Source organism: Gigantopelta aegis, chromosome 2, assembly GCF_016097555.1.
Source record: "Gigantopelta aegis isolate Gae_Host chromosome 2, Gae_host_genome, whole genome shotgun sequence".
NCBI classification, from domain to species: domain Eukaryota; kingdom Metazoa; phylum Mollusca; class Gastropoda; order Neomphalida; family Peltospiridae; genus Gigantopelta; species Gigantopelta aegis.
Window position 1 is genome coordinate 36,731,155 of NC_054700.1, and position 72,089 is coordinate 36,803,243.

General features: G+C 35.6%; 3 protein-coding genes across 8 annotated transcripts; 1 reads left to right on the forward strand and 2 right to left on the reverse strand.

The window, feature by feature from the left end:
- Positions 1-4,292: 4,292 nt before the first annotated feature.
- LOC121384821 (telomere repeats-binding bouquet formation protein 2-like) lies at positions 4,293-17,366 on the reverse strand. Of its 4 annotated transcripts, none has more exons than XM_041515419.1 (7): positions 17,217-17,366; positions 12,029-12,098; positions 10,499-10,580; positions 9,486-9,625; positions 7,147-7,205; positions 6,164-6,488; positions 4,293-5,463 (listed from the first exon to the last, which is right to left on the reverse strand). In XM_041515419.1, exons 2-7 carry the CDS (start codon positions 12,090-12,092, stop codon positions 5,354-5,356), a joined length of 780 nt encoding a protein of 259 aa, XP_041371353.1. In that variant the 5' UTR covers positions 12,093-12,098; positions 17,217-17,366; the 3' UTR covers positions 4,293-5,353. The 4 variants fall into 4 exon arrangements, with proteins under 4 accessions (XP_041371353.1, XP_041371352.1, XP_041371348.1 ...); XM_041515418.1 differs by having other exon boundaries at positions 17,203-17,319; XM_041515414.1 differs by lacking the exon at positions 17,217-17,366 and adding an exon at positions 17,120-17,176.
- A 32-nt stretch (positions 17,367-17,398) lies between these two features.
- On the forward strand, positions 17,399-35,931 carry LOC121384865 (methyl-CpG-binding domain protein 3-like). 3 transcript variants are annotated; one of them, XM_041515420.1, is made up of 6 exons: positions 17,399-17,606; positions 18,837-18,994; positions 25,715-25,857; positions 29,191-29,281; positions 29,840-30,110; positions 34,542-35,931. In XM_041515420.1, the coding sequence occupies exons 1-5, from the start codon at positions 17,485-17,487 to the stop codon at positions 30,091-30,093; spliced, it is 768 nt and encodes a 255-aa protein (XP_041371354.1). In that variant the 5' UTR covers positions 17,399-17,484; the 3' UTR covers positions 30,094-30,110; positions 34,542-35,931. The 3 variants fall into 3 exon arrangements, with proteins under 3 accessions (XP_041371354.1, XP_041371356.1, XP_041371357.1); XM_041515422.1 differs by having other exon boundaries at positions 29,840-30,106; XM_041515423.1 differs by having other exon boundaries at positions 18,837-18,955.
- A 1,973-nt stretch (positions 35,932-37,904) lies between these two features.
- On the reverse strand, positions 37,905-58,458 carry LOC121384901 (ubiquitin-conjugating enzyme E2 R2-like). Its single transcript, XM_041515424.1, has 5 exons — positions 58,183-58,458; positions 55,913-55,999; positions 52,316-52,413; positions 46,442-46,576; positions 37,905-45,348 (listed from the first exon to the last, which is right to left on the reverse strand). The coding sequence occupies exons 1-5, from the start codon at positions 58,348-58,350 to the stop codon at positions 45,141-45,143; spliced, it is 696 nt and encodes a 231-aa protein (XP_041371358.1). The 5' UTR covers positions 58,351-58,458; the 3' UTR covers positions 37,905-45,140.
- Positions 58,459-72,089: the final 13,631 nt, after the last annotated feature.

Sequence of the window (72,089 nt, forward strand, 5' to 3'; positions counted from 1 at the left end):
TTTTTAATGTACATGGATGTATTATACCTGTATACACGTTATATATACCTGTATATGTACACATGCATTTTATTCAATTACTCATCTTGTTTTTATCTCGACCTGTTATTATAAATGAATATTCCAAAATATATAAATTACATAATCAACCCCTGCACATAAGAAAATTTCTAGGGCAAAAACATACTGTGAAAAAAAGAAAAAAGAAAGAATATAGTCCACAGCAAAAAGTGCCGTAGAGAATTTAAAACTTCATGGCACTGCTGATTGCAACTGCAGGGGTTGTATCATTGTAATATACTGTACAAGTATATTTAACTGTGATAATCAAAATAGTGTTGTTGTTCCCTTGCATTCTTTGTATTCAATAAAATCACCTTTTAATTTTCCATTATTCCCCTGCCCTCTCCCTCATCTTAACATTCCTCAGTCCCTCACCATGCATTCTAAGTATTAGTCTACCCATCTCTCTTCCATCTTAAAATTCCTGTCCTTCACCATGCATTTTTAGAATTAGCCAATGTTCTCTCTACCACCTTAAACTTACCCAGTCCCTCACCATGCAGCCTTAGAATTAGTCTACCCCTCTCTCTACAATTTTAAAATTCATCAACCCCACACCATGCAATCTTAGAAAATATTTAGCCTACCCATCTTTCTACCATCTTAAAATTCCCCAGCCCCTCACCAGTCTTAGAATTAGTCTACCTCTCTTTCTACCACCTTAAAATTCCCCAGCCCTCACCATGTACTATTAAAATTAGCCTCCTCCTCTCTACCATATTAAAATTCCCAAGCCCCTCACCAAACAGTTTTAGAATTAGCCTACCCCTCTCTACACATTTTATGTCTTTGCCCCATCTACACCACATTAACATGTTTGCCGATTTATTTCTTTTCTTTTTAAAAAAAAAAATCTACCTCAGTTAAAATGTTTCCAAAGAAATGAGACAATACTAGAAAACAGTCTCCGTCCCAATTCCAGTCATGGACACTAAATAATTTCACAGCATAAATAAACTTTGGACAAAATCACTTCCCCTCCACTTTTTTCACACACACACACCCCCCCCCCCAACTTGTATTTTATTGACAAATTTCTGGGATTCTCAGACACATTGGGAACCCCATTATTTCCTGATTGGAATTTTAAAATGTTTCATGAAGTAAATAAATTTGTATTTACTTGATATACTGCCACCAATATATATATATATACATGTATTGTGTAGATCTTTAATGGTTGTGAGCTTTTGTACTGCTGATTGTGATACGTACTTTTAGATTTCTATGCTTCTTGGAACTAACACTATTCAAGTACCTGAATCTGTACAGAAATAGCAAATAATTAAACCATTAACAAGTGTTTTAGGATTTTTAAAACTTATAGTTGTTGGATTTGCAGAAAATTCATTAATGATCATTGGCTATTGGATATCACACATTTTATCATTCTGACACACAGTCTTCCACATTTTCCATTAGCAGCAAGGGATCTTTTCATCAGACAGGACAGCACATACCACGACCTTTGATAATACTGGTTGAAAAGCACAACATGGAAAGGGGCAAACAAATTTGTCTGACAAGGGGGTTTAGTTCAGTACTACAAGCACCTTGACTGAGTGCTCGACTGACTGAGCCAGATCCCACCCCCCAAAACCATGGACTTTTGTGACCATGCACCCTTCTCAAACAGCTGCATGTAAATATATTACGAGGCCAAAGTCATGTAGTCTCTATTTAAAGGTGTAGTCTCACTTATATTTTTAATACTTAAGCATTTGGAGTAATCATTCATCTTAGATTTCATCTCTGATGCACCATTCTTTTGATTTCCATTGCCAGTCTAGGTCACACATAGTAACTACAATGTATTATTCGTTTTATAATGACTTGTTAAGCTAAGCCACATTCACTTTTAAACTTCTACATGATGTCCAATGATGAGGTAAATTTGGAAGTTTATTAAAATTGTAGTTCTGTTTTATATTGATAAATGGGTTGTTCAACAATTATGTAACGCTCTAGGGGAGGAAGGGAGGTATCATGAAATGAGGGATGGGGGATGTTTATCAAGAGTTTTTAAGGTTTTCAAAACGATTGTCTCGTTTTAATTGATAAAGTAATTGCTATTGATATATTTTGTTTTTGTATCTAATATTACCAAACCAAACAAAAGATTAATACAAACCCAAAAATAGCCAAAGGTATTAGTCAAATTACATCATAATGACAGGGAAAGAGGGGATGGGTGCATTGAAAAGATCTAAATTATTTTAGAGGGAGTGGTCTTAGCATATAAATCATTACATGGAGGGAGGGAGTATGAAAAATATTAAATTTTGCCGTACCTAATTTTTTAACAGTCCCAATGTTATAGGATGGAAATGTGTTGTAGCAGCTTTAAAGGGAGTATAAATATAGGACATTTCTGCTTTAAATGAGAGTATAAATATAGAGGAAATTGCAGCTTTAATAAAATAAAAAAATAGAAAAAAAGTATAACTATATGATGGGTAGGAGAGACTAGCTTTAAATAAGAATAGAAATTAACCTGTATTAAGAAAAAAATCCTATTTTAAGATGTGGTTAATTAACCCAAGTCAAAATACAGGTTCATATACACATTTTCCAGAGGTACCTGTAGACCATGACAAGTGCAATGTAGCTATCCACAAGGTAAAGTAGTTTTTTGTATCATCTGTGAAACAAGACAACTGATATGTTTCCATCACTTCTGGACTTTTTAATTACACAAGAATATCTAATGAGAAACACTTTAAAATGTTGACATCATTACTTTTTTTCATTGTAACTAATTAGATTTTCTGATGGGTTGTTTTCAAAATCTAATGAGCAACAATTGAAAATCCTGATGTCTGCATTTTTAAATGTCGCATACGACTTTCATTTTCCCACTGTGTGAATACTTTGTTACGACTCCTTTTGCTCATGTTCATCTCATGTATGGAAACTATACCTGTAGTTAACCGTCTTTATAAAATACTCACTTTCATAAATGCTTGGTACATATCTAAAGTATACTTTAACGGTTTGTTTAGAAGTGAACAAATTTAAACAATGCTTGTATTACTTGAACAGCTGGACAGATATTTAATTTGTACTGCAATAAACTATTACCATTCTGTACTAGATTCGTTTGTTTTCAATCATATATCAGGTGTTGTCATCAAAGCCTAGTCCATGACATCAAAAAAGGCCAGAGGCAAATCTAGTAGGGCCCCAGTCTTCCCCTAAATTTTCCGAGTTGTAAATTTTATCATATATTAATTTTCATTTTACAATCTCCGTCCAAACCTCACCCAAAGTTCCCTTGGCATTCCGTCTCATGTCATTGTGGCCCCTCCTAAATGAATTTTCTGGATCCGGCACTGAAGGCAATGTTTTATTTTGTACAACTGCCAAATACAATCAACCTACATTTTAGCACAAAGTCACTGGGTTATATTACTGCTCCGTACTAATATACTTGACACCAAAAGAAAGGCATTAAGACTGCTTACATAATTACCAATGCTCAATTCTGTTAAATGATAATTTTCACGTAAAACTTATTTTCGTGCTTATATCCAATTAAAGTTCAAGCACGCTGTCCTGGATGCACACCCCAGCTATCCACTCGGCACACTGTTGGTGGTTAGTGAGAAAGAAGTCTGTGTAGTGGTCTTACACCTGCCCATTGAGTTGTTAAAACTTACTCTAGGTGGAAGCCAGTACCGGGCTGCGAACCCGGTACCTACCAGCCTTATGTCCATTGACTTAACGACACTACGGAGCCTGGTAAATGATAAATGGTGTATCAACCTGTAATTATCCTGAATCTCTAAATCAGCTAATCTATTTATTTTTTTAAATTATAATAAATCAAAATTTAATGCTACAGCTTAATTTTATACTCACGTTTGTTTTGGTGGTCAGTATATGTTGCCGATACTCTCTACCAATGAGCTGCACTGACTGGGTCATTGATAATACTGGGAATAACAACGGAAGGAAGGAAGAAAGGTAATGTTTTATTTAACGACGTACTCAAACACATTTTATTTACGGTTATATAGCGTCGGACATATGGTTAAGGACCCCACACATATTGAGAGAGAAAACCCGCTGTCACCACTTCATGGGCTACTCTTTTCGATTAGCAGCAAGGGATCTTTTATATGCACCATCTCACAGACAAGATAGTACATACCACGACTTTGTTACAACAGTTGTGGAGCACCGTCTGGAACGAGAAATAGCCCAATGGGCAGGAATAAAAACGGATACATAATACATTTATTTATTATATTTATAATCAAAACAAAGCCTTTTATTCTTTGTTCAACAATAAAAACAACAATGTTTGACATTCTGTCATGATATTAGTATAATGGTTTTGAGATCATAAACTTCCACCTGATAATTCTGACACTTCATACTAGACATCTCCAGACTTCTTGACTTCTGAAGAAAATTCACCAAAACAAACTGTAAACCTACACCAGTAATTTCCCTTTAAATACTGTTAAAAGGTCTTCAGAGGCAGTACAGGGTGTGCACATATACTGAACAAACAGTAAACTGGCACAAGTAGTCTCCCTTTAAAGTCTGTTTAGAGGTATGCACACAACCCCAACTCCTTTCACAGACCCTTTTGACATATTGGGCCAAAATGCAGCATAAACGGCTTTGGCACAGGATTCAACACTTGACATACAGCATTTGGTGCACTAAACACTTTGCAACCCACCCCCTTTCCAAATTTTTTCAACATACTGTATTTGATGCATTAAACACTTTGCACCCATCCCAATTTCCACCATCTTCATCTTCCTTTGTTCTCCCTCCATAATAACACTGAACTCAGTTGAGTTTTCGATATGACTTGAAAGTACACATTACACTGTTTGTAAATCAGGTTCCAGATTTACAGTCACACATGCAAACCAGTAAAACAACACGATGAATAGAAATGTGATCATTTGACTTGATGTGCACACAACATCAGCAATCCTAGATAAACCAGGGTTTCTGCCAGAGGGTACAAATGGTAATAACTATATACCCTAAAATCGTGAAAATTAATGGGTTTTAAACCTTTTTAGACAGGTTATAGTAAGAGAACTGCTTCTAAAATTTATCAAAGTCCATCAAATGCAGTGTCCAATTTCAAAAGATTTCCAATTTATAAAACACCTAGTAAGAGCACTTATGATCTGTTTTGTTTTTAAAACTGCCTACATGAATGGTACACCACAAGATGAGGAATTCAGGAATCTGTTTCCCCACACCAGAAAAAGACTTTCAAATAAACGGTTAAAGTCTTGCATGTAAGACAAAGACATCCTTATGATTGAGGGCACGGCGTCTTCAGGTAAACTTGAAAATTGTGCTGACCAGGTACCAGGTCTTCAATAAGACCAGTTATTCGTGGCAGTGTGTCTATGTGAACTGCGTCTGTAATAGAGTGAAAATAAAAGTGAAAGTAAAAACAGCAACATGTACAAGACAATGGTTACTACAAAAATAAGGGAATCACATCCTGAAATCTTTAACTATTAGGTATTATAACTATATCTGTTCATTTTTTTTCAAAGTTGATCGAGTAATAAATTTAAAGAAATTGTTATTAATTAGGACATAGTATACCTATGTTTAAGCTGGACAGAAATAACTGTTAGTAATTTGGCTCATTTGGTCAAAAAACCAGTTGCCAAATTATGTCAAACATTCGGTCATTGTGACAGAGAAAACCTGCTAAACTTTTCCATCGGCAACAAGGGATCTTTTTAATGCACTTTTCCAAAGATAGGACATACCATGACATTTGATCCTACGATTAAAGCACCTAAGGTGTGTGACCTAAATTCACACCCGACCCCTATAGCTGTTTATACACAGCATTGGCCAATGATTACTTGTTTTTTCTTTCCAAATTACAGAGATGAAAATAACTTAAAAAGTCAGAAAAGCTTTGCAATCTTAAAAATTAGGAAGTTAATGCGAGTTCTTCATCAAAGAGCAAGAACAGGAAGTTTTGGGGTAATCTTTTCTTGAATTATTATGGAAAACCTTTCATTTTAAAAATTAAATCTTAACCTTTACTGTTACAATTTCTTGCAGAAATAAAGACTGGTCTGTGTGCTACTGTACATACCGGTTATGGTTAATTTCTGTGTTTTCTCCATCACTTTGTTGCTTGGACCAGTTGAAACTTTCTCTTTGCCACCTGTTGCCGTGGTGACCTGAGTAGCCGGTTTCTTTCTTGTGGTGTCATCTCTGCTCTGTGTTGCCACGTTATCTGTACGAGAGAAAGGTCTCTTTCTTGTGGTGTTATCTGTTACCATGGTTACCTGTGAGGCAGGCTTTTTCCTTGTCTTGTCGTCTTTGCTCCCAGTAACCACGGTTTCTGGGTGAGCGGAAGGTTTCTTTCTCGTGGTGTTGGTTTTGTTCTGTGACGTCGACTCTTCTTCAGATTCATCCTTAAATTTGTGTTTAACTTCAAAGATTAGGTTTCACAATAAATAAGATTTTAAAAAGGTTTTATTTATATTACTTAACATAAATTTAAAAAAAACAACTAATTGTAATAATAGGCAATATGTGACTGTACATCTCCCCACTGACCTGTACCGGGATTTGAACCCAATGACTTAACCATTACATCACTGATGCTGGGAGAGGAATTCATCTGACTAAGCATCAGATATTATAAGACTCCATCATATGGGTCATGTGGGATAGAAAAAGTACACCCGAGGTGGTGAAAATTTAATAACAAAATATTAATTTAAAACTGTGTCTAATGACCTCACATCACCACCTCACATTAATATGACGATAATATGACAACATATATTACCAACGACGTCATGTTAAACACAAGCGCGTGATATCCCATGTAAGATAGATTTTTCTTACATAGTTTTCTTTCATGGGGTAGCTGTTCTATACACCTGTGGATGTGAGAAAACAACATTTGTGCCATGTCCATGATATACAAATTGTATCCCACAATAATGACTCAGTTGTTTAGTTATTAAAAAAATTATTATTATTATTATTGGTTTTATTTTATGCGAGTAACAATAGGTACTGCATGTGATTGTTCCTTGTGAAAGAAATCAATTGTCCACATACCTCACTATTTGTACTTTCACCATCTGGTATCTTCGCCCAATCCCAGTTCATCTTGGTCACTAAAACAAAATAGAATACAGGTGTAAATAAAGTTGTAAACCAACGGAATACTGGTACAGTCAAACCTGCTCTAAGAGGCCATCTGTATCAGCAGCAACTTGATTTAACAGGCTACATTTTTATTCTCCCAAATCATCTAATATAGTATAAACTTACCTGTATTAAGCAGCCATCTGCTCAGGTTTGCAATGTGACACACTAGTTGTCAACAAAAATCCAGCTCCATTCAAAATATACAAGAATTTTTTAAGTTAATTACAAACATGATCGTCACTAATAGTAATACACAGACATATACAAGGTTCTAACCATGGCGTTCGGTGCTGTAACCAGGACTTTATAACATTGCAATGGGTTGTAAAAGAAAAGGAAAGGAATATTTGTTTAACAACACCAGGGCCCCCGTTCCACAAAGCGATCTTAGCGCTAAGAATACCGTAAGTGTATATGTTAGGTGTGCAGTTACAGCGATCTTAGCGCTAAGAATACCGTAAGTGTATATGTTAGGTGTGCAGTTACAGCGATCTTAGCGCTAAGAATACCGTAAGTGTATATGTTAGGTGTGCAGTTACAGCGATCTTAGGGCTAAGAATACCGTAAGTGTATATGTTAGGTGTGCAGTTACAGCGATCTTAGCGCTAAGAATACCGTAAGTGTATATGTTAGGTGTGCAGTTACAGCGATCTTAGCGCTAAGAATACCGTAAGTGTATATGTTAGGTGTGCAGTTACAGCGATCTTAGGGCTAAGAATACCGTAAGTGTATATGTTAGGTGTGCAGTTACAGCGATCTTAGGGCTAAGAATACCGTAAGTGTATATGTTAGGTGTGCAGTTACAGCGATCTTAGGGCTAAGAATACCTTAAGTGTATATGTTAGGTGTGCAGTTACAGCGATCTTAGGGCTAAGAATACCTTAAGTGTATATGTTAGGTGTGCAGTTACAGCGATCTTACGGCTAAGAATACCGTAAGTGTATATGTTAGGTGTGCAGTTACAGCGATCTTAAGGCTAAGAATACCTTAAGTGTATATGTTAGGTGTGCAGTTACAGTGATCTTAGCGCTAAGAATACCTTAAGTGTATATGTTAGGTGTGCAGTTACAGTGATCTTAGGGCCAAGATCGCTTCGTGGAACGGGGCCCTGAGCACATTTGAAAGTACAGCCACTTGGTGTCTAAAATATGCTTATTTTAAGACCAGGGCTTGAACTTACGAATTTGTAACCCACAGCATGGGTGAAACAGCCAACCGACAGCAACTTTGAGCCTCCCTATGGCAATTTATGTTTTAAAGTAGCAAATAAACAAGACTTATTTTGCTGTATAAAGCCTTTTTCAAACATACAGAATTGTGTATACATTTTGCCGTCATTAGGGAGCAGTAAGTTTTATCCCATAGCACAAGAGTGTCGTTGGTGACACCTCTGACCTACGGCAATTTATATCACAATGACTATTGGTGCCATTGTTAAGTTTGAGCACTGCAAGACTCTAATAATATCTTACATGTTATATTTCAAAAAAAGAAAAACAAAAGGCAGGTTATTTCCATCTCTTCTATATTACTAGGCAGAACCCTGATATGGCATTGTGCAGGGCTCACGCGACCGAGCGAAGTGAGCCCAAACTTCGCTCTGACTAGCCTGACTTCGCCATGCCAGTCACCGTAAGGCGAAATCTGTGTCACCTTTTAAAAAAATAGTCATCACTTGCAATGTACACTTACACGGATGAATGGTGAAGAACTTGAGGAGCATCTATTCATAGATAATAATTGTGAAGTGTGTGAGTTTGAAGAGAGACTGGTGCCACAAACTCATGCGACAGGCTCACAGACGGTCTAGCTCAGACAACACCCGTGTCCTGCAAATTGTACAAGGGTGGGGGTCTAGACTATGGTGAGTGAATTTTTTTAGAGGTTTTTTTAAACAACAGTGACAAAGTGCAGCAGATAAGCAATGTTCACACCTTCACCGTCATTATTTCTAAAGAAGGCGACACGTGGAAAGGTGATTTAAGAAAAACCTATAGAGCACATATCCATCAATTAGCAGTACAGATGGTAACAAAAAATGTTTTGTAAACGTTGCACCTGTATTAAGATAACTTCTGTTTGCGTATTTTATTTGGGGGGGGGGGGGGGGGGGGGGGGGGGGGGGGGGGTGGGATTAAAAATTCAAGTCTCCCTGTGGTTAAAAACTTCGCCCTCTCTAACTTTTGAGAGAGAAGAGACTTCGCTCTATGATTTTGACCTCGCGTGAGGCCTGATTGTGTAATTACATTTCTGAATGTCTGTGGGAGGCAGAAAATACTTTCCCAAGACCACTTTCCCCACATCCTCCTCCTTGACGCATTGGTTGATGTAGCTGGCGTGGAATATCGCCAGACACTCATTGAGGTACTCATCACTCTGGTACAGTCTGAAATAAATAAAAATACAATAGCTGCAGGTCACATGATGGTTGGAAAGAAAAGGAATGTTTGTTCAATGATACCTGAGCAAATTTTAAACTAAAGCTATTTGGTGTCTTATTTGATTATTGAGAGAGAGAGAGAGAGAGAGAGAGAGAGAGAGAGAGAGAGAGAGAGAGAGAGAGAGAGAGAGAGAGAGAGAGGAGGGAGGGAGGGAGAGGGGAGGGAGGGAGAGAGAGAGAGAGAGAGAGAGAGAGAGAGAGAGAGAGAGAGAGAGAGAGAGAGAGAGAGAGAGAGAGAGAGAGAGAGAGAGAGAGAGAGAGAGAGAGAGAGAGAGGGAGAGGGAGATGAGGAGAGGGAGTGGGGAGAGGGAGGGAGAGAGAGGGAGAGAGGGAGTGGAGGTGGGAGAGGGGAGGTTACTGGGAGAGGGAGGGAGGGAGAGGGAGAGAGAGAGAGGGAGAGAGGGAGAGAGGGAGAGAGGGAGAGAGAGAGAGAGAGAGAGAGGAGAGAGAGAGAGAGAGAGAGAGAGAGAGAGAGAGAGAGAGAGAGAGACACACACACACAGAGAATGTGTGCTAGAGGGGGTGATTTATCATGTCTGAAATTCATTTCCCAATTTTTACTGATTTGTTTTACTTTTTGTTATTTCTTTTTAACAATTTATATTTCATACTCAAACAAAATTATAAACATTTACTACATTTTGACATTTATTTACTATTATTTAACAAGTCTTGCAACATATTTGTATGCCAATGATGTTGTTGTGTACTATAGAACCTGCAAAGAAATGAGGTCGTTCTTGTTCACTAGTCTTGCTTTCTGTAGATATGAACATAATACATGAACGTGTACCAGCATGAGATATAAAACAATCAAACCTCTTTGTGTCATCACATTCGCTGTCTTCACTAAAAATAAACTTGGCATCATCAAAGTCCACCTCTTCTCCACCATGTTGTTCTGAAACAGAATCATTTACATTCCTTAGTTCTAGTGAAGATTAATAACAGTGAACAGTTTTTAATCATTTAACTGAAGCTGGCCATCCACAGGCCTCTGAAAACTGGGAGAACGAAATGTTATTCATGCAAGTCTGATTTTGCATCACCCAGTTTTAGTTCTTGCATTAAATTTAGGACATCAGTTACGTGGTCATGACAGGATACGTAAAAATGAAATGGGTTTCCTGAATTTATTTTTGCATAACCCATAAATGGTTTATGCAAATTTTCAATTCTAAGAGGCTCGGATCCAACCTAAGAGGCCCGGATCCAACCTAAAGAGGCCCGGATCCAACCTAAAGAGGCCCGGATCCAACCTAAAGAGGCCCGGATCCAACCTAAAGAGGCCCGGATCCAGCCTAAAGAGGCCCGGATCCAGCCTAAAGAGGCCCGGATCCAACCTAAGAGGCCCGGATCCAACCTAAAGAGGCCCGGATCCAACCTAAAGAGGCCCGGATCCAACCTAAGAGGCTCAGATCCAACCTAAAGAGCATCGGATCCAACCTAAAGAGGCCAAAAACCAGCCTAAAGAGGCCCGGATCCAACCTAAAGAGGCTTGGATCCAACCTAAGAGGCCCGGATCCAACCTAAGAGGCCCGGATCCAACCTAAGAGGCTCGGATCCAACCTAAGAGGCCCGGATCCAATCTAAGAGGCCCGGATTCAACCTAAGAGGCCCGGATCCAACCTAAGAGGCTCGGATCCAACCTAAAGAGGCCCGGATCCAACCAAGACAGGTTTGGCTGTATTAAACACAGTAATTGAACACAAATCACTTAAAGATGCAGAACATGCAGAACAAACTTTACATCGTTGCATACAGACTATATGTACATATATTTTAAGTACCTGGTACATTTATATAAGCATACATGTAGGTGGATAAGGGTGTGCAGACCAGGGGCCTAATTCACAAAGGTCTCTTAGACTCTTTGCAAGTCTTTTAGCATTGCACTGCGAGATCGCAAAGTTGCGAGAGTTTAGTGAATTAGGTCCCTGTACACTACCCTTTTTGGAATGGACCCTATATATCTCTTATGAAATTTAGCACTTTTTTTAAAAACTCCTGTAACATTAGAGATGATTATGACCAGAGCTAGCTCTGAGGCATGTTCTGTGCCAAATGTTAGATGACTGTTATGTAATGGAAGACGATGGTACCAGCCAAATTGTTTATGAGAGCTTGGCCTCCTACCAGTGTTTCTTCCAGAAAGAAATTTTTTGGGTATGGCACTATGGAATTGAATGCAACTAGTCAACAGGGAGTATGGGGAAATGGGTTACGTTTCAGGATAGGGTTAAAAAAATGTATACAGAAATGATAAGAATCATTAATGTTGTCAAAATGTTCACTTACAAAAAGCCTGCCTACATGTACCTGTATTTATTTAATGAATATAGTACTTACTCCACAACCGTTTCCTCTTGGCTGCAACACTCTGTGAGAACCAGGCAGAAAGGCCATGAAACATTTTTATCTACATTGAGAAAGAATGAAAACGTATGAAATACACTATAAATTTAATATTTTAAAAATATTTAAAAGCAGATTATCATGACCATGTTTTGTTAAAAATAAACCCCATACATGTAATAAAACACTAAACAGTTTTGTTTTGGAAAGTTCTGGCTGTAAAACATATCACATGGAAACAGATATAATGTGACTGACAATATTTACTGCTGATGTCTACGCATCAAACTTTACTCCGGGTTTTATTTATCAAATATGACTGGACACCCATGGCTTTGCTTTTTAGGAATCTGAGCAACATTTTACCAAAAAATTGGGTATTTGCAGTTTCATTTCAAAAATATCTGATTAAAGCTAAGTCAAATTAATTTTTCATTATGAAACATTATAGGGGAGGGAAGGGTTGTTTATCAAGAGTTATGAATCTTTCAAAATATATCTTTATATAATAATAAAAAATGTTAGTTATTTACATTCAGATTTGGAATGTTTTACTCCAAAATTGGGAATATAAAACGACATAACCTTTGGGGAATGGTGAGGAATGGTGCTGGCTGGTTATCGGAATCTATATAGAAACCCTGTTACTATGTCACATATGGAGTGGTCAGTTTAATGCTCACTTGAAGCACAGAAATAGTAATAAAAAGGTAGCTATTTGCATAACAATTGTCTGTTTTTAAATATCAAATGCTATACTTTAGAACCGAATGTTTATGCCCACCGAATCTTGTTTCTAAAATTAAGAAATTATTTATGTTTACATCTGATATCCATCTTAGAATTAGCCACTGAAAAACAAACTGAGCTTTAATTTGCTATCAGGCACTGATAATATGACAACTTCCCAACACTATCACTATGTCTGGAGGCTCTTCAACTAGATATGGACAGTGGTTTTTCAGTCACATTTTGATATATGGGAGCAAACTAACAATCTGGGGAGAAATTGACTTCTTTTGGGGGGGGGGGGGGGGGAGGGGTGAATTGACACATAATTTGGAGGCAAATTACTATGGGATTAATAGATTAAGGAGACCTAGTGGGGGGGGGGGGATGTCAATGACTCAGCCATTTGCTCACAGTGGCACACTTCATGACTACATGAGCTCACTATAATATGTATCATAGTGAGACCAATTTCACTGAGCATAAGCATTCAGGCCTAAAGTATATCAATATTTATAAACAGACAGTTGTTATCCATATATCTAACTTTTTATTAGTATTTCTATGCTTGTTGCTACGTAGCAAAGTTTCTGCATGTGTGTCAAAAATCGTATTTCATTTCATTTCAACTTATCTTTGTGCTTATATCCAATTAAAACTCTCTCTGGGTGGGAGCCGATACCGGGCTACGAACCCTGTACCTACCAGCCTTATGTTCGATGGCTTAACCATGACACCACCGAGGCCGGTAGAAAAATTGTAACATGCACAAGCCTTAAATATTGTTAACTATGTTACCTGTTTCTGTGAGAGTGCGTCGTTAAATAAACCATTTCATTTATTTGTTTCAGTGAATGAAACATTTAGTGGTATAACTTACAGTCAGAACATTCAAAGACAAAACTTTTCAGTGTTTTATCAAAGCATATGTGTTGTCCAACAAAACATGTACTTATAGTAAAATTGTTTGGTTAAAAAATATAAGATGCATTCTGAGTTTTAATTAATATACAGACATCCAGAAAGATATTATGTTAAAACAAGTAAGGACCATGTTTTGGGAAAAATATCTCTGAAGAGAAATTTGCCAGCAGATGTCTTGACAATCATGTGACTTCAATAACTAAATAGCAGTACAGCTGAGGACAGACAAGCAATTATTTAAAATAGTTTTATTTCAAATTACAGACTGCATGAAGATCATAGAAAAAAAATTGCAATGTTTACGAGTAGATTAGTCAATCTTGTTTTCTTTGCATGTTTTAATCTAAGTTTTAGGAACATTTCTATGAATATAACAGCCATTTGTTTAAATTCCACAAGCAAAAGTCAGCGATATCAGAAACCTTCAAATGTATGTATCCTGGAGTAATCAAGTTGCGCACCTAAGAACAAACAGTAAAGTAGACGTGTAGCCAAAAAGAAATAGAACAAATATTATTTACTTATATAGTTGGTCCTCTGCCGTAGGCCTATATAACACACTACATTGTACTTGTTATTAATATCTTCTGCTGAATTAATCTGACAAGGCAAGTTTTTCAATAGAACCCACTTTTGCTGTACTAGGTAAAATGTAACGAATAATCACACACTCCATTCTTATTACATGTTTGGCAAGTTCCGTCTCTGGACCCATATATTTGGTATTGGAGAAAACTGACTTATCGTCAACGTCCACAACTGCGTTATGCTTCCAACTCCGTTCACTTTGTTTTCTCGTGCACGGTTCGCGCAATCAACATCCGATTTGTTTTCATCAGCATGTCGTTCATTTCAGAGGTTTTTCTTCACAGTTCAGGAACATTTTCATTAACAATAAAGTTCAGAAAAGTAAGTATCTAAATACAAAACTTTACAAACCCCTAACACCATTAATTTTACTAAGTCGTTTGTGTTTATTCCTTAAAATTACTGATATCGGGTCCACATGACTCGTAGAAATTGACTTAAACTGGAGAAAGATGAATTAACATTCGGTGCATATCACATGATCTCACACGTGCCAGATCAACAAGGCCAAAGCATTAAAATTTTACAATTTTTAAGACCCCTGTTATTAGAATTTGTTTTCAATTATTATATTCGATCTGCAAAAGGTATACTACATTTTTGTGCCTTTGTTGTAGTGAATAGTTTTTATAATCCATTCATAACAATTGTAAATAATTTTGAATGTATAAATTGTGTTAATTAAGAATCAATTTTAATTTTTTAACTATTCACTGGTATAAACGTAATGCCTATCAGTAATGACATCAAATGTTAGCGATGTGTGTTGATAAAACGCGGACCGGACCACAACGCTTGACAAATTGAATTTTTCCTTTTAAAAACATATTAAACTAAGTGTTCAACAACTGTGCATAGTTAAGACACATATCTTTGTTCATATAGTGGCATTAAAAATGGAAAATGACGAATCGCACATGCGCGCTACGACACTTTTTGCAAACGCATGCGCCTGAACGCAGTTAGAAACGTCGCACTCTTTCCTGTTTACTGGAGGGTGTTTCACTTTTCTTTACTATTGTCCGAACCAAATTGTTAACAACTACAAAAAATTACTCTCCTACCTTTAATTGCCGTTAGATTTCCTCCAAAGTTTGTCCAGACAAATTTTAAAAAAACCCCATTACAATGACAGATTCCACAAACCAGATGATAACTATGTCACCTATATCGACTTCGTTGAGAGTGCATAGGGCAAAAAGCATGTAATTTTGTGCCAGCTGCCATTTTGACTTTTTATGGAATATTCAAGAGGGGTGAAAGGATAGGACTTAATCTAACAACGTCATAACAATTGTGTCACACACTTTGGAGGCTTTCATCCCTCTTGAAGAGCATTCCATAAACAAGCAACATGGTAGACAGCAGAAAACTGCATGTATTTTTCCATATGCAATCTCAGCAAAGACGATATCGGCGGCATCGTTGCAGTCTCTTGTGTGGAATCTGTATATTTGTAGTGGTTTTTTTGCGATTTGTGTCTGGACAAACTTTGGAGGAAATCTAACGGTAATTAAAGGTAGGATAGTAATTTTTTGTAGTTGTTAACAATTTGGTTCGGACAATAGAATATATTTGCTTTACGTCCACATTGTTGATTTTTCACGTTAATTGATTGCAATCTATTTTGTTTCACGTATCGTAGCTCAAAAATGTAGAATAGTATTTCCGTAAATATCTTATTCGTGTTTTTGTCATTAGGTAAACGCAGTTTGGGACGTCGATGGTATCACTAATAAAAAAAAAAAATGTAAATCACATATTCTTTTAATGGACTAGGAAGTGTTGTTTTATCATTTGTTGATAAATGTGACGTCAGTTTCGCGGGTGCTCGCGAGCTTTGAAAAAAAAACAGTGACGCGTGTGACTATTGATTACTCTACGATACTGTTGCGCGCACTCGACTCAACGAATGCCAGACAACTCAGCCCGGAGGACAACTCGGCCCAGACAACTCGGCCCACGTCGAGACAACTCGGCCCAGAGTTCTGAGACAACCCGGCCCACCGCGAGACAACTCGGCCTGGGTTCCACAGACAATTTGTTGGACAAGTGTTGTTTTTTAAATTAAAGTATTCTCACTGAAATAAAAGAATGTGTTTTTGTTAGTATTGAATTAGTTCCACCTTAACCTAAACGTCCCGAAACGATTTTAAAACAGGTATTTATATTTTAGGGGATTAAACATTTAAAATACATTTCTTGAATTTGTAGCAGACTTTGAGACACGTGACTATGCGAATATGTGGATCTTTAAATTTATGTTTATATTTGTTATGCCGGTTTGTCTGGAGAGGAAGATGCGACGGCGACAGAGGAAGGCCTTTCTATGTTCTTTTGGTGATTGGTGTTTTATTTCATTATTATAACTATTTATGTATATGTGTTCTGTTGGTTTTTTATGTATATATGTGTGTTTAATGTAATAAATGTGAGAATTTGGCAAATGATGTTTTTTGCGTTATTTCTATAGTACAATACTTCTAGAAACCCATCCGATACTACGATATGCGCGTACGACATGCACAAATGTCATTCTTAATGGTGATCATATAGTTAGCGGTATTTATCAGTATAATGCATTATTATTACTATAGTACAATACTACGACATGGCCAACTATCATACTATCACACGGGGCCGAGTTGTCTCGGACACGGGGCCGAGTTGTCTCGGACACGGGGCCGAGTTGTCTGGGCCGATTTGTCTGGGCCGAGTTATCCCCCGGGCCGAGTTGTCTAGTCCCCGACTCAACCACCGAAACAGGTCCCTCACCGAAACAGGGCAACGGACAATAATTGTAAAATTTCACAAAGTAATTAAGCTTCATAAAACATTTCATACTAAAATGTGATAGACGAAGCTTATATATATATCCGAGAACATGGAATAGACGAGTTATAAAAATACATAAACATTCACATAACCATTTAAATACTACCGCCACAATAAAACTTGTATGTCAGCCATTTTTCTTCACTTCCGTGTATTAATTTGAAATAAGTACTAACACAGTTATAAACATGCACCTAAACTTCAGGTCATATTTCTTGTATCAAATACATTTAAACTGATATGCTGAACATCCTTTAATGTTTATATATGGTTATTAATGACAAAGTATATATTGAAAACAAAGATCTATTTTAATGTGCTGCTAAACTTCCGTGAGCTAGCAAGTCAACTTCCGGTTGTGTTCATGACGGACAATGGAATCGCAAAGATCCACATCAAAAGTGGCTGAAGGCGGTTTGCCGTCTGGTTGGAAGAGGGAAGAAGTAGTAAGAAAATCCGGCTTGTCTGCAGGAAAAACGGACGTTTATTATTTTAGGTATATGATGTTTCTATGATCAAGAAGTGTGTCGAATGCTAACTGAATTCTACACCAAATGTCAGCATCAATCACTGTGACTGTAATTTTCTGCAATAATACAGGCCTAATGATGACTTAATTGTTGTAACGAATCATAGTCACTTCGTACCCAAGTCATATCTACCATCCATTTCGTACCATGCAGCCTGGTAATTTCGTACCCTAGTCATTTCGTACCATTGCAAAAAAGTCATTTCATACCCTAGTCATTTCGTACCATTGTGAAAAGTCATTTCGTACCCCAATCATTTCGTACCCTAGTCATTTCTTTCCCTAGTCATTTCATTGCAGTATATAGAAAACGAATTGACTATAGCATAAAAGCAGTGGGTTTTGTTTTAAAACTTTATTTTGACAGTTTGAAAACCAGAACACATTATTGTGCAGCATATCGTTATTGTTACCCATAATACCTGTCAACTGTTATTTCCATTTTACCTGACAAGAGCCGTATATGGTATTTACTACTAACTGCCAACTTCGATTTTGTGTGAAATGGCTCCAGATAATTAGTCAAAAACAACAAAACAATATAATGGACCAACAAAATATTATTTATTTATTAGGTCTTCTTTTCAAACTTGCTTATTTGCATCTTTTTTGTTTAAGAAATAAACAATAACAGCCATTAAAGCATTAACTACCTTACTGATTGCCAAATTGGCCAATTGCTAATGTTTATACAAAGTGGCAATAATTTTTAGTCTTTGGCTGATAAAATATCCCTTAAATTAACCACAAATTTGTAATTTAATGTTATTTTGTAAAAGACATTACCGGGGTGATTGTTATAAATTGTTATATCATGGTACGATATGACTCAGTTATGGTACAAAATAACTAGGGTACGAAATGACTTTGCAATGGTACAACATGACTATGGTACGAAATGACCAAGGTACGAAATGACTTTTTGCAATGGTACAACATGACTATGGTACGAAATGACCAAGGTACGAAATGACTTTTTGCAATGGTACGAAATGACCAGGGTACGAAACGACCAAATTAGGTACGAAATGACCATGGTACGAAGTGACTAGCAACCGTTGTAACATTGTAACAAAACTGAACAAATCACTTCTTTTTTTTCATCTCCCTACTCTTATGATCAATGTATAACTTGATACACATTTCACTGACCACACAGTGACACATTAATTTCTTTGTTTTATGTTTTTCCGACAGCCCTGACGGTAAGAAGATTCGAAGTAAACCACAGCTGGCACGCTACATCGGAGAAGCACTAGATCTCAGCGCATTTGATTTTCGCACAGGTCGTTTAATCTATAGTGCAGTTCGCAAAAGTAAGCGTATGAAGGGATCAACTTTTGACTTTGCCAGAGGTTTGTTGTGTTCTACATGAACCTGTAGGGTAATTTTTGCATGGTCTGTTTTGCATGAGGCAAATGGCATGTGATAAGTTACTGACTTGGAGACCAATCTATGAGAAATGGATGAAAATATTCATTTTTAAAGGGACATTCCGGAGTTTGCTGCAATTTTTAAGATGTTATCGACTAACAAAGACTTTTTGATGACTGTAATTACATATAAAATATATTTTTCTACATAAAATATTAGTGGCTGTATATTAAACGTGTTTCTGATCGTTCTAATATTTTTACTAGGTTAAATTTCATTTTATTTCCTCAAAAAGATTTGTTCGTACCGTACGAAATTATTTGAAGACAAAATTAATTTTGGGCTTCTTACAAATATGAAGACGACCAGAAACACATTGAATATATAGACACTGATATTCTAAAGAAGAAAATATATTTAATATGTAAGTTTATTCGTAGAAATATTTTATTAGTTGGAAACATCTTATAATGCAGCAAGCTCAGGAATGTCCCTTTAATACCTGTCCAAAGCCCGAATACTCTGCCATTTTATGGTCTAGATGGTCATTTGTATGGTTAAGATTGCTCTCTACCACCAGAGATATCTCTATAACGAAAACACGGAATGGCTGGCTACAACACACAGGCATCAAAATAAGTCAAGAACGGTCGTTCAGGTTACCACATGTAAGAAAAGTCGAGAACGGTGTTTCGTTCTCGACAGAAATTTCAACAAATGGTAGTTTCCAAACGTAAACCAAGCAATGCATTCTGCGTTTAAGCAGAGCCCACTAAATAAATTTACTTCCGCATTTTATTTTCTCGCACTAGATTGCACCGATATTCGTGCATTCTTGTGCAATTGGAAAACAATTTTGGCAATCCGCGTTTAAGCAGCACCCACTAGATAAATTTACTTCCAGATTTCGTTTTTCGTACCGATGTTCACGAGCACCAATACAATTTCAGAGTGTCTGCATTTTAGCAGCGTCAACTTATAGTTGTAGTAACCTATAGGTTACCAGGCTATATTTTGTGGTAACCAGTAAATGGGTTACCAGACACAATGCTTATTTCGATGCCTGAACACGGTGTCTAGATAAAGATTCCTGCTCTAATACAACACAAATTCTAAGTTTGACGCTAAATACCTTTACATTGATCATTTTCGAATCTGCCAATAACCAATATTTTACATAGTAACCACAAATGTACACACTACAGGAAGAAACCTGTCTGCTCCTATGCATTTAACCGGAACATTATTGAAAGAGGGTGTTGTCGGGATTAAACTACTTTCAAGTGCATATTACATCTTAATATAATACCAATTCAACATAAAATGTATCGTGGACATTTTTTTTAAAAAGAGAAGATAATCAGCAATGCATACAAAAACCCAAGGGCTGTCCAATTTACCCCCACCTTATCGGTGTTCAAATAGTGACAATGTTGCTACTGGGCTATATGGTTTAGACGCGACAAATAGGTTAAAATTTCCTTTAATGGTGTTCTTTTTGGTTTGTATTGTAATATGGAATTTATGGACCACTACACATCATTTTCAGTTGTTTTTAGTTTATTTTTCTTGAATATATCGGTCATTCAAAAGTTAACTGGATGTTCTGCTTCAAAACACACCGCATAAAAAAATTACAATGTATACATTAGGCTATGTCTGTGTTAATAATAAAAACACCCATCATTATTTCTGCACTTCATGAGATCGTTGCTTATCCACTACAAAGCTTTCCAGACAGTTCGTCCACTGGACAATTCGTCCACAGACAATTCGTCCACCGGACGATTCATCCACTCACCTCGGACAATTCGTCCACTCGATTACTGCATTTTTTTCAAACATATTAATAGTTATTTCTTTGACATTGTAATCGTTTCTTAACATTATTTTGTGGTATACTATAACCAAAAAAGTAAAATAGAGTTAGAATTCAACATTACTATCCAGTTTTTATTAACTGTTTGTATTCATTATCATGCGGATGATTCGTCCACTCGCTCGTACACGATGTGGTAAATAGGTAATGCAAGCCTCCGCGTCGGAAGACTTTATTAGCCCCCTCCGCCGTCTTCAATTCCTATTTAATTAAATGTACATTAAAAAACAATTCAACAAAACAACAAATGTTATTCAAAAGTTAACATATTTGACAGTAGTAGAAATGCACAAGCGAATGTTTTTGGTCAATTAAATCAGTGTAGAATCGATGAATGGTATTTCGTCGTTGTTAACTGCACAAATCACTGTAGGAGATTATCCATTCAAAAATCACTGGAAGAGAAACGTCCAACAGTCAGCCGACTAATGAATGGATAATCTCGCAACAGCACGAATCAATTCTTTGGCAGTAATTTCGTCATTGGTGTAGCGTCTCCAAATGGCAAAGAATTCTCCCTGCCGGGTCCTATGCTTCAGCCGTTGCAGCCGTTGCATCCATCCATACACCCCTGAGCGTGCTGTAACCTCACCGTGGTGCAGGGGTGTAACATTCTCTTTGAGAATGGCCAATACAGCACAACTTGAAATTTTGAGTAAAAGTCAGTATCTATCTGTGATATTTGTATTTTTGCACAATTCTTTACACTGTTTTTATTTAAATCTTGAATTTTTATATTGATGTTGATCATCACCTTATTTTTTTGCATTACCATAGTTTGACACCCAATAGCCGATGTATTGTTCGTGCTGTGGTGTCGTTAAACATTCATTCATTCATTCATTCCGTCCATACAGGTAGTTATAGCGGTGCAGCTTTGAAATACGGCGTGTTGTTTTAGACGCTACTGGATCCAACTTGGTGAAACAAGCTTAAGCAGTAATGAGCCTGCATTGCTAATTACTTCACGATATCACAATAGAGTACACCTGTACACTTAATTGGTAAAGCAAACAGAAACCAAACAAGTTGAAAGGGAAGGGCTAAAGATTATCTTTACTGGGCATATTGTACTAAAAACATCCTACGACATGTAGCGTGAAAGGCGTACATTGTAGAAACAAATAATAACCGAATAAATAGAAACACCAAAGAATTATGTCTGCAGAGCATTGTTACAAAAACATCTACCAAGCGTAATCTAATGCAATTAATATAATTTATTTTCACCTTTGTAAATTTATGACACAGCAAAAAAAATACGGGATAAAATATATCTAATAATTTATTTAGCCCCCACGTACATGTAGTACACATTATTTAGGCCGTGGACGAAATGTACTGGGGAAATAAAAACCCAGTGGACGAATCGTCCGGAACTGATTTTGTGTAGTGGATGAATCGTCTCGAGTTCCTCAGTGGACGAATTGTCCAGTGGGCGAATCGACTGCATCCCACTACAAAACCAATCCCGCAAGGATAATAAAATAAGTATATTTTCTTTTAACATCACACAGGTTTCTGGTAGGTGTGACATTTAATTCTGTGGAATTCTTCATTGTTAACTAGTGTACAAAATGCAAGAATAGAAAAGAATCATTAAATATGGACGATTTCAAAATTTGGTTTTCAGTGAATAATTCTGGAAATATTAATCAATCATCATTTCAACTTCAGTTAATTTTTGCCAAGTGACAGTTTAAAGCAACTAAAACATATTTTTCAAGTATTAATTGATGTGCTAAAAGATATAAAATCAGTTATTTACTTACCAGTCTAGAAATGCACAAATTCTACCATATAATTGTGATAACTGAGAAACAAAAACCCAACTCGAAGTCGGTTTTTGAAAAGTTTGCCATTTTTCGCTAATCTGACAAAATTTGAAAACGGGTCATGTAAACAAATAAAGCAACTAGAAAATGGATTCTGATGTAAGACATTTATTGCCACTTTTTATCACCAAATTTTTACATTTAGGCTTGTATATGATGCCATAATAATATGCCACTATAATACAATAATACATCTAAGGTTGTTATATTTGGCAATAAAACGTATATCTTTGATCCCCGTCAGCTAAACAGGGTTCTGTAATTTCCAGAAATAATTATAACTTCACAACTTTTATTGTAATTTTTTTAGAAACACTCCCACCTCCCCCCATAGAATCATGCAGCTGTCAGCCCTTGCCAGGCACTCAAAATTGTGTATACGCATGTTCTATACATGTTTACTTTTGATTTTTTTTACTAAGACAAACTTTGATCTATCTGTACTTTGAACCTATGTAATTTGCAACAATAAAGTCATGCAGAAAGTTCATGACTTTATATATACTTTAAAAGCAAGCAGGGAAAAAAAGGGTTTTTAGTTGCTTTAAACTGCTGGAGAGGTTGTTATACTATAGTATGCCAGCTTTTAGAATGGTTATTGCAATACATCATGGAAACATAAACTGTTTTGTGCTTACCTCTGCTTTTAGATGGCATATGCATGTTTTTTTACTACTAGAGAATGTGTGGGTTTTTGGTGACTCACATGTATACAATTTATCTCCTCAACAACCAGCAACATGGAAGAAGTTAGTACTTACTAATATTTTTTTTGGGGGGGTGGGGATGGGGTCCAACGAGTACTCCACGACAGGCTATGTTCTTAAAAGACCGATCGATGCAAACATTTGATAACTGTGACACAATTTGTTCATACACATATCTTTGAAAGTAAACAGGTGTTTGAAAAAAGTGGGCAGCTATATCTTCTTAGCTTATGCATAAAAAATAGGTACTAAAGGTACATGTTATATTGTAGTGGCAGCAATAGCAATAAAAAGTTGTCACCTGCCACCTACTATGGAACACTATTAAACTGCCTTCAAGTAATGTCCGTTTTGACTAACTTCTGATTTGAAAATGATGTCCGAAATGCTTGGAGAGCTCTTGTATTTATCATTTGTAAACTCTGAGAGAGAAAAAAGGCTTCTTGATCGATCCTGACCTTTTGAATTTAGAACAAAAATGGCAACAAACTGTTTCTTTGAATTCTTTTGATAGGTGCATTATACCCATGAAGTAGCAACAGCAGGTTTCCTTTCTCAATATCTGTGTGGTCCTTAACCATGTTCGACATCATATAACCATAAATAAAATGTGTTGAGTGTGTCATAAAATAAAACATTTCCTTTCCTTTTGATGATAAAAATGAAGCATATACCTTAAATGTGCTGTTTAGGACAATTGATTGGCTCAAAAATGGTTGGAAACTATTTAAAATACTTTTTAATGCCATTTCAGTTGGTAAACCTAAAAGGACATTATTCATAATTTACAAAACAGATTAAATATTTGAATTATTAAAATAACAAAATGGTATAAAATTTAATTGGAAGTGTATCAAATTTAAATTCTTTTTAATAGTAATAGTTTTATTATTACTTAGATTTTAAAGATAATTGGTTTTATTATTAATGAATTTGTCAGTGTTGTTGACCATTTTGAAGGAACCAGAACTTTGTTACAAGTGCACCTGAATGTAAACAAGTTGTACTTACATGTAGTTGACAGCTAAGAACTATAATTTGTTTAGCTCATTCTAATGCAGCATTAAACCCTGGAATTAAATTTTTATTAAATAGAGGACTTTTGAAGTGCATCATGCATGTTTGTTTTTAACCAATTACTAGCAAACATAATGGGCTGTAAGCATAGGTATTGTCATTATAGCTTTGATTTAATGCACCAAACACTTAAGTGTTTTTGTTAATTAATTTCTTCTAGCAGTTTATCCTATGACTTCATCACAGTATTTTAAGATAGAAGACTACTTATTTAAAGTATACATACAGTGGGTAGCTGTGTTAAGTTCCTTTTTAAACATTGTAATTAATATGAATATCAAAGTAATTAGTAAAAAATAGCCATCTTGGAAGTTACAATAGTTAATGAAATTCACTTGTTGCAGGGCACAATATTTCATGAGAACCGTTGTTCTGTTCGTGTGTCGGTTACGCAACTTTAAAATCACGAGAACCGCCAATTGGTTACATGGTGAACAATTACATTCTAAAATTATAAGTATCATACAGGTATATCAGTAATGAAAGTGAAATGTTTTTAAATACATTTGAACCACCAATGTAGCACAGAACCATAGTTAATATGTTTTAGGATTAGGTAGGCCTGACTCATCGGTTACAAGAACTATATTCATGTAATCAAACAATCAGTTACCTAAGAAAAACTCATGTGAACTGACTTCCGGTTACCTAAGATTTTGAAATATTGTCCCCTGCTGTTGTCAGCTTATTTTGACAGCCCACATTCCACTGCAAAAGTCAAGTATTGATTTAATATGTGGCTCACCCACTTCAAATTGTCTTAAAAGAGCCTGTGTAAGAGTAGTAATACATACAACAGGATTTAACTTGACATTTTTGTTTCTTTAGTATGACTGTACCTATGTTTTGAGCCGTGTGGTCTATTTTTATCAGTCTCCCACTGGTCCAACTGGAGGGGATTATAGGTCTCCATCTGTCCCACATATGGTTTTCTGGACTTTTTGTTTCACAATGCCTCGGGATATTGGGCCGAAATTTGGTGTATGGATTTATCATGTAGAGTTACAGAGAAAGTTTGACTTTCATGGTGATTTACACATTTTTGGCAGAGTTATGGCCCTTGACCTTTTGTTGGACCTGGTGGGGGACATGTATTGTTTTAGTACTCAGTCTCTAAATGCTTGTATAATACTTTCATTCACATTGCATGATAAGAAATAATAGTATATGCACATACATTTAATATTCTCTCAATATTTTAAGGAATCCGCCACGATGCCAGTCTTATTCTACCAATACGACAGACGGCTTCTATCTTCAAACAGCCGGTCACCGTGATCAGGAATCGACCCGAGAGTCAAACCAAATCAGATCTGAAACATGGTCCACAGGATCCACCCAAACAAGTAATATACAGTATGAGGTTTAAAATACAGACAGGTGGGCAGTATGAGGTTTAACACACAGACAGGTGGGCAGTATGAGGTTTAACATACAGACAGGTGGGCAGTATGAGGTTTAACACACAGACAGGTGGGCAGTATGAGGTTTAACATACAGACAGGTGGGCAGTATGAGGTTTAACACACAGACAGGTGGGCAGTATGAGGTTTAACATACAGACAGGTGGGCAGTATGAGGTTTAACATACAGACAGGTGGGCAGTATGAGGTTTAACATGCAGACAGGTGGGCAGTATGAGCTGTAACATACAGACAGGTAGGCAATATGAGATTTGATTCCCCCCCCCCTGTTGATAACTTTCACTTTCGAACATACCTACTCCTAAATTACAACGCCTTAGCCTGCAGTTAAAATACTTATTGATTTTGCTTCCAAATATTTTTGGACAATATCACAGAAGTGAACTGCACAAATGAGCCAGTCAAAACTTCATACACAGATACTTCGTATGACTATAGTAAATAAATATTTTTGCTCATCAAGTGACCGTGTCAAAAGCTATGTTACATTTATTCACCATGTATCCCTTTTCTATGGTGTAAAACAAGTGATAGCCACAACGGGAGAACTGTTTGCAGGTAGACATTAAACACAATTTGACTGGCCACAGGGAGATGTAAATGCAAATTAACTGGCTGCAGGTAGATGTCACAACCACATACATATAATAAAAATAAAAACTCAACCCGGATTGGTTGCAGTGTGACGAATCAACACACAGTTTTGTTCACATGTCTATGGTAGACACAAATGTTCTCCGATGCTCAAGGCTTTGTCAAAACCACTGCATAAAACAGATCACCACTACCACCAACTACATAACCATTATTATGGAGTAAACAATTCAACAATAATATTCCTGTGGACAGAGGGATTACTGGATTGGAGTAATTAGGCAACACACTTTACTTGGTTAAGACAATATTACACCTGACATATTTTGTTATGTACATGTAGAAACGAAACAAAAAACTCCTGAGATGTCTGTATCATCTTAACTGCTGCATTTGAAAACTGAGGGCCGACATCAAGAAACAATTAGGCCATTATAAAATGAAACCTGATTTCCATCCATACTTACCACAAGAATAAAGGGCAGCTCCCCATTTTAAATTTTTATATTTTTTTAAAAATACAATTTGGATACAAAATATAGCATTTAATTTATAATGGCTGTGTGTTCAATTTTGGCCAAAATGAGACCATTGTTTCGCCTTTTTCCTCTTTTTAATTTTTTATTTTTATTTATAGGTTGTGCTTCTGTTGGGGTTCCCTGTTGTTAAATTATCTCAACAACACTCGGTCATATTTTTTATATTAGAAACAACCTGTTTTTAAATGATCTCAACAACACTATTAAAAACCCAAACAGGTAATATACAGTATGAGGTTTAAAATACAGACAGGTGGGCAGTATGAGGTTTAACCAGAGTATGACAAATATTTTGAAAAGTCACTAGCCACAGGGCTAGTGGGTTTGTAAAAACCACTAGCCCACCAAGATAAAGCACTAGCCCAAATTCCTGATCAATTATAACTGGATTTTTATATATTTAGGGCCTACTATTTGTGTCGCCAGTAACGGTGATGCCAATTGCTCAAATATAGGGCATTATCCCGTGTCAGACCGATATCAAAAGAATATAACGGCGTTAATTGATGAACAAAAAAAGTACCATCTTGTATCGGCAGCTGTGATACATCCAAACCGCTACACGTAATAGGCCAAGCCGAGTCATTGCCTGTGCGGTTACCATTAAAGTAAATTGTTTTCCTGATTGCAGATAACCACATGTAAGCGAAGTGCTAAATTAGAAAACAATAGGTAAATAAAACAAACACTGAAATTCAAAGCATGATTGGGCTTTACTTGATTGAGCTTAACCTGTTGTCGCAATTGGTGATTTCCAAGTTCTTAGCCTAAAACATATGTGCGAGATTAATTACCACGTGACGTGTCCAACCAATCAAAACACGCATGTCATTAGACTTATTTCCTATGCCAGAAACTTGAAAGGGAAAAGTAAACAATGCATGCTGTAACTGTGACGATATAGAGATAGTATATGCCACTGCAGTTTGCAGACCTAGTTCAAGTGGATTATTATATACTGATTGCGTTGTTGATATTATTCGATGACAGACGTCACAATCAAATTTATTAAACGAAATTTCAGCTGAGAGAAAAAACAAAACAAACGATCGAGCGATAAGGAGAGGGGAGGGAACCACTAGCCCTGCGGGCTAGTGGTTTTGTGTTTCTTACTAGCCCGAACTTAAAAATCACTAGCCACGGGCGTCGGGCTAGCGGATTTGTCGAACTCTGGTTTAACATACAGACAGGTGAGCAGTATGAGGTTTAACATACAGACAGGTGGGCAGTATGAGGTTTAACATGCAGACAGGTGGGCAGTATGAGCTGTAACATACAGACAGGTGGGCAGTATGAGCTGTAACATACAGACAGGTGGGCAGTATGAGCTGTGATATACAGACAGGTGGGCAGTTTGAGCTGTAACATACAGACAGGTGAGCAGTATGAGGTTTAACATACAGACAGGTGGGCAGTTTGAGCTGTGACATACAGACAGGTGGGCAGTATGAGCTGTAACATACAGACAGGTGGGCAGTATGAGGTTTAACATACAGACAGGTGGGCAGTATGAGGTTTAATGTACAGACAGGTGGGCAGTTTGAGCTGTGACATACAGACAAGTGGGCAGTATGAGCTGTAACATACAGACAGGTGGGCATTACTAGATTTAACATACAGACAGGTGGGTATTACTAGGTTTAACATACAGACAGCGACTTTTTAGAAACAAATTATACATTTCAGCCTTCATGTTATTATATTTTCCCAGTCCAGTTTTCATGTGAGCAAAAACCTGTGTGCCTTATTACACGCTAATGTCACTAATTTATTTTGCTCCAAATTACTGTGAATTTGACACAGAGCATTGGCTCTGCTACATAATTCCAGGAAAGCAGTTAGTTTCTTGCTCACCAGTGGTTTTCAAACCATTGCAAGTTTTTCACTGAATCTAGACATCTCAGCATATTTAACTTGCAGACTGCCACATAACGGTAAATGTGTGTGTCATCATTCTTCCAGTCTTGAAGGTGGGGGAGGGGCAGAAATTATATTTTATAATTGGGGTAAATTTAGAATATCAGGTTACTACATTTTGATATTGTGTTTATTTGGTAAATTAAATTTGAGATTTAATGGCATAACAGACAATGATGATGTTACTTGTGATTCTTGTTTTCAGCTGTTCTGGGAGAAGCGTCTACAGGGCCTCCAGGCTCGCGACAGTGCGGATGACCCGATACAAGCTATGGACCTGCCTCGGAACATGCAACGTAAGACCCTCATCAGGCCACATGCATACAGAACTGTAAAGTCTAGGTTCAAGGCTTTACTAACTGACATGAATAGAATGCAGTTAAAGTTTAGAGTCTTTGTTATAGTCTTCAGTGTCGACTGCATCATGGTTGAGGCTCAGTATTGCATAATATAATGATACATTATATTTGTTTACTTTTTGCTGAGAGACGAGGAATTCTTTTTTTGGTATCATATTCATCTATTTTAACTCATTTAATTTGTTTTTAAATATTGTATATCTTCACATAAAAGGACTTTTATTCTTTCTTTTTTTTCATGAACGTATATAAGGTGGATCAAATACGTTATACCAAATGTTTTTTCACCATTTGAGGCGATATAAAAAGAACCTTTAACAAACTTTTAATCTGTTTTATAAAGTAGACAGGATTTGATCTGAAATGTTGAAAAATAACCTTTATTTAACTATGGTATTTTGAGTTGTTATCGTTTTGAAGACCATTTCAGCTTTTCTTTATTAAACATGGCAGTGAATCGAGATTTATGATGATTTATGATTTTAACTAATTCAGCTGTCGGCCCCGAAATGACGAATGAGAACGTACTACAGAGTATATCCGCAGCTCTGCACCTGAGTAACATCCCAATAACCGGTCAGAACGGTAGCAAGACATCCATACAGAAGAACCCCGGCGTGAACATCGACGCGAACCAGCCACACATACAGCAGATGTTGATACACGAGGAGGACATCCGTCGACAGGAGAGCAAAGTGACCGAGGCGAGACTCAAACTGCAGGATGCACTCAACACGCTGGCCACATAACACAGAGAGATACGTAGGTAGGTTAACTCGCACTCAAAACGCTGGCCACATAACACAAAGAGAGAGACATAGGTAGGTTAACTCGCACTCAACACGCTGGCCACATAACACAGAGAGAGACGTAGGTAGGTTAACTCGCACTCAAAACGCTGGCCACATAACACACAGAGAGACATAGGTAGGTTAACTCGCACTCAAAACGCTGGCCACATAACACAGAGACGTAGGTAGGTTAATTCGCACTCAACATGCTGGCCACATAACACAGAGAGAGAGACGTAGGTAGGTTAACTCACACTCAAAATGCTGGCCACATATCACAGAGAGAGACATAGGTAGGTTAACTCACACAGTGTGGTCAATGTAGGACGCACTCAACACACTGGCCACATAACACAGAGAGAGACGTAGGTGGGTTAACTCACACAGTGTGGTCAATGTAGGACGCACTCAACACACTGGCCACATAACACAGAGAGAGACGTAGGTAGGTCAACTCACACAGTGTGGTCAATGTCGAACACACTCAATGCACTGGCCACATAACACAGAGAGAAAGAGACATAGGTAGGTTAACTCGCACTTAAAACGCTGGCCACATAACACAAAGAGAGAGACATAGGTAGGTTAACTCACACTCAAAACACTGGCCACATAACACAGAGAGAGACATGGGTAGGTTAACTCACACAGTGTGGTCAATGTAGAACACACTCAGCACACTAACCACATAACACAGAGAGAGAGACGTAGGTAGGTTAACTCGCACTCAACACGCTGGCCACATATCACAGAGAGATATAGATAGGTTAACTCACACAGTGTGGTCAATGTAGAACGCACTCAACACACTAACCACATAACACAGAGAGAGACGTAGGTAGGTTAACTCACACAGTGTGGTCAATGTAGAACACACTCAACGCACTGGCCACATAACACAGAGAGAGAGAGACATAGGTAGGTTAACTCGCACTTAAAACGCTGACCACATAACACAAAGAGAGAGACGTAGGTAGGTTAACTCACACTCAAAACACTGGCCACATAACACAGAGAGAGACATAGGTAGGTTAACTCACACAGTGTGGTCAATGTAGAACACACTCAACACACTAGCCACATAACACAGAGAGAGAGAGACATAGGTAGGTTAACTCACACAGTGTGGTCAATGTAGAACACAACACACTGGCCACATAACACAGTGAGAGAGAGACGTAGGTAGGTTAACTCGCACTCAAAACACTGGCCACATAACACAAAGAGAGAGACGTAGGTAGGTTAACTCACACAGTGTGGTCAATGTAGGACTCACTCAACACACTGGCCATATAACACAGAGACGTAGGTAGGTTAACTCACACAGTGTGGTCAATGTAGGACGCACTCAACACACTGACGACATAACACAGAGAGAGATGTAGGTAGGTTAACTCACACAGTGTGGTCAATGTAGGACGCACTCAACACACTGGCCACATAACACAGAGAGAGACATAGGTAGGTTAACTCACACAGTATGGTCAATATAGAACGCACTCAACACGCTGGCCACATAACACAGAGAGAGAAAGAGACGTAGGTAGGTTAACTCACACAGTGTGGTCAATGTAGGTCGCACTGAACACGCTGGCCACATAACACAGAGAGAGAGAGACGTAGGTAGGTTAACTCACACAGTGTGGTCAATATAGAATGTACTCAACACGCTGGCCACATAACACAGAGAGAGAGAGACGTAGGTAGGTTAACTCGCACTTAAAACGCTGACCACATAACACAAAGAGAGAGACGTAGGTAGGTTAACTCACACTCAAAACACTGGCCACATAACACAGAGAGAGACATAGGTAGGTTAACTCACACAATGTGGTTAATGTAGAACACACTCAACACACTAGCCACATAACACAGAGAGAGAGAGACATAGGTAGGTTAACTCACACAGTGTGGTCAATGTAGAACACAACACACTGGCCACATAACACAGTGAGAGAGAGACGTAGGTAGGTTAACTCGCACTCAAAACGCTGGCCACATAACACAAAGAGAGAGAGACGTAGGTAGGTTAACTCACACAGTGTGGTCAATGTAGGACTCACTCAACACACTGGCCACATAACACAGAGACGTAGGTAGGTTAACTCACACAGTGTGGTCAATGTAGGACGCACTCAACACACTGACGACATAACACAGAGAGAGATGTAGGTAGGTTAACTCGCACAGTGTGGTCAATGTAGGATGCACTCAACACACTGGCCACATAACACAGAGAGAGACGCAGGTAGGTTAACTCACACAGTATGGTCAATATAGAACGCACTCAACACGCTGGCCACATAACACAGAGAGAGAGAGAGAGACGTAGGTAGGTTAACTCACACAGTGTGGTCAATGTAGGTCGCACTGAACACGCTGGCCACATAACACAGAGAGAGAGAGACGTAGGTAGGTTAACTCACACAGTGTGGTCAATATAGAATGCACTCAACACGCTGGCCACATAACACAGAGAGAGAGAGACGTAGGTAGGTTAACTCACACAGTGTGGTCAATATAGAACGCACTCAACACGCTGGCCACATAACACAGAGAGAGAGAGACGTAGGTAGGTTAACTCACACAGTGTGGTCAATGTAGGATGCACTCAACACGCTGGCCACATATCACAGAGAGATGTAGATAGGTGAACTCATTCCATGTGGTCAGTGAGATACATCAAATTATACTGTAAAACGGGTATTATTCTCGGCAGTAAATTTTCGCGATATCAGAAATGCAGGCAGTTCTCAGTTTTTAATTTTCGCGGTGTCGTGTTGTTGTTTTTTCTTTTTTGTTTGTTTGTTTTTTAAATTACTAACATGTACAAAACTATACTTTGGTACATAACATTAAACTGATACTAGAGTGGTCAACTGAGGTATACGTAATATTATCCCTTTCTGAGCGACTCCGCTAAGTGCTGCAGCCACATGTCCAGCGGCGACCACACTGTGTGTACAATTAGTGAAATTAATCCAGGATGTGGTTCAATCAACTCTCCAGAAAGTGTGAAATAACGACAAACACTTGTACTAGTAATCTTGTTTTAATGTTTAAACACCGGTTGTTAAAAACGACTCACCTCTTTTGTTTTTGTCACTTGTCGATGACGTTTTTCCGGAAGTTTACAAAACCATTTGTGTCTCTTATTTTGATTGGCTAATTAAAAATGGCTCATTATACTAATTTCTAAATGTTTATTCACAGCTTAACAATACCAGTAAGAATGTCTGTTCCCAAAATCAACTACATTTATCATTCTTCACAAAAAACAGTGTTATGGCAGGTTCAATTTTGCAGTGGCCAAAAAAAGTGCACACAAACCTGAAACTGTTGGTTTACCTGACCCTTCAACGTGTTTAACGATCGAAAAAATTCAGCTGACACAGGCCGCCAATGATGCCGTTGATAAATTAAACACTTATACAAATCGTAAACAAAAACACAGTGAATATAGCCTGTATGATGCAGAACAGCATGCCAAAATTGCTAAACTGTTTGTTGTTGTTTTTTTGGGGTTTTTTTTTTTGTTCTAATGGATTTTATTATTTGCGTAAGTGTAATTTTAACTGCTAAATTAAAAACGCGAAAATTACACATTCGCGAATAATACCAGTTTTACAGTATTATAAAATATTAAAATTGAATTATGTATTCACAGGTTTTATATTTTTAAAATAAATTTCTTACATATCTTGAGAAAACAGTTTTAAAATAAATTTAAATATCTTTTCCAACAAAAACCTATGTATGGCCTAGCGCTTATAGTTAACTTGTGATTTATGGACAAGTCAATTTCAGGTTAACTTGTATGTCACAGAGTGATTGATTTGACCGTGCTTATTTTTTCATTGGATGGTATGGCATTTGTGACCTGGTCAGCAGCCAGTCTTATGTCTTTAAAATGTTATTGCACGTATGTGTGCTAACACTTTATGTGTTATCAAAAATAACAAATGATGTTCTCACGAACGGGTGTGTAAGAAAATGTATTACACGAGTGAGATTGATTGCTTGTGTCAAACTATAAGAACTGTTGTGTGATTATTAAGATATCTAATAAATAGTACAATGCAGTCTTTTTTGCAACCTGTTCCCGTAGAAACAAACATTCAGTTGTAATGGTTACTGTTACATAGGGGAAATGGAATGTTGACTCTACAGCAGTGAACACAATGGTTACCTGTTAAAATACAAATGTAAAATGTGATGATCTTCTCGGAGTATGTACACACACACAAAGACGCTGTATGCATTCCCGGTCATGACAATGGACTTGTCCAAGCCTCCCAACAGCCTTCTATTCTATTCTGACAGCTATGGGCAAGTGTACATTTCAATACATTTCAATCCATTTTGACCATTTACATGGATAACAGATGTATCTTTTTTTCTTTCAGATTATTTCCATAGTTGTAACAAGATAAAGAGATGATTGGAACAAGACCTACTTCATCTTACAGGAAATATTCACAGATCATCCCAGTTAATAAGTAACAGCGACCTGACATGGAAACATAGCCATCATACAACCTGGTGTATGTCATTCGAAATCAAAAACCTGTTACATTAATTTCTGTGAATGGGAGACAACTCTTACAGCTTTGCCATACTGTTTGGTCGGTGTGCTGGGCTAGACAATGAACTAGTTATATGTTTTTATGTACAGGTTAAGGACTATTTATTTGATCATTGGGACATCTGGCATGTCATCATGGAATTAAATAGGAAATATATTATTTGCAGAGGTTTACTATGCATCATTATTATAAAGCAATTGTTACAACACTGGTTATCAAATAATGTATTACATTTATACATTTACCGTAATTCAACCAACAATAGTCAATGTATTTTTCATGCTGGGGTGTCAAGAATGTATTATTGGGCAGTTTTGTTGCTTAAAGAGTTTGGAAAGTATCATCTGTATTAAATGAAACCAGCATTACTTTTAAACAAAACACCATGGACAAGATTGTTTGGTAACTTATAATTTGGATTTTTAACAATTCTTAAACATGTTTTGAAAATATCTAATTGTTTTCCTATTATTGCTATTATGTTGAATCATTCTGAATCAAGAATTCTAAAACAAAGAAACTGACATTCATCATTGCATTACCTCAAAGTGTTTTAACTTGAATGTATAGCTACATATACGAATCAATAACATATTACCAGTTGAGGGATGGTAAAGTGAGTATGAATACAACCTTGTTAGACACAAGACAGTCCTCATGCATTTTCTCATATCATTAATTGTACTGGCTCATGTGTATAGTGTTACTTGTAGAAATAAAATATATCTATTCATTATATGTGACCCGGTCTGCAAAATAGAGTACAGATGAGACATGACATTCATAGTAAACGTTTTAAAATAACATCATGTAGAATTTTAATGTGACACATGTCGGGCATCTGTTTGTTGGAAATTGTATAACCATGTAAGCATTTTATATACAATCAAAAGAAAAGGTTATTTTCTGTTGTCTGTTTATTATCTTTCATAATGAAATAATAGTTCGGCTATGTAATAATTGCCTGAAATACTATCACATAACACTTTATATTCATGATATTTTTAAAAATTGAGACAACTCTGATCATAATTTTATGTTCAAAATTCCAGTGTCACATAATCTTTGAGCAAAATACCATGTATGTTGCCATCACACTCTTGTGACCACTGGCTATCAAAAAAATGTCATAACATTTTGTTAGATTTCCTCATCCATCTCATTTTCTGTAGACATGGTCACATATTGTAATGGTATCACTGAAAGCAGAGCATGTTTGTTATCAGTCTGTTTCTTTGTTAATATATACTTAGGCAGGACCAAAGTGTTGATTAGTTGTGTTTTTAGAATGGGACTGTACACCCAAGTATGGTTTACCCATTACAAATAACGAATTGTCTTTACAAGACAAAAAGCCTGTAGATTTGGGCAACTCCTCTTGGCGAGTCACTCCTGCTGTTAAAGGTGGATAGGGTTCATACTGACACAGGTCAGGGAAATAATGGTATCTCATAAAATTTTCAGATATCATTTCCAGGCCTGGAAAGTTATGGAATTTTCTGTTAGAAAGAAAGAAATATTTTATTTAACGACGCACTCAACACATTTTATTTACGGTTATATGGCGTCAGACATGGTTACGGACCATACAGATTTTGAGAGGAAACCCGCTGTCGCCACTTCATGGGCTACTCTTTCCGATTAGCAGCAAGGGATCTTTTATTTGCGCTTCCCACAGGCAGGATAGCACAAACCATGGCCTTTGTTGAACCAGTTATGGATCACTGGTCGGTGCAAGTGGTTTACACCTACCCATTGAGTCTTTGCGGAGACTTAGGGTTTGGAGTCGGTATCTGGATTAAAAATCCCATGCCTCGACTGGGATCAGAACCCAGTACCTACCAGCCTGTTGACGATGGCCTAACCATGATGCCACTGAGGCCGGTTTTCTGTTAGAAGTCATGTAATTCAGAGTTTGGTCAAAGTCATGCATTTTGCAAAAGTAATTTTCCATTACTGTACAGTCATGGAAGTTTGAGTTTGGTTGAATTCATAAAATTTGCAAATGTCATTTTTTAGACCAGGGCAGCTATTGAATTTTCAGCTGGGTCAGTCATGGAATCACGAGTTGGGTCATGGCATGGAAAGTTATGGTAAATGAAACCAGAAGAGATCAGTAATTTGTGAAAACATTTAAAAATTATTACATTATGTTGACGATCACAGAAATTTGAAGAAAAATAGTGATGGAATATGCATTAAAAAGTCATATAGTTTAGCTAAAAACAAATGTATGAACCTCATGTTCTGTAAACCATTCTAAGGCAGATGAAAGAAACCAGTTTATAGTGGTTGCAAGTTCCCTACATTGTTAATACTGAAGTGGCATTTGAATACCTCACCCTGTTATTTTATCTGAATACTGAAGATAACTATATTCAGGTAGTCAGGAAAATCATATCTATTAAGACTACAGACGAGTTCGCTTTGAGGATATGTAAGCTCGCTGGTGTTACAAGGTCATCATCAAACCTTTTAATGGAGCTAAATGTTGCCGAAAGTACAGGATCAGTTACCATCAATGGACAGAATTTTTCCCTCATCCCAACTAGAGCCATATGACCGTTATATGGCATGTACCGTCTCGTCCGTAGTAAACTGCATACAATTCCTTGCCGTTTTTTTGGAAGGAGAAACCTGTGGGACAGCAGGTTAACTTTTGGCACGAGTTCGACCCGTACCAACCCCACTAGAGTAGTTTCAGGAATAGGGTTTGTCTTTAAAGCCTTTGATATAGAGGGGTACAGGTGGAACTCTTTCCCAACTTTCTTTTAACCAAGTTTGGGAATACGGTCAAAACACCAAATAGCTGTAATTTAAAATGTGCCAAGTTGTCGTCGTACATGCCTTTTTATTAAAACAACCAAGTATGCTTTTTGAAACTTCCAGTTGTCATAGAAGCCACTACATAATAGAATGGCATTATGTACATTTAAATATTGAAGGCCTCGTACGAAATGGTGTGTCAAAGAAAAACCAATAATCAATGTACATAACTGGCTATGTAAACTGGTCTTTTAATATTTAATGCCCCTTGTGAGTTTGTAGCATTTCATGTGTCAACTCTCCTATTTCAATGATTGCAATCAAGATGATTGATATCCATAGATCTTTTTAACTTTACCATTATGCAGTGGCAAACCAGACTGATCGATAACAGTAATAAAAAGTCAAACAAACGAGCATATTTTCATTTGTTTTATTAATTTCACATATGTATGTACATGTAGTAGATATGATCAAATAACAGTAAATGGAATAAATAGTGCTTAGTGGACATGGTATTTGTTATGACAAGTTTACAAGAGTGAATACAAGAAATTTCATAATCCACATCCAACAGAAAAAGATTGGCGCATCTTACCATATGCTAACCAAGAACTTTTTATAGATTTTTTGTTGTCATAATCAAAACATTTGTTTTTTTTAAATTAGAATTAGAAAACACAATTTATAAAATTACATTTACCAGTTTGAACTGAAATGCAACCATAAGAAAAATGTAATTCACACTAAAATTTAATACCACCATATATTTTCAATTGGGTTTAAAACTTCTCCCCCCCCCCCCCCCCCAACCCCTTTGCAGATAACGGCTTATTTCAATTCCTTATGTAGGGTGATCTTATTACTTTGAATATGCTATATAAAAATGTCACTACTGAATCATATTAGATTTGAAAATGAAATGTGGAATTAACAGGGTAGGTAGGGTATTACTGTGGTAATGCCAAAGACAGACTACAACATAGGCAAGTCAGTGTATTGTCATCAGCAAGTTACGCTGGCCCACAACAGATTGTAGGCGTCAATGTCGGTGCAGAGTGTCTAGCTGTGGCCATGGTCTAGTGACATAATATTTCAAATCCTAGACTTGACCATACAAACTGTATACTATCTGGCCACTTTGTTAAACAGTCTGGACTTTAAAACTTTTCAAATACAGCCCCGAGTTAACATACTACCTCACTCTGAAGGTGACACAAATGCACGACATCCCCAAGCCATGTCACGCTTACAGCCATTAATCTGCCATACATTCATATTAACTTATAACATTTGTTTGTTCATATTAAGATTAAACAGATGAGACAACACTGTGGGACAGGTAGGCAGGCAATTGGCACTTGTTCTTTTTTTTCTCTCTTCGTTTTTTTTTTTTTATCCCCTGCAGATAACTTTCACTTTTGAACATATCTACTTCTAAATGACAAAGCCTTAGCCTGTAGTAAAAATACTTATTGATTTTGCTTCCAAATATTTTGGACAATATCATAGAAGTGAACTGCACAAATGAGCCAGTCAAAACTTCATACACAGATACTTTGTATGACTATAGTAAATAAATATTTTTGCTCATCAAGTGACCGTGTCAAAAGCTATGTTACATTTGTTCACCATGTATCCGTTTTCTATGGTGTAAAACAAGTGATAGCCGCAACGGGAGAACTGTTTGCAGGTAGACATTAAACACAATTTGACTGGCCACAGGGAGATGTAAATGCAAATTAACTGGCTGCAGGGAGATGTCACAACCACATACATATAATAAAAATAAAAACTCAACCCAGATTGGTTGCAGTGTGACCAATCAACACACAGTTTTGTTCACATGTCTATGGTAGACACAAATGTTGTCTGATGCTAAAGGCTTTGTCAAAACCAGTGTATAAAAGAGATCACCACTACCACCAACTACATAACCATTATTATGGGGTAAACAATTCAACAATAATATTCCTGTGGACAGAGGGATTACAGGATTGGAGTAATTAGGCAACACACTTTACTTGGTTAAAACAATATTACACCTGACATATTTTGTTATGTACATGTAGAAACGAAACAAAAAACTCCTGAGATGTCTGTACCATCTTAACTGCTGCATTTGAAAACTGAGGGCCGACATCAAGAAACAATTAGGCCATTACAAAATAAAACCTCTCCTATTTTATCATTACCATTTTATAGTTTTATAAGAACGTCCTACATTTCTAGTAATTTTCTTCAATATTCAGTAATGTAATTTTGTGACAGTTCATTTATTTTGTTTTATGTTCATGATTATAACTAGTTCAAGCACTGTCCTTAACATCAATCACCAAAAATATGAAAAGAAATAAGTGTTTAACGACATTTTAAACTATGGCTATTGGTGTCAATCATATGTTCTTTTTTTCTTTCTTTTTTTACACTATTTTGAAAGAGAAATAAGCGAAAACCTACTACCACCATATAGGCTACTGCTATCAATACAGCAGCAAGGGATCTTTTATATGCATAACACACGAGCTACCTGTGTCTGAGGTTAGTGTTTGGTGTAGAGGACACACACCTTGTACGGCGAGGTTCTCCGCGATGAAATCACTACTGTCAAAATGAACGGCTCAACCAAGACAAATAAATAAATAAAAGACATCTGAAACCTGTCCTACAAATGTATTTTAGTAATCACGTTTTGCCTATCTGAATATTCCACTCAATATAATGAACACCGACACAAAATAAATAATAAATAAAATATAAATTTGATGTGTTAGTACTTTGAGATGCGGTTTGTTTGGGTTTTTTAAATAATAAATACCCAAAAAAACACAAAATAGGAGTAAAACTTAAAATCAACAAGCATGACTTTAAACCTCTCAGTTTGAGTAGAGGTGTATGCTAGTAATCTACTAATCATCAAAAATAACAAAAGCAAGTGATTCCTTGACAAAAAGTATTATACAGCCTGTTTTAAACTTACAGACACCTAATAATTAAGTTTCTTGTTCTGTGAAATAAGGCTTAAAAGAATTGAATTTTGGGTAAATGAAAAAAAAAATTAATATGTAGGTGAGAAAAAGTACATACCGGTATATAACATTTGATCTAAATCTGTAGAAGTGAATGTACTAAAAAAAAATGTTTTTTTAAAAGACGACCTACCTTTATTTTTTTTATTTTTTTTTCTCTTTTGGAAAGGGGGGAGGGCACGATGGGGGCCATATTCATAGAAACACATTTATTTTAGGCCAAGTTGTGTAAAATTGTTTTTTTTTTAGTGCAGGTACGAAAATTAAACTCTGCACTAGGACTGTAACATAAAAAGTGGCCGAATGTGAAGCAGTAAAGCAACCTTTTGGTCTTGATCAACAAACTCAGCTAAATTGCTAATGTTAGCTGTAAAAATCATTAAGTAGCTGAACATTTTCAAATGTTTTTATAGATGCACAAAAGATGTTGATATATTTGACTGCATTACAAGTAATATATAAAGTCGTCATGATGGGATGAAAAAATAATACATGAAGTATAGTGAGAGAAAAAAAATTCTTATTCACTTGTGTGATCATGAAAATGAAGTTTTGAAAATATGTACAAATTGCAATAATTAATTATAAATTACTTTACAATTTATTACGAAAATTCTATCTAAAAACATTCTATTCTGTGTTCAAAGTAAAATTGTTTATGAAAAACTTTAACACACGGGTGAACACACTACAGTTTTGTGACTTAACATTGCAAAGATTTAAAAACAAATAAATAGACTGCTAAACTTACTTAATGTTGTTAACTAAAATTAACTTTTAACCCAGCTATATGAAGTAAATAAAAAACAGTTTGCTCAGGGTTTCTTTATTATGGTAGCTCCACCCCCATGGCTAGTGATATTCAATGTTGGGCTAGTGAATAACTAGTTGCCATGCCCGACGGCTAGTGAAAACAATTTGTCAAATGTTGTAGTTAAGTCTATCTTGAAAATATGAATATCCTACCCCACCATTAGTGTTTTAAACTTTATTTATCTCTTTAGGTTACATATCTGATTTTTACTATTATTTAGTAAAATTATATTACTTTAACTTAATGGAAAGTACAGCTATAGAATTTTTAATCGTGGCTTGTCAATTTTTAAAATCACTGATCCCATGACTAGTGGATTTTATAAAAATTTGAGAAACCCTGTTGCTATATTAATAAGGTTGCAATCTAAACAAAAAAATTAAATACATAAATTAAAAACAAATTCTTTAATATATCTGACTAACAGATAAAGTAGCCAAGTAAATTCCTATCCCTGCTACAAGCAAATTTGATTTATTAAAGGTTTCTTGTTTTCCTTTCTTCTTTTTTTAAACTGAATGATTATTGTAGAAAATGTTTAGTCTGCCATTTACCAGTCAGGGTAGAGTATGTAGAGTTTATTTTCACAACACGCTATATGCCAAACGTTAATTAGGAAATCTCATGCCATTTGCCCATTACTAGTAGATTAAATGGATATGGCCGCTTAAACACCTCTTCAATAGAAGTGAAATCACTTAATTGCTATATCGACTCGTACAAGAAGACAGAAATATTTCTGAATAAATCCAACTAGTTTCCACTCGATTAACAAAGGAAAACATGCAACAAGTACTTTAATTGGTGGAATTTGAAAACTGCAATTTCCAGGAAAACCCATCTTCCTCTAGAGCATCTGGTACTTACATCATCATAATGAACAAATTTCAATTGATTTTTCAGTCCCAAATGTTCGGAGTCGACTGGTACCTTCCAATGCTTACTATAGCCATTATATTGCAAGTTTAGTGCAATGCTCATGTTAACTACCATGCCATGCCATTTAAGGGCAGCTATTATCACTCTCGATCCCCACCACTCCCACAATTTGTTCAGTAGAGTAGTTTTAACTCCCCTTACCATGAGATTTTTTATGTTTTTTAAATACTGCTGGATTAAATATCATTGCTGAATATGGAAATACCTTAAATGGCTGTTCATAATTGAAGTTAGAGAAACAGTTAATCACTTCCTTCAATGTTTTTTTCACAAGAGTTCTGAAATACTGAATTTTAGTCAGGATTGATCATACTAAAAAAAGGTGCGTAATATGTTGTAAAAAAAAGTCCCTGTTCACGTTTTGTCGAGCACTTGTCGATAGGTGTTTTTTTTTTAGGTTTTTATTTTTTTTAATTCATTAATTTTCAGTCATAAAATATCTTGACAAAACTCATTAAAGCCCCTTTATTAATAACAATTTTAATACCACATACGACTCTTGATGGTTGAATTTGATTGATTTTTTGTTGCATATTATTGACAAAAGGCTGTGATTTATCAGATGGTTGCAACGGGAAAAAAAATTATTATCTTGAATTCTACTCAAAACCTGGAATGGTTAATAGCAGAGACAATATAATGCAGCAGTTAAATATGCCATTGTTTAAAATAATTGAAACACATTGGTAAGGCTGCCAGTTATTATTGTTGATGGTAGTCACAAGGAATCGGTCTAAATAAAGATTTATCAGAGAATCACAAACTTAAGTTTAAAAACAAAAACAAATGAGGACAATGTATTTGAATATGTTAAATGAAGTTTGCTCACCAATTTGCTAAAGATTGTAGCTATCTCAACAAATTTGAATCTTACTTCCTTTAATGTAAAGAAAACTTTTCATTGAATTTTCAGGGGTACATGTAATTAAAAACCAATATAAAACCAAGTACATACCTGAAAAAAAACTACCCAAATAATAAATCATCTAAATTTGCCGTTGGGAATGAAAGATGAACATACAGACGTGATATTATTTGTACACAATCACTGATCACTAAATTCAATTGGCCCATACATACAACGCATGCAGATACAACCAAGTTTAAATACAAATATTTCTATTATACAAGTCAGGGCCCACACCAAAAATAGAAACCGTGCTGTACATTGTATATAATTATGGACAACTGAAAAACAAAAAAACAAACATGTACAGCTTTGCCAGAACAAACCATGCACTCACTTACCATTCACTCACTGTCAAGCACCCAAACCGCTGGCTACCTGACCCTGTGATCATAAATATTTTGAGACTAGATGCGCAACTCAAAATGTTACTTGAGTTTAATTTGTAAGAAAAAAAGAGAAAAAACCTCAATATGTTCACAAACACAAGGGCCAGTACATGAAACACACAATCACACCCACAATCACACCCACAATCACACCCACACACCTTTAAATTCGAACTAAGGTATTTTTTCGCAGAACTCCAGTTGAAAAATAAACCTAACATAAATCCTTCCTGATTATTATTACGAACAGTGCTGAGTAAAGAAGCCGATCTTTGCTTTCATTGAATTGCCGTCCAAGTGATTTACGTTGAAAAATGTATCTCTGGTTCGACGGTCTCCGGTGACAAAACTGACCATTGCTTTGCATGCAGTAGGTTTCTTCTTTACAATTAATCGGTTCCCAGCAAGCCAAGTCTTAGCAGTATAACCTCATCAACATCTTGTTGATAATGGCTGCAAACACTGGAGGTTTCACCAACCAGCTAAAATTAAAAGTGTATACACAAACTTTGAGGGTGCATAATTCTTCAAGAATTTCAAATCAACTCTGGTGACTGTTGGCAAAACTAATCAGTCATATTTCCTAGAATGTCAATAAATGTTGAGTTGTCTAGGAAATAGTTAATTCCATTTTCAAACAAGAAATTCCAAGAAGAGAAAAAACCTGATTTTAATTTTACAGCAGATGATTCTTGAAGATCACTTGATACAAACCTCCAACTCCAAGCATGGAAAGAAAGAAAAAATATTGAACAATTTTGTTTTTCAAATAGAAAAATAAAACCACCAAAACAAAAAATGGTGGTTGCTGGTTGTTTTAGCAGTTGACATGATGGTGGCGCCGGGCATTCTACAACCAATGAGAACAAGTGTAACAAATCTTCTTTTCTGGAAGATCACAAACCCCCAAACATTGGAAAGAAAGATTGTGAACAAATTTTTTCACAAAGAATTTAGATATAAAAAGAAGAAAAATTAAAATTGAGGTTGCACCTCGTTTCAGTTGGAGGTGCCTGGCAGGTGACAACCAATGAGAACAAGTGCAATTTTTTTTTTCTTTTTCTAGAAGATCACAAACCCCCAAAACATTTGTGAACTAATTTTTTCACCAAGAATTTAGATAAAAACAACAAAAAACCTGGAGGTTACTGCTTGTTTTAGCTGAAGGCGCCTGGCAGTTGACAACCATTGAGATTGACTGTAACAAATCTTCTTTTTTCGAAGATCACAAACCCCCCAAAAGTTTGTGAACTATTTTTTTTCTCAAAGAATTTAGATATAAAAAAACACCAAAAGAAATGGAGGCTGCTGCTGTTTTAGCTGGAGGTGCTTGGCAGTCGACAACAAGTGTAACAAATCTTCTTTTTTTCTGGAAGATCACAAATCCCAAAAATGTTTGTGAACTAAAAAAAATTCATAATGAATTTTTTTCACAAAGAATTTAGATATATATTAAAAAAAAAAAACACCAAAAAAACTGGAGGTTGCTGCTTGTGTTAGCTGGCGGCGCCCGGCAGTCGACAACCAATGAGAACGAGTGTAACAAATCTGCGTGTGTTAGTGTTGGGGTTGTCATCAGGATTCCTCGTTGCCGGAATCTTCGTCATCATCCTCGTACATCTCTTCCTCCTCCTCGAGATCGTCGACGTAGTCATCATCGTAGAAGTCCACATCCACTTGGTTGTCCTGCGCGGGCTTTGAACTCACACAGTACTCCTGTAATGTCATTGGAACAGTCACCCCATCCTTGATGGCCTCCCCACGTGTGGACGTCACTTGCTTTCTGAAAACGAAAAAAAAAAAGAGGAATGGAATTTATTAGAGAGACAGCATCCTCAAAAGAAAGATATGGGGCAGGATGTAGCAGAGTGGTAAAATGCTAGCCTAATGTGTGGTTGGTCTGGGATCGATTCCCATTGGTGGGCCGATTGGGTAATTTCTCGTTCCGGACAGCGCAACACGACTGGTATACCAAAGGCTGTGGTATGTGCTATCCTGTCTGTGGGATGGTGCATATAAAACAGATGACTGCTTAATATAGGCCAGTTTATACTATACATGTATTAGATAATTTGGGAGAATAAAAATGTGGCTTCTTAGGTCTCACTACATAGATCACTTCTGGGTGAGAGTTTATTCATTACGGTCCACTATAGTTCCTAATTGTGACATATGTTGTGGTTCACATATTCTTTTCTAGGAATTGGGGAAGAATTAAAACAATATGTATGTTTAATGGTAAGCCTTCTGGCTGTACTTTGCCAATGTTATTTTGTAATATTGTGCATTGACCGTTTGGGACATGGGTGTATAGCGCAAGAGACAGCCGGAGTGAATCGGTTAATGAACCACCTGTTCGGACCAGTACTACAGCCAGATGCGGTAATATAGCAAAAAACTGAGACGGAAATGTTCTCAACTTTGGAGTGAAAATAAATGCTTACATAATGTATATTCACAATGGTGTATGTTGTTAGTGCCAACGAGAAGCCGTTCTCTTGGCAATCTCCATTTTAAGTTGGGCAATTTAACATGGCTTTCAATGGCAGATGACATTTGTGTAGTGAGACCCTAATGCAGGGTCGCACCACGACTGGTATATCAAAGGCTGTGGTATGTGCTATCCTGTCTGTGGGATGGTGCATATAAAAGATCCCTTTCTGCTAATGGAAAAATATAGGTTTCCTCTCAGACTATAATGTCAAAATTATCAAATGATTCACATCCGATAGTCGATGATTAATCAATGTGCTTTAGTCAAATTTTAACTTCTTTTTTTTTATAAACTTGAACATATTTTTTTGATTTGACCATATAATGCTATGAATACTGACATACTAAAAAAAAAAAGATGTAAAAAGAGTTTTCAAAGTTACCTAATAATAGTTTCATATTCTTTGTCCTTTCCTTTTGATTCTCTCCATTTGCGGAACATCACAGAAGCATCAACATTGGCAGGTGAGAAGGTATTTGGCTCATTCAGTAAAGATATTATACTTAAAAGTACCGTTCTGAAAACACAAATATCCAGCTCATTACATGTAATACATAACCCAGCAGGCATGCCACAGGGTGGGTGGCTAGTGGGGAGTGTCTGTAGTGCATTTATGCAGGTCTTTGGGATTTTTTTAAATTAAATATTTGCTATTAACTTTACTAATTTATTGTAAAACTTAAATCTTTAAAAAAAAATCAAAAAAATCCTGGTGATGTGCCAATGAGCACTTATGGAAATAACATTGGATCAAATTGAGAAAACACTGCAGGTCTTTAAAAGTCCTATATTATATTTACATGCATAATATTTCACTATTTCACATTTATTTGTAATATATAACTACAGATTAATCAATAAACTACCCATTAAAAGGACATTCTTGAGTTGCTGCATTGTAAGATGTTCCCGACTAATAAAATATTTCTACAATTAAACTTAAATATTAAATATATTTTCTGGTTTAGCATATCAGTATCTGTATATTCAATGTGTTTCTGGTCGTCTTAATATTTGTAAGAAGCCCAAACTGGATTCTGTCTTCAAATAATTCCGTACGTATGAAAAAATCTTTTTTAGGAAATAAAATGAAATATAACCTAGTACAAATATTAGAACGATCAGAACATGTTTAATATACAGCCACTAATATTTTATGTTGAAAAATATATTTGATATGTAATTACAATCGTTAAAAAGTCTCTGTTAGTTGATAACATCTTAAAAATTGCAGCAAACTCAGGAATGTCCCTTTAATAACACCGAAATATCACAACTGTAATGTTCTTATATATTGTGTGAGGAAATCTTATGAAATCAGTGAATCCACAAAATCCATTAAGTTGACTATAGTCCTTCCCACAGGAAACACCTTTTTTCATACTGTGGAATTCAATACAAGTTATTTATTTCTGAGCCAACTGTTTTCTAAATCGTACACAAAAATGGTGGGGTTTTTTTTTGTTATTTTGAAAACACTTTTAAGTTTTTTTGTTCCATCAAACCAAACTGAAAATATTTAAAGTTATTTACAAAAAACATTTCTGTAGGATGATAGGACGCACAATAGATAAGACTGTCAGAGACATATAAGAGATGTACAAAGACAGCAAATCTGTCAGCAACATCTGCCTGGTACGAAGTTACGAAACATTCGCCTCAACTAAATATGACCAATTCCATCGGTCATTCATTAAAGATTTTCTTCTTTTTTCTAGCAGTAAATTAAATTATTTAGTTGTCCTTTTTTAATGGGTATATAGTTGAAGGTTTAACACTTACCTCTCATAGCAAAAGTTAATAAATAATTATGATCGGAAGCTCCTCTTATGCAACTTTGAGAGAGCACCTTCAAAACATTTACGGTTTCTGTAAGCTTTTTTTCAAAGAATAAAGATATAACAGTTTTCAGTTTCAACTAATCCAGAATCAATGTCTTGCCATTTGCTAAAAATCATAAAATGAGCTGAAGTTAAATTTGCTGATTACATTTTGTCACAAATTAGGAAAATAGTAAATTTAAGAACTAGCATATTGAATGGAACTTTATAGGGTTCATACACTTAAAACATTTTCATTTCCCAGGACTTTTAAGCACCATTTTGGTTTACTTGCCAGGACTTTTTTTCACATTTTTCAAGGAGTCTGAATACATTACCTGGAAAGGATTTTTTGTATGACACCCCAGTAAACTGTTTATTCAGTGGTTGTTATGTCTCAAACATAAGCTACACCTAATCTAGATATATCACATGGGTGCTAAAGTTGTAAAAATACATAAAATAAAAAATACTGTAGTGTGCAGATTTTGTTTTACTGTGTGTGTGTGTGTGGGGGGGGGGGGGGGTGCATGCATCTGTGTCTCAATGCTGGATCTTACAGCAAAACACTCCATAGCCATAATGCATATCTAACTACATTGTGGAAATGTTTTTGAGGCATTCATTTATTTTTGGTCAAGATCCAGAATTATCTAACTTTATATACATGTAGATGGGGATTTTTGATCGCACCAAAGTCGATGCGATAAACATTGTGCCCAAAATATATATGTCCGAAACAAGCAAGCCAAAACTGAATTGAGTATAGACAGTGTTATATGCTAACCTCAAAAATATTTTTACCTCAATACAACTAAAATATTAAGCTTAATTTGACTGATATAACTTGAAATGCATTTCAGCAACATCTTTACAAGCTGTTATTAACATTACTATATTGACAAGATCTAAGAGTGCTCAGAGCAGACAAAATACTAGTTGTGCCCAAATTAATAAGATCTAAAACCCTGATAGAATAATAATCCATCAAAGTATTTTTTTTTTTTTTAAAAGACTTGTAATTCACTTACAAATAAACAATCAATTATAAATAAACAATGTACTGGGGTGCCATTATATGAAAATAAATAAATAAATAAAATTTTATGTTTAATTTATATTATCCAGATTTTTTAAAATTAAAACAAAATTACTCTTCTACCCAAATCTAAAAATTTAAAAGTACCCAATGACAAAATTACATAAATCATATAAACATGTTTTAAATTCATTAATAATTATTTTAAACTCATTAGTGACATAGTGTTTCAAATACGAAATTTACCGGAATTACACCCGTTTCCGTGAGTAACTAAATTCACGTTATTCATTGATAGTACAAAAATAATCTTTTGAAGTGGACTTTTGTTACCACCAATTTACATCACAGGCAATTAAAACTAACCCATAAACTGAATGTTTATTTAGTTAATTGGTTGCTTCAAACATTGACATGCCTTGACATGTACTGTTTTTCTGTGTATTGAGTGTCTAAGACTTCAAGGTTCAATGGAGATCAAAAGAATATGTGTCAACTACAAGTTCTCAACTTTTGCATGAGTCTCGCTGCACAGAAGCATAGCAGACATAAGCCGTAGGAGAATTTGTTTTGTTGGAAGGCACTGGTTACAGCTATCTACTGAATTATTTATCTTTGATAGTAGTTTCAAACATCAGAAACAAGACTGCTGACAGTTACATAATTTATTCAACCAATCACAAGTTGTGTTCATTTATGTCCACGCCTTCTTACTCTGTATATGTTTAAACAGTTGACCAATGGCAGTTGTCCTCTTATAATAGGCGTCTTAGCTGAAACAGGTGGAGATAACTCTATTCCAGATGGCGCGACGATCGACAGGGTCCCAGAAACCTGGTTTGTCTGACTGGCTTCAGGTTATAAGCGACCAACTGAGTGACTTGAAATTACGTATCAGTTTGTTTTAACAGTTAAGTAATATTTTAAATATCAGAATGTGTTTTGTTGCATTTTTCTTAATGTCTATCTAACTGGGAAAAGGACATAAAAAAAAGAGTTGAGTTTTTATGCGGCAAAGTGTACCCATGCACACGTTTTTATACAGTGTCAACACGAACGCATTGCGTATTATACAAAATATATATTTATTACCTTTACTGTTAATGTCTTTTCCACCATATCTAAGTATATAAAATACTAGACCGCCCTGTGTAGGAACGTCCTTTATAGAGCCGTCATCACTATATACATATATATATATATATTTTAATACTACACACCTACACGTTATACCATCGAAGTCCCAAACTGCGTTCACCTAACAACAAAAACACGAATACGATATTTACGGAAATATTATTCTACATTTTTCAGCTACGATACGTGAAACAAAATAGATTTTAATCATTTAACGTAAAAAAAATCAACAATTTGGATGTAAAACAAATCCATTCTAGTAAACAAAAGTAAAACACCCTACAGTAAACAGGAAAAAGTGCGACGTTTCTAACTGCGTTCAGGCGCATGCGTTTGCAAAAAGTATCGTAATGCGTATGTGCAGTTCATTATTTTCCATTTTTAAGACAACTACATGAAAAAATATATGTTTCTTAATTATGCACAGTTGCCGAACACTTAATTTATTCAAATTTTTTAAAGGAAAAATTCAATTTGTCAAGCGTTCTGGTTCGGTCCGCGTTTTACCAACACACATTGCTCACACTTGATGTCAATACTGATAGGTATTACGTCCATACCTGCGCATAGTTTGTAAAATATAAATTTTTTAATGAATTGATTCTAAATTAACAAAATTTATATACTCAAAATTATTTACAACTGTTATGAATGGATTATGAATACTATTCACAATAGAGGCACAAAAATGTATCATACCTTTTGCAGATCGAATATAATAATTGAAAACAAATTCTAACAAGAGGGGTCCTAAAAATCATAAAAATTAAATTCTTTGGCCTTGTTGATCTGGCACGTGTGAGGTCATGTGACACGCATTGAATGTTAAGGAACGTCCTGTACAGAGCCGTCATCACTATATATATTTTTTTAATACTGGCACACGCACACATTAAATATATATTCTTTTTTCCCCCCGAGTATTATTCAAAATATACATATATTTTCTTTATATACAAAATATATATTTATTCCCTTTACTGTTAATGTGTTTTCCACCATATCTAAGTATATAAAATACTAGACCGCCCTGTGTAGGAACGATACAAAATATATATTTATTCCCTTTACTGTTATGTGTTTTCCACCATATCTAAGTATATAAAATACTAGACCGCCCTGTGTAGGAACGTCCTGTACAGAGCCGTCATCACTATATTTTTTTTTAATACTATTATCCACAATATACATATATTTTCTTTATTATCAATCACTCCCCCCCCCCCCCCCACACACACACACACCATATATCTCAGTACACGTAAAGACAAACGTCAACTGGTAACGACTGGTAACCGTTACATGCAGCGTATACTATAGACCGTCCTGTGCAGAACCGTGCTGTATAGGAACGTCCTGTACAGAGCCGATAAAGTTTTGGCCCCTTATGATCATGGTATAACAAAGAATGACAAAGCAATGAAAAAATACAGCTATTGTCCGAGTTTGTTGGACCCTGACGAGTGACGCGCCACCTGTTTTATTATCTCCCCTGTTCTGAGCTAAGACGCCCATTACTGTTGCATGAAGGATATAGTTTGGAACCAGAAGTCAAACGCGGTTATTATAAATATATTTTCCAAATAATTATCATTAAATGAAAAAAAAAAAAAATATATATATATAAAATAATAAAATTCCAGGACTTTCCAGGGGGGTAATTAATTTTTCTAGGAATTTTAAGCACTTTCCAGGATGAAAATAAAATTTAAGCACTTTCCAGGGTTTTCCAGGATGTGTGTGAAACCTGTGTAATCTTTTGTTTGTGTAAAACAAACTGTATTCAGCTATATTTATTCTTGAAAGCAAAGGCTGGGCTCGAAATAAGAAGTAAAATATGACCTGCTGTTTTCTGTTATTTTTTAACACAGTAGCTAAAAAAAAATAATTATATGACCAGCTAAGAAAAAATATGTCCTGCTGGAAATAAGACAGCACAAGGTGAGTGGAGGATTTGGGACAGTGTGTGGAAAATTAGGACCTCCAAGATTTATTTTAGAGCATTGAAATGTAACAGAATAATGAGCTCAGCCTCAGCTAAATAGCAGACGAGAACATTGTACATACATTTGCCTCTTGAAAAATGACCTGCGATTTTTTTGTAGTTTTAGCAGGTGAATGTTTATTTCACCTGCTAGGTTTAAACAATGGACTGCTTTTTGCTTTTAGCAGGCCGCTATTTTCAGCTATGTGCAAAGGTCATTAAAGCATACGGAGAGAAGCAATTTGTGTGCGACACACATCTATCTACATGTTGTACCTGACAGTCTGTGTAGGGTTCCACCTCTCTGACGGCAACTCCCCGCTCTGGGGGTCGTCTACTGGAGGGTGAAGAATCGATATACATACATCTCCATTCTGAAAACAAAACAATATAATCAATATATACAGATCATCATTCTACAAATAAAACAACAGATCGATATACACAGATCATCATTCTAAAAATAAAACAATAGATCGATATACACAGATCATCATTCTAAAAATAAAACAATAGATCGATATACATAGATCATCATTCTAAAAATAAAACAATAGATCGATATACACAGATCATCATTCTAAAAATAAAACAACAGATCGATATACACACATCGCCATTCAAAAAACAAAAAAACGATTGACATATAAACATCACCATTAAAAAAACCTAAAACATATTGATATACACACATCAGTGATAGAAATAAGAAAAAATATTCACTTGTCCACCAGACAAGTACACCACAAACTCTACCTGTCCACTAATATTTCCATCTATGTAGGGCAGGAGGTGGATGCAAAAGGAAAAGTTAAAGTTAAAGCACTGGGCTTTTCTTTTCAAACCAATTTGGTTGTCACTTCATATTGCATGTAATTTCGTGACTCAGGTGACTGCAACAGATTGTAGAATGTTTTACAGTCGAGAAAAAAACCCCAAGTCAGTTATATTGTTCTCGAGCACATTCCCTTCAGAACAGGTCACTGGTTTTCCACTTTCACTTTCAGCTGAAGGCCTAGAAATAATTGTTTGGTCATAAATGAAAATGTGCCTGTAACCAAATGTTAAAATAATGTTACTGCTGTCCTTTATTAATCATGTAAGTCCTGTTGCATATACTAATATGTAAAGGTTTATATGAGGAAATGAATCTTCTCTAAACAGTAGCCTAAACCCATCTATAGAGGCCAAATTGGGCCAATCCAGTTATGGTCTCACTACACAGATGTCATCTGCCATTGAAACCCATGTTAAATTGCCCAACTTCAAACGAAGATTGCCAATAGAACGGATTCTCATTGGCACTAACAACATACACCATTGCGAACATACATTATACAAGCATTTATTTTCACTCCAAAATTGAGAACATTTCCGTCTCAGTTTTTTGCTATATGATCGCATTTGTCTGTAGTACCGGTCTGAACAGGTGGTTCATTAACCGAGTCACTACGACTGTCTCTTGCACTGTACACCCATGTCCCAAAAGGTTGATGCACAATATTACAAAATAACATGGGCAAAATACAGTCAGAAGGCTTACCATTAAACATACATATTGTTTTAATTCTTCACCATTTCCTAGTAGGGAATATGTGAACCATAACATGTGTCACAATTAGGAACTATAGTGGACTGTGATGAATGAACTCTCACCCGGAAGTGATCTGTGTAGTGAGACTTTAAAGTCTAGTGACAGATTTTGTCAAACTTGGTTTGAAGTCAATTTGATAATTTGGGTCATTTACACCATGAAAAGTTATACTAGACCAGTGTAACTTATGAACTCTACACAATACACCAAAAGATAGATGCACCATACCATCCAATAAAACTTCATATCACATTGTTACTCCTTGGTCATCCACACAATAGATGGCCATCAAACAAACAGCCACTATATGGTAATGTATGACCTTGTTGGTAGTTCTGATATAGGGAACATACAAAGAAACTAATTATCTAGTTAGTTCATTAAAAATATTAGTTTTCATCAATTGTTGCTATGGGCAACAATTGTTCCATAGTGAAGTGTTGAAATCCTGGGTTTTTTCTGTATATTTCAGCATGAGGATCCACACATTATTAATGGCAGATACAAATTCTACTTTTATAGTAGAATACTATGTTATATATTCACAATACCATCAAAACTCTTTGTCACTATGACTGTACATTCGAAAAAATTCATTATGCACAAAATCACAGAACTTAGGGTGAATTTGGATATTGACCGTGTGACCTTGAATGTTGACCTTTTACAATGAGAAACTCAGTGATAGACACTCAGATCAATTTATATATTACATGTAAGAACACTAGAATATAGATTTTGACACACACACACCCCTAAAAAATGTTTGCAATTTACCCAAATAGGTCCCCCATAAGCTTGGCTCAAATCCACATCGATGAAATTACCTTTTATAAGGATGCCACTAGTACATTTTCATTTTGGCAGGGATAAACAGTAATTTCATGTTTTACATTATGGTCTCACTACACAGATGTCATCTGCCATTAAAACCCATGTTAAATTGCCTAACTTCAAATGAAGATTGCCAATAAAACGGGTTCTCATTGGCACTAACAACATACACCATTGCAAACATACATTATATAAGCATTGATTTTCACTCCAAAATTGATAACATTTCCGCCTCAGTGTTTTTTTGCTATATGACCGCATCTGGCTGTAGTACCGGTCCGAACATGTGGTTCATTAACTTAGTCACTCCGGCTGTCTCTTGCGCTGTACACCCATGTCCCAAAAGGTTGATGCACAATATTACAAAATAACATGGGTAAAATACAGCCAGAAGGCTTACCATTAAACATACACATTGTTTTAATTCTTCACCATTTCCTAGAAGTGAATATGTGAACCATAACATGCGTCCCAATTAGGAACTATAGTGGACCGTGATGAATGAACTCTCACCCGGAAGTGATCTGTGTAGTGAGACCGTACAGGGGTTTGGACTGAGGTAAAAGTCTTTGCTGTATTCTGTTCAATATTAAATATGCAAAAAGTAATCAAACTGTCAAATAACAACTATAATCAAATGTGGATAAAATGATGCAATTTATAAGCACTTGGCTTGGGAGGTGAGATGTGTTTTAATCATCAAACAAGTTGACATTGCAATTTCATTTCAAAATGAAATACAGTCGATATATATTTCCACAAATCCAAGCCAAAGAATTAACAACTACGAGGCTTACGAGATGTAAACAAATTTCAATCATGTTTTAGATGAAATGGCGTCACTTATAAGTATCAACGAAGTTTACACAAACAATACTTCAGACGTATTTAAAGCTAAACAAAATAAATTCAGTTATGTATTGATAAAGTATGCATATAAATTTAATTATAAGATTTGACCACAATTATTTTTTGGTTCATGCAAGTATGAACCGAAAAAACCATGTGAACACTTTTGTATGACCCTCCAGTGTTCGAGATTAACGGTATCCCGATATCCCGGGGATACCAGAATTTAATTTTGGATACCAGACTTCAAGAACCCAGTATCCCACCGGGATGCCATATAATACTAAATTCTCTGGTGGGATACCAGATTTTGAAATGTTAGTATCCAACTGGGATACTGGCCAAAAACTTTAATCTCGAACACTGCCCTCTATGTGGAGTCATATGGTGTACACATCTTTTTTCGCTTCATACATGCATGAACCAAAACATAATTGTGGTCAATTCTTAGTTGAACAAATTGGACCAATGGGATGACATTAAATTGTAATAATTTAACAGACATTTAATTATTATGACTTAAATCAAAGCAATAATATATTTAATTATTATGACTTAAATCAAAGCAATGTTTAGGCGATTAATGTTGACCTCACCTCGTAGACATTGGGATGCCACATCTTGGAGATAAAGCGGACACTTGGTGGTGAGTATGGATAATCCTGTGGAAACTTCATATGAGCCTGAAAAACAATAAACAACCTTCTAAAAACCTACACACCACAATATTTCGCAACAACCTAGTGAAACAACCTAACACAGTAACCATGCAGGGGTTGATGTAGGATGTAAAACATGGCCTACTGTTATTTTTTTATAAATTGCAGGCCAAACGAAACATGTTCTGCTAAGAAAACATATGGCCTGCTGGAAGTAAGAAAGCACCAGCGTGAGGGGAGGATTTGGGTAGCAGGGCTAGCTCTGCCACTTACCAATTGCGAATTTGAAGAACAATTGACGAATTAAATTTGTATTTGGCACAAAAAAAACAATTGTACAATATTTTATATTTTATTGTAAAATAGCTATAGGCGTAGCATTTTTTAGATAATTTGACGAAATTTTCTGATCATAGTTCCAAGTTAGGTGTTCTCACAGCAGGGGACAATATTTCGAAATCTGAGGTAACCGGAAGTCGGTTCACATGGTTTTTACCTAAGTAACCAATTGTTCGGTTACATTAATTATATTTGCGTCTGATCTGTTACCTCAAAGTTACGTTGAAATTATATTTTAAATACATACTTTTTTTTAGCTCAAACAAAGTTAAAACAAAATACAAAAGAAAACATTTTATAAAACAGATTCTTTAATGCTTGCTAAAGTATACAATATTGTAAAAGGACTAAATATCAGCATCAATACTGAAACAAAATAGATACACTTCCAGATTCCTTTTCTGTTTTGCGGTGGCCAAATTACTTTCACTTTATCGATGGCACTTCTATACTACAGTGACGTTCCATTTAGTTTAGACTGGTTGCAAGTTATAACTGTTGCAATATAACGTTGTCTACTGGTTTGCTGCGCATCAAGTATTTAAAAATAAGTCTAAAACATTTATCGGAATACTAGTCAAATTTTAGTGTCTGGAAATTACAATACTCAACTGTATAATAAATTTCCTGTAATCGTGAAGTTTGCAAGTTTTAATTTCTGAACATCTACAGGTCACGATGCAACCGATTTGTGGTTCGCGTAAATTTAATTTTGCTTTAAAACCAACATGCAAGCAGAATGGCGGTTCACGTGAAATATTGTGCCCTGTCACAGTACGATTCCATAGCATGTGAATGCCCCTTTAACTAACCTAGTCTCTAACAAAGCAAATTATTTTTGTGGGGAAATTAATTTGTGGTTAAGTATAATTTTGCCGTTTTTACTTGTATATTTCCAGTGAACATATTACTATTCTATAAAAACAGAAACATGCTAAAACATAGAGAACATTTTGTTCAGTATCTTGTTGCGATTCGCTACGCTAGATTCAGAGTTTAAAACACAGAGCAGTTATAGAATCTGTCCGCCACTAATCCTTCTGTAAAATGAGGGATTTTTTGGTGGGGATTCTTAAAAAAAGTGGGGCATGGTTTTTTGCGGAGGAAAAAGAAAGAAAATAAAATTATTTATTTAGAAGAAAAAAAATAATAATAAAAATACATGGACATTAAGACTTATTGGGGGGGGGGGGCAGCAGCCCCCCCCCCAGCCCCCCTTGCTAACCCTAATCACTCTGTAGCAGTGTAGGCTATCAACACTCCTCTGTAACAATCGACCGACAAAGTTCCTAAATTAAAATAAAGTAAAACAGAAAATCACTCGACCCTATGTTCCTAAAACAAACTAAACCCTAACCGTTCCTGAAATAAAACACAAAATAACGCAAAGTTCCTAAAATAAAATAAAATAAAGTGGAAATTAACTCGAGTTATTGGCTTTATTTTAGTAATCGTCAGAGTAGTTAAAATTATCGAAAATTACATATTCGTTATTTAGTGTATAGTAGGCCTAAATGGTTGTATTTAGGTGGCGGACATATTCTATAACCGTACAAATTATTTGACAAAGTTTACCCTAAAAGTGATTTAATATGGACATAAAATTTAAAATGTAATTTTTGTGTTTAGTAACTATAATATATAATGTTTAAAAAATGAAAACAAAATTAATTAAAAGAAGTTTTGCCTCGTTCTGGCCCTAGGCTGGTATTAGATTGGGCAATGTTTTGTACTCTAAAAATGTAAACAAACAATGGATGACGGAAGAAGAATCGTAACAAAGGATTTTCCTACCACAAAACTCCCAGTTAATTAAAAGCTGAATACTTTAATCAAATAATAAATGTACGACACAAAAGTACAAGAACCTTGAAATATCCACCCTCGTAAAGAGTGCCAGGTGGTCCAAAAATTGCCACTTCCCACTCGAAAAGATTGTCATCATTGATCAATTTTACTCGAAACCCTTCCACTGGTTCTTCGGAGATTTTCTTCAGTTCTAGCTGCAAGGCCTTCACGGCACTGCCTGTAGCCATTCTCCGAAGTCAGTTTATAATGAAAATTAACGAATCTAATCGAATATACTATAAAACTTAAACAAAAAATGACATAGAAACACTGACGTCCAGTGTGTATGTGCGCAGCTAAATATGGCGATACGATTATGACGTCACGGACGAACGTGAAGAAATGTCGCAAACATTCTAATGTATATGATTGTTCTCCATTTATGCAAATAACAAGCTATTGTTTGGTTTTGTATGATACATGTAGCAGTGTTTATACAACATTTGACATAACCTTACATTATTATGTTGTGGTAAATTACGACAAAGCAGGTTCCCGAAAAGAACGTTTTTCATCACTAATAAAATTATTGTAGTTACCAGACGACTTTTTCATATAATAATGTCTGGAGAAGAAAGGAGATGTTTTATTTAACGACGCACTCAACACATTTTATTTACGGTTATATGGCTTCGGACTTATGGTTAAGGACCACACAGATATGGAGAGAGGAAACCCGCTGCCGCCACTACACTGGCTACTCTTTTCGATTAGCAGCAAGGGATCTTTTATTTGCACCATCCCACAGACAGGATAGCACATACCACGGTCTTTGGTATACCAGTCGTGGTGCACTGGCTGGAACGAGAAATAGCTCAATGGGATAATAATGTCTGGTTGCTCATGCAAAATAAAACAAATACTCGTTGGTGATGATATTTTACTACATAGTCGTGATTGCACAGTTGAACTCACACAGCAAAGTATGCGCAGTTTAAATATGCAAACGTATTAGAACAATTTGATTTGCAATTGGATCTTACGTCATCTCTGTTAGAAGATCTGAAATGAGCTATTGTCATTTCATGTTTGTCTTATTCTTCTTCCTCTGCTTCCTCTTCTTTTACTCATTTTAATTTAATTTAATTTAGTTTAGTTTAGTTTAGTTTAGTTTAGTTTAGTTTAGTTTAGTTTAGTTTAGTTTAGTTTAGTTTAGTTTAGGTTTTTTTAGTTTTTCTCAATGCATTGCCAGAAAAGCATTCCTACTAGTCAGTGCATGCATATCCGATGACTTAATGCCACTAATAATTATACATGCATATCTGGTGAGTTAATACCAAGTCAAGTTATGTTAGCAGTGTTCAACGGAAGCTGGGGAGGGGAATAGGTATTGGTTTTTAGTGGGGGAGGCAGGGTTGAATTTAGCGCTAAAGCGTAAGGGTTTTAGCCATTTAGGACTGACGTAAAATACCTTATCCCCCCCCCCCCCCACACACACACACACACATACTGCGTTACGTAATTGTTGAACGTCCTTTGATTTCTTGTGACGTCATTTTTACATAACGTACACGTCCCATAGAAGTTATTTTCGTTTTTCTTTCTTATAAATGAAAAGCTGGGGTTTTTTTTTCTTTCTTTTAAAAACATATTACTTTGGTGAGCTTATAATTTGTTTTTCAGTAAGAAACTAGTATAACGTAAGTGTTCGAAATCCGAGAGGAGTGGTGTGCACTGCTACATTTTGAGTATTTAGTCTGGGCGCTGATAACTTGATCACTTATAACAAAACAAAACAACATAACCACCACAACTACCACCACCATACTTGCTTAAAATATAAGCTACTGTACTATAGCAATATTACAACAGTTTGACTCATAGACGTCAGAAGTTGGGGATGGGGGCACTACCCAACCATATATCTAAAGATAGCTGCACACACACGTGTGTACACACACAACACACACACACACACACACAACACACACACACACACACACACACACACACACACCGGTATAAATATGTAGCCACTGTAAGATAAGACAATCTTTATGGCATATACACTCCACATTTGGAACTGGATGCAAAACATGTATGCTATTTACAAAATATATTGGTACAAGCATGACACAGAATACTAAACTAATTATTGTTTAATACATGTCTAATCATAACCTCGTTTACACACTGCACCTATACAAGACGAATTCTGGTTTTGCATAATAAATTTAAAAATCATGCATATATAGACATCATTTAAATATGTGTTTATGTAAAGTTAAATATGCATATAGAGTGTGGAGCGTTATATTTCACATATAATTATTATGATGTGATAATATTCATCTTCAATCAAACTGCACTCATTACATAATCATTCTTCTACTGGATCCACCTCTTTTGACTGGAGAAACAACATTCTCCCCAAAAGGGTCTAAATGTTTAGCTTTAGTCGCACTTATTATAGACGAGCTGGATAATTTACAATACTTCTTTCTTGGTTTAAATTATAGCAATGAAGTTTATGTAGCCAACCAATGTTTATTTTTGGGTTGTTGTTTTTTTACACAAGCATATTGTAATACTATTATCATGTATTTAGCAGTATGACTCATAGACGTCTGAAACTCGGGGGGAGGGGGAGGGGGAGGGGGAGGCGGCACTGCCCTCATCACCTCTAAAGATAATACACTGCACCCTCCACCCAAGTGGAAAATCAAATTAATATATGCTATATGTTGATGACCCCCTCTCAAGATGCTATCATGTTTTGAGTAACATCTCATGTACCAACTTAAATGTATTTAGTGTATGGGGCTGTTTAACAATTACATGTGAAACGCAGAAATTTTGCCTTTTTACCCCTTCTTTCAGATCGCTTGTCATGTCATGCTTGTCAACACCCATATGTCCCTGTCATTGTAGCGGATTTTTATTACTGTTATTGCCTTTGGTAATACTAAATAAAAACCCCACAAAACAAACAAAAACAAACCAAAAACCAAAACCAACCCCCCCCCCCAAAAAAAAAAAAAAAAAAAAAAAAAAAAAACAGAACACATTTAGAGCTGGGCAGTGCCTCCTTCCCGCTACGATGCTATGCCCGTATAACGTTGTGTAATGCACACCCACCAGGGCCGTAGCTAGCATGGGGGCAAGGGGGGCAGTTGCATTATAGAAACTTAAAGAAAAGGAGTTTTAGACTATTAACTACTCAGTTGCCCCCCCCCCCAAAAAAAAAAAAAAAAAAAAAAAAATTAAAATAATAATAATCCTAGCTACGGCCCTGCCCACGACACTCCAGTCGCGTGTGCACGAATTTTAGTAGGCGGGGGTCTACACTAAAACGGAAATTTCCTTGAGCAATGAGGATTTTCGACATCCAAAACCCACCCATTGCTATCTTTATAGTATGGGTCATAACAATAACTTGAAAACTATTATGGCATAGTACTGACGTCACGATAGCAGTTGCAAGCTTGCGGCAATCGGTGTTTGTAAAACTGACATCATTCAGCGTCATAGTGCTAGAAGTAAAATCGTTGAATGTTATTAACATCGATTTGGAAGCGATTACAACCATATTTAACGTTTGTTATAAATCACAGTTTGTGAAAATAATAAATAAATTATAATATTCGTGGGAGTGTCATACGAAATTTATCAGTATCGATTGGGAATGGTTTTAGACCACACGCTATCGCCTTGGGAATATTTTTTTCTCTCAAACTCGCTACATAAATTCCGTATTGCACTCACACTATATTTATGTTACATTTAACTGGTTTGACAAATCAAAAACTACACAAGAAAGAGTTCATTGAGTAGTTATAGTGACCGGGGTGTTCACGGTAAGCATATCTAGTATTTTTGTCAAAATAATTTAATAATAATAAATAATAATAATTTAAAAAATCAATATTTTATCTTAGCAGTAGATATTTTCAACATGGTATAGGCCTATGACGTCCAACATACGACGTGACACGGTGATGTTTTGTACAATAGACGTATATGTATATAATCGGGTATTTTTAAATAAATATTGTAGTGAAAGAAAATATGTCTCTCCTTTTTAAATATATATATTTTTTTAAACTACATATGCGTAAACTGCACCTACAGAAAGTAATTTTAAAGATACTTAGACATAAGAATACTCAAATTATACTTATCACTAAAATTGTACTCAACAGACGCAAGATTGAAATAAATCGAAAATTAGATTTGTATTTTGGAAAATACTATGAATGTTCTACTATCCATGAAAAAGGATTTCCTGTTATTAGTTTCCGGTTTGATAATGGCTGCAACCCTTTCAGAAGAAGAAGAAAAGGTGGCGTATTTATTCAATATTCTTCTTGATTTTGCTTATTTGGAGGTCTTATGTTTTATGTACAGTAATATAATACCAAGATGTAAATATTTAATAATGGAACGCCCAAGCGTGAGCATTATTTCTAACAGATCGAAGGTTTAAAGTGGCAGCTGATTAGAAGATAGATTCCCATAATATGCCTGTATGGGCCATATTATTTTTTATCATATCACTACTAAGGAATAGCATTGGGCACGCCCATTACATAAATCACATATTTTGAGACATAAGTATGCAAATATTTAGAACATAAGTATGCAAATATTTAGAACATAAGTATGCAAATTACATTATTACGCAAATTATATACCAAAATGTGGAACTATTTTCACCTGTCAAAATTGTTGACGAACAAACATGGCGTCTTTTGAAGTTGTCTTTTGCAAGTATGCAAAGTATGAGAAAATCCCCGCGATTGCAGAGACGTTATTCCAAAAATGTGGGCAAACACACAAAATCCCCTTCGATGTCCCGTTGAAGTTTTCAAGTTTTATTCTTCAAAACGACCGGGAAACGTTTGTGCTGACGACCCATTCTACATTGCTACACACACATACACACACACACACACACACACACACACACTCGGTATGCCGAAAGCAGGAGAACAGTGGTTCCTCGGTCAATGCATTGGTAGAAATAAACTTGCTGGACTGATGAAAAACGTGTTCGAGTGGTAATATTTGTACCACTAAACGCCTGACGAACCACTCTGCACACAAATAGCCTATCTGGTCCAAAAACTGAACGACAATCACGTTCCTGCTCATTAAAACATGCAGATAACAGGACACAAAAATATTCATTCAGTTAATGCATACAGCCATATAAATCACGACCAACACAAAGAACTGTCGCACATTCTGTCCGCGATATCTACATCTTGTGAATCCTCAAGTTTGGTTCCCGTGTGTTCGTCTTCGAAGGAAATCCGACAACACTTTTAAATTCGAAACAATCATAGATCATCAATATTTCCGGCGGTGTGAACACCATGTTTGAAGGCAATGCCAGTGGGGGCAACATCGTAATAAATCTGGCTCAGCCTAAAAGTCCTGTTGTCCCCATAAAACAACGAAGAATCATTTTTGACCGTGATTCCGACGGTGACTGAACTTGATGAAGCCCTTAAATAGGTCAGTGACGTAGATACGCCTATGTCTGACAATGACGTAGTATTCAGCAAAATGCGGCGAAAAGTTATTTTGAAAAATTTGGCTATTGTCAGTTATTTTATTATAATTTCATTGTGTATATATAAAACTGTTAAATTAGTATTAAATTGTTTAAATAGCTACAATCGTTCTGTCCGCTTTTAACCTAGTTTCAGAAAGCATAGATAACCTTCAAGGTGTATTGACAAACCGATTATCAGCTGAGTGATTGACATGTACATGTATTCATACGTCATAACAAATTGTTACGTCCGAGCGTTGGGGTTTTGTTTATTAATCATTTAAGTAAAAAATAAACAAAATTGACAGTGATATGATAAATAGAATTCGTCACGAGTATTTTTTAATATGGTAAATATCAACCTCGGCCTGTTAATCTGTATTTGTCTCGCCAAAGGCTCGACAAATACAGATTAACGAAGCCTCGGTTGATATTTCCCATATTAAAAAATACTCGTGACGAATCCTCTATATCTTCAGACTTGATTTTTTTGTTTTTTTTAATAAATTATTTAAAAAAAAATAATAATGGCAAGTCGTTTTTATTTTTTTATTTATTATTATTTCTCTTTTAAAAAATAAATAAATATATATATATATATATTTCTCTTTTTAAAATAATGTTTATTTATTTTCTTAATATTGGTTAATGTTATTTACCATGTACAATTTATTTACATATTTTCCCCACCTTTGGGGTACTGAATTAGAAATACCAACTGAATATTACATTAAACACTACATATGACAGTGCAAAGATCTAGATTTGGATTCCAGACCATCTCAGCATCTGTAAGATCCATTCCTGTCAGTGGGCTATTTCTCATTCCCACCAGTGCTCCACAACTGGTGTAACAAAGGTCATGGTATGTACTATCCTTTTCTGTGGGATAGTGCATATAAAAGATCTCTTGCTGCTAATTGAAAAGAGTAGCCCATGAAGTGACGACAGCAGGTTTCCTCTCTCAATATTTATGTGGTCCTTAACCATATGTCCGACGCTATATAACCGTAAATAAAATGTGAGTGTGTCGTTAATTTAAACATTTCGTTCCTTCCAGACCATCTGTACTGTAGCCAAGCACTCCGGATCAACAAGTGCAGGGCACAATATTCCACGCGAACCGCCATTCTGTTCACGTGTCGGTATCTGTACTGTAGCCAAGCACTCCAGATCAACAAGTGCAGGGCACAATATTCCACGCGAACCGCCATTCTGTTCATGTGTCGGTTACACAAAATTAAATTTACGCGAACCACAAATCGGTTACGTCGTGACCTTTAGACTTTCAGAAATTAAAACTTGCAGACTTCACGATTACAAGAAGTTTATTCATGCAGACATACTACTAGTATTCTGACAAATGTTTTAGACTGATTTTTAGATACTTGATGCGCGGCAAACCAGTAGACAACAGTATATTGCAATGGTTGTGACTTGTGACCAAAGGCTCAGTATAGACGCAAGCCAAAAGTTTTAAAGAAATGTGCAAGGACCGCTAAGGCACCTAAATTATCTGCTGCTATTCTATCTCTAAAGGAATATATGTAGACATAATATTGGATTACCTATAATTTTACAAAGGTTGAAAACGGTTTTAACGTAACCGTGACCTGTAGACGTTCAGAAATTAAAACATGCTGACTTCACAATTACAGGAAACTTATTCATGCAGACATACTACTAGTATTCTGACAAATGTTTTAGACTGATTTTTAGATACTTGATGCGCGGCAAACCAGTAGACAATGGTATATTGCAATGGCTGTAACTTGCGACTGAAGGCTCAGAATAGAGACGAGCCAAACGTTTTAAAGAAATGTAAATTATCTGCTGCTATTTTATTGCGTTTTGGTTGCACTAATACGCTTCCGTACTAAAGGAATATATGTAGACATACTATTGGATTGCCTATAATTTTACAATGGTTGAAAATGGTTTTAACGTAAACAAAAGCTGAAAAATGTCACAAAAGCTGAAAAATACTAACATCGAATAATCAGGGCGACCAACCTAATGGAAATATTTTTCCGGTATATTCATTTTCAAAAATATAAAAAATAATTTAAACAGCACCATATTTGACATATTTTTAAAATAACAACCAAAGAAATACATAACAATAAAAAAAATTGTATTATTTATTGGAATGTTATGTATTCAATAATAAAAGTTTAAATCAATCCATATAAGTTGCAGAATTTTTCTGCTTCCTTTTTAAGCATAGCCCTACTTTATGGCTTGTCTAGTAAAACATGCTAATTATATTCATCAGTGTAAATAAAGTTACTATACCTAGTACAACAGTTAACAGCATTATCACACACACACACACACACACACACACAGACCAAACATCAAAAATCACCAAAAAAACAAACCCTGAAAGCCCCACTTTATTAGCAAATAGTGTAGTACAGTTTTACTCCCACCTACAGATTAGTAATAAAGTGACAAACTTGGAACCAATGTTATTTTTATGTAGGTACATTGCCACATTTGCACTATTTCATCAGTGGGGTCGAACTAATTTGTGGTTAAATGAATCGGGGACGAAACGTCTGGTACGTACATTAAGACTGGCTATCGTTCTGCATTACGTTCTGCATTACGCTTACATTACTATTAGCGTAGCACTTTTCGTGGCAAAATCTGACAATGGTTTGTAAAAATTTACATTTTTTATAGTTTAGCTTACTTGAATAAAACAAGATCGGTAGGTATATTAATTAATTAATATTAATGTCATGAATGTGTCACAGATTACTGGTAGCCAAATAGTATTTAGTGAAATGTTGCACGTGAAAGCATACGAAAAGAATTTAAGAAGAGAATTATGGATCCGTTTCTTTTGTTTTCGTACGATCGCAAGTGTTCTGTTATATGTTCAGGTTTTTACACACCGCGGCGAAGTTGCATGCATCGCCATAGAACCGATGTCTGCCCTGTAGTAATTACTCTATGATATTTGAAATATCTTTAAAATGAATACATAAATTACATAGCAAGTAAGACAAATTTAATACATGGCTTCAGTTTACTCGATTGTCAAAAACATTTTCATTGGTCAGCTGCTGACAAATACAGCCAATAGACAAATGTCTTAGTAATAGCACGAAACAGTCAATAATACCAAGTTCAGGTTGCAATGGAGAATGCAGAATGATAAACTCAGTTTAATAAACTCGGGATTTAAAAATATAGAAAATTTAAAATATATTCAGAAATGGTTGCTTAAAAAAAAAAAATGATGGTGAATTTGGAAAAAAAATTCCGGATATTTGGCATTAATTCCGGAATTCCGGATATGGGTTAAAAATTATGAATTTTTCAGAAAATTTCGGAAAGTTGGTCACCCTGAATAATGAGCTTTAAATAACAAACATTTGGAACGTCACTGTAGTATAGAAGTACCATCGATAAAGTGAAAGTTGCATCGCCACTGCAAAATATCAGTGTCAAATTGTGGTCTTTCTTTTTATGTTATTATAAAATTTATTTTTATTAATCTAATTATACACCAATAGTAGCCTGTTTTATAGTTCAGATGAACTGGACATTTGTTGTTTGGATTTTTGGTGTGGTTTTTTTAATCTGCTGTATACTAAATTTTACATATCAGCGACAAATGGTAGCCTTTATTTGTTATTTATAAAATAAAATTATTAGTCTAATCATGCACCAGAGAATGGGCATTTTTCCTCCAAATGTATCTATTTTGTTTCAGTACTGGGCTGATATTTAGTCCTTTTATAAGCTGCATTGAGGTTCTAGAATACAGTGGCCTGATGCCAGAGGACAGTGGTTTTTAGATTCGGGCAACTAAAAATTACTTTTTGTGATCCCGATGGCAAGTGGTGAATAATAATAATAATAATAACGCTACGATCATATGAAACAAAAGAAACATCTACAAGTCACTTCTTTCAATTTGCAAGCATTAAAGAAACTATTTTATAAAATGTTTTCTTTTGTATTTTGTTTTAACTTTGTTTGAGCTAAAAATGATGTATTTAAAATATAATTTCAATGTAACTTTTAGGTAACCGATCAGGTAATCCACAGGTTACGCAAATATAATTCACATAACTGAACAATTGGTTACCTAGGTAAAAACCATGTGAACTGACTTCCGGTTACCTCAGATTTCGAAATATTGTCCCCTGAAGTGATACAGCATTTTAATGCATATAAAGCACATAGGGTGTATTTTGACAGAATGAACTGAACGTCTCAGGAATAAAACCTTTAGTCCCATAATGTCACATTCTGTCTTCTGTGCTACATTTCTTACAAAAGTACTCATGTGGAGGACATTTCAGGGCTATCTCTGGGTGATCAAAATATTTTGCCAAATTATCTCAAAAATGCAGATCCTATAGCTATTTTCCAACAAAATATCAATTATCACACACATTTTTTTCACCAAATTAAAATAAAATTTGCCATTCTTAAAATTCGCAAATGGCAAATTTGGCAAGTGACAGAGCTAGTCCTGAATTTTAAATAGAATATATTAAAAATGTTAAAGTTTTCAAATGCAAAACATAGTGATATTGGATTACAAAATATTTATAAACATTATGTTGGTTTTATAGCTTCCGAAACTGGACAACCATTATCTAAAACAATTTCTAAAATATAAAGACAATATGCTTCAGTTGACCAGACGTAATTTCTTGGGTATGCGGTCAAAACGGCCCCAGGATGAAATGGCCCTGAACATGCAAGTCAAAACGGCTAAAGAAAAAAGTCAAAACGGCCAAAGGAAATAGTCAAAATGGCCACTGGAAATAGTTATCATACCATAACACTAAATTAATTCTCATCACTAATAATGTTAACCGATATAAGCAATATATCACAGGCAGTCCAAAAATATATGTATAAAAACAGTATCACAATAACATTTTATTACACTAATTTACAACATAAATAATAATAATAAAAACATACACACACAACAGCTCATTATAAAAACATTTTGCCTATAACAACAAACGACTTAAAATTCAAAATCCCCCCACCCCATTTGAAATAAATACTAGCAGGGTTGAAAATTAGCGGTCGCCTGTGGTGACTTTTATTGGCTAAGGACAACTAAGCATTTTACAAAGGTAGTTCATTGGGCAATCATCGATAAAATTCAAACCAATTGTCATTGGTAAAACATAACTGTATTCTATTTTTACTCTAATCCCAAGAAATAAAATTAAATTGTTTTCTTAAAATAGTCATTTAGAATTATTTTTCACCAATAGAAATGTTTATACTGTTTATCTGTATTTGTTGCTCTTTTTTTTTTTGTGTTGGTTTGCCATATAAGGGAAATAAGTCTTCAGGTATGATTCAGTACTACAGAAATTTGTTAAAACGGACACTTTTAGAAAAACCATACTGTCCGGATTATCGAGGTCTTACTATACCGTGTTGAATTAGTTTGATGCAGTATGTTTATGCTTATAATAGCTATATGGTCCTAAATTAATGGTACTTGAACAGTTGCTAAAATGCCAATGTTGCATTTTCCTGGGAAAGGAGAAAGTTTGCATTTTGTCTATTAATAGACCAAAGCAATCCCAATGACACTATCTGTGATTGGGCGATGTCTGCTGAATGGCTCAAACAACCAACCACAGGCTTTTTATATGAAAATAATTCCAGGCTAGATAATAAAATCCAAACAGACTCCTACGAGGTGGTTGTGGTTTTGAAATGTTTTTAAATTGGGCACTGCAAATCTGGGCTTTGACAAATTTTATCTAAAAATAAAAAAATAAAATATATCTATTAATTTCCAGTATTTTAGGGTACATAATTTTATCAACCATACCTTGTGGCAGAAAACCTGCACCACACGATTTATGCATCTTTTAACATGAAAAAGTTTATCTCTCTAAACTGAACACCAGACATACTTCAGTGCCAGTCTGTTTATTTAATGTGAATTGTACCTCTGAAACAGTTATTATCGGTTCTAATTTATGGCAGAATCTCACCTGAGCCAATTATGGACATAGACAGCTAATACAATGTGCATTTTCCAGATTTGCTGTTGCCAGTGTTGGTGAACATTTATGTGTGTATATATATTTATATATAAAATTAAAATGGCAACTTTGATTTTTAAATGACTACAGAGTACAGTACATATTATTTATTGTTTATTAGGAATTTTGATGTTATACCATAACTAATAGTTACCTTGAGTTGGGTTGAGTTGCAAACGTAACTGGAATTCATTCACCTCTTGCATATAAAAGATCTCTTGCTAGTAATGGAAAGACGTATGGGGGTTTCCTCTCTAAGACTATATGTCAAAATTACCAAATGTTAGACATCCAGTAACCGGTGATTAATAATCAATGTGCTCTGTTGGTGTCGTTAAACAAAACAAACTTCATATTGTTTTTGTTTTTGATAAATAATATATATCTTATTTTTTTTCCCCGTCTGTGTGCTTATAAATACATAATTTTTATTCACATTTGGTTGTGGGTTTATTACTATCCTGACGATCCAACTGGAAGGGGCTATAGGTATCATCCCTCCCTCTGTCTTTGTGTTTGTCTGTCTGTCCCATGTATAGTTTTCTATATGAAATTTTGTATACAGCTTTATCATATACTGTTGCAGATCAAGTTTGACTTTCATTGTGATTTACCCATTTTTGACAGAGTTATGGCACTTGAACTTAGGAAATACGAAAATAAAATTGGGCCCGATAGGTGGCATACATGTATTGCTTTAGCAATACTCTTAGAATGCTTGTTTATACGGTTTGTTTTTGTATTTTTTTATGTTAAATTGAGAACAGAATAGAACAAAAGGATTATCACAAATGATTATTGTATTTTTTAAGAGGTCTAAAACTGCCTTTACTAGGATTTGATCAATTTCATGGCATATTTTTCAATGGAAATCATGAATCTGATTTAAGAAAGAAAAAAAGCATCTGGTTTGACTTACAATATGTTCAGGCAATGCCTGTAAGAAAACATTTATTTTCATATGCACAATGTGACTGACATAATTAATTATATGTATATTAATGGAATCAACTTCTAATTAGTCTCTTAGTATAGTCAAGATTATAAAATCCATGAAAAAACCCTGTGTTATTCTGGATATTGCTGTGACATACATGTAAAGTTGTAGGCATGCAGATAGGTTCTTGTAGAATTCTACCCACAAATGAGGCCTGAAAAATATGGGAAAGTAGACTTTTGTTTGCAACAGAAGACAGCAATTTGTCAGGCTACTGTCTGAAAAACCCCTAAAAACTGGGTACAGTGGAGACAAGGGCTGTTCAGAATTAATCACAGTGGGAGTTGAGAGGGGTACAGGCTAAAACGGAACCGTGCCAAAACGGAACCATTTTCTTTGGCGAAAACGGAACCATTTTTGTTGGCGAAAATGGAACCTATCATGGCTAAAACGGCACCATATATAAATATATATAACTTATCTTATTTTTAATTTCAGGATTAGGGTTAGGGTTAGGATTAGAGCGATGAATAGGGATTGGGTGGGGGGGGGGGGGGAATTCGGAAGTCTTTCCCATAACTGGTTCAACAAAGGCCATGGTTTGTGCTATCCTCCCTGTGGGAATCGCAAATGAAAGATCTCTTGCTGCCTATCATAAAAGAGTTGCATATGTGGCAACAGCGGGTTTTCTCTAAAAACTGTGTCAGAATGACCATATGTTTGACATCCAATAGCCGATAACACACTAACAACAAAGTTGACAAGATTAAAACATTTTATTTGTTTAATAGTGATGTGACACTTTGACACAAAATGTACTGCAAATTTTTAATCAAAATGGACTGAGCCATGAACAGCAGAACAGCTTGAAAGCAGCTGAAACGATGTGATTTCGCCATCTCAAGTTAAGTTGTTTTGTTGGGTTTTTTGGTCTTATTTACTATTCTTCAAATAAAATTCAATTATGATGCCGTTTTAGCCATTGTAAGTTCCGTTTTAGCCATAAATTTCGGTGCCGTTTTAGCCAACGCAGGTACCATTTTGTCCAGTTTGGTTGCGTTTTCGCTTGGTGCCGTTTTGGCACGGTTCCGTTTGAGCTATAACCCGTTGAGAGTAGGTAGACAATTTTTAATAAGATAAAATTTATTTAAACAAAGTATGAATAGAGAAATAAGAAAAAATTATAGCAGAACTGTGGGCATAATTTTTTTATTTTTATTTTATTTTATGGTGCCTCCTGCTTTACCCATTTGGTTAGTTTTTGAGCAGCCCTGAGTTATACTACAGCCCTGAGTTATACTACATATAAGTTTAAAGTTGTCTGTGTGGTAGCCTAACTCATACAGGATTTAGGAAGTCAAGTAGACATGTGTTTCCTGGCAGAACCTAAGATTTGGTTATAACCTATCTCATTCTATAGGTTCGGAACATTCCCTTACA

Excerpts from the sequence above, each read along its gene's own strand:
- LOC121384821 (XM_041515414.1), bottom strand. The coding sequence starts at position 17,161 with ATGTTCTCGGATATATATATAAGCTTCGTCTATCACATTTTA. Across the intron at positions 9,626-10,498 it reads GAATGTGATGACACAAAGAG|ACTGTACCAGAGTGATGAGT; the intron begins GTTTGATTGTTT and ends TATTTATTTCAG. Across the intron at positions 5,464-6,163 it reads ACAGAAATTAACCATAACCG|ACGCAGTTCACATAGACACA; the intron begins GTATGTACAGTA and ends ACTCTATTACAG.
- LOC121384865 (XM_041515420.1), top strand. The coding sequence starts at position 17,485 with ATGGAATCGCAAAGATCCACATCAAAAGTGGCTGAAGGCGGTTTGCCG. Across the intron at positions 18,995-25,714 it reads AACTTTTGACTTTGCCAGAG|GAATCCGCCACGATGCCAGT; the intron begins GTTTGTTGTGTT and ends CAATATTTTAAG. Across the intron at positions 29,282-29,839 it reads CCTGCCTCGGAACATGCAAC|CTGTCGGCCCCGAAATGACG; the intron begins GTAAGACCCTCA and ends TAACTAATTCAG.
- LOC121384901 (XM_041515424.1), bottom strand. The coding sequence starts at position 58,350 with ATGGCTACAGGCAGTGCCGTGAAGGCCTTGCAGCTAGAACTGAAGAAA. Across the intron at positions 56,000-58,182 it reads ACGAGGGTGGATATTTCAAG|GCTCATATGAAGTTTCCACA; the intron begins GTTCTTGTACTT and ends ATTGTTTTTCAG. Across the intron at positions 52,414-55,912 it reads GGCATCCCAATGTCTACGAG|AATGGAGATGTATGTATATC; the intron begins GTGAGGTCAACA and ends TTTTGTTTTCAG.